At 40.9% G+C, this 72,089-nt stretch overlaps 2 protein-coding genes across 2 annotated transcripts; one reads left to right on the top strand and one right to left on the bottom strand.

Annotated features, from left to right (window-relative positions):
- Nucleotides 1-1,800: 1,800 nt before the first annotated feature.
- On the bottom strand, nucleotides 1,801-2,049 carry LOC147418150 (uncharacterized). The gene has a single exon (XM_086506757.1). The coding sequence runs from the start codon at nucleotides 2,047-2,049 to the stop codon at nucleotides 1,801-1,803; it is 249 nt and encodes an 82-aa protein (XP_086362883.1).
- Nucleotides 2,050-47,708: 45,659 nt separating this feature from the next.
- LOC147418149 (spermidine hydroxycinnamoyl transferase-like) lies at nucleotides 47,709-49,734 on the top strand. The gene is made up of 2 exons (XM_086507443.1): nucleotides 47,709-48,313; nucleotides 48,829-49,734. The coding sequence occupies exons 1-2, from the start codon at nucleotides 47,861-47,863 to the stop codon at nucleotides 49,717-49,719; spliced, it is 1,344 nt and encodes a 447-aa protein (XP_086363569.1). The 5' UTR covers nucleotides 47,709-47,860; the 3' UTR covers nucleotides 49,720-49,734.
- Nucleotides 49,735-72,089: the final 22,355 nt, after the last annotated feature.

The following is a 72,089-nucleotide window of genomic DNA, read 5'->3' as shown; positions in this document are numbered from 1 at the left end:
ATTGAAAAATGACTGGCGAGAAATCTGAAGATGAATAAAATTGATTCCATACGCCCCCATGAGCAATATTGACGCGAACAGAGAGCTGTCCCAGTACGACTACACGTAGAGAAGGCTAGTCGGGGCAAAAAAACTGCATCCAAGAGCACCAAGGAGACAGAACGAGATAAAACCTGCAAATTTCTGATGTTTTGATGAAATTTTTTTAGTTTGTACATGAGTTTAAGTGATATACAAGGCTCACTTCAAAAAACTCACTCACGGGCACTTACAGTGGCCCGACAGCTCTCACTAGACTAGCGACTTGCAGTGCATGTACATGTGCTTGCTTTACAACTGTCACTAGACTAGCGACTTGCAATGCATGTACATGTGCTTGCTAAAGCAAGCTAAAAAACCCACAAAAAGAAATCCCACACGCCCTTTTGACATCGGGCGTCATGTCCATATGTACAAATTTACAAAAAATGGGGTGTCAGAAATGCGCCCAACAGAGTTATGTGGTGTATTCCACAATCCCCATGAATAGCATGGCTAAACTAGTTCAACAATTATCCTACCCAATGAATCCTAAATATGCAAAGATCGTTCAAGAAGAGATTGAAAAGCTAGTGAAATGCCAGGATTCATGTACCCTATTGAGCACTCCAAATGGGTGTCTCCAATAGTGATTGTACCGAAAAAGAAATGGGAAACTTAGATTGTGCGTGGATCTCAAGAAGGTCAATGCCGCCACTAGGACCCGGGAGATACACTCTATATACAAAATGGGATGCCACCTGCGAGCGAACAACTTTGATAAAACCCCTATATACGACTCATATTAGGGAATATAACCCCCCTTTCTATGCTTATATGTCAATCAATGCAAAAAACTACCATACCCTTGTCTTACATATAAATTTTAGGTCTCGCGTGATCTAACTGAGTAAAACTAGCCAAAGAGCGTGTAGCATAGTGACTGGCAATATACTAAGGAACCGCTTTTGTTGATAACTAGATGTACCCTCAATGTGTCTTAGTTTCACGATCAAACTATGTGCCCATTCAAACTTCACTCTAGTTACTCATCCAATTATGACCTATCTAAATTACTCAAAAGACATGGTTATAAAGTTATGTTAGGTTCTCCATGTAAATTTGCATCTATACAAACTCTTTATAGATTTCATCCCTCAACAAATGAACTATAATCACAATACAAGAAATTGATACAAAGCAGTGTTAGTTCTTGCATGTATTTTTGTAGCTATTGACTCACAAGTTCGAGGGAAGACTCTTTTGGGAAGCCATGATTTTGAAACACAAAAACTTCCTCTCCTTTTTCCCTTTTATTACCCCCCCCCCCCCCCCCCCCTGTTGTGGTTCATCAACACAGAAAAATGCTAGTTCATCACAATTCTCTCAGCATCTCATAACTCAGAAATAATACACAGAGATACTAACATCATACTGAAGATAAGAGATAGAAGGAATTGATAACTCAGAATTAAGAAACAAGAGTACTTCATTGATCAAGAAGAGCTACAACATCTTTGAATACAACTGCGCCATCACAACTCACAGAACCGACTTATAACCACCATACAAACATATTGGTAATAACAACCTCAGTCTTGATATATCATAACTGTTAAATATCCGATTAAGCAACATCCGACTAACTATGATCCGACTAACTACATCCGATGAAGCACTTCCGACTAACTACTAAATTGACACTCTGATATGCCTGTCAACACATGGCACAACCCGGTCCCTTGATCAACAAGAGATAGAAAAAAATGAGTCCTGACCACCCTAAACTTCAAACATATCTTTGAGAACTGTTTCAGCATCAGCTTCTTGGATTGTAGTCACCACAATCTCCTCATTCTTTGCTGCATTCAGTTCTGGAACTTCAACATTTGCAATATCTATAATCTCCTTCTGATTTTCAACCTCCATTGGCAAAGCTTCTCCACTTGACTTCTGAATTTCCTCAGCAGCTTGTAGTGTTTGAACAGAAACATGCACTAGTTTTTTAAGTGCAGAACCACCTTGTATCATGAATTCTTCATCCACCTGCAACTATTTATCCTTGAACTCTTGGAGCTGCTCCTGATAAACATCTTTTTCCTTCTTCAGAGATTCCACTGTCTCTAATAAAGCAGCTTCATGAGAACTGATGAAGCATGATCTCACAGCCTCATAGGGATACTTGATAATAACTAATGTCAGCCTTTCTCTCATTGCTTTCCAAACATCCTGCATCCCCTCAACCAGCTGTTGCCTTACCAGATTGAGATTCCCTTCATCCATGAGCACTCTAGAAACATTGATATCTTCTTGGGCTAATACTTGTTTTTCCAGAGCTTCCAAAGGTTTCAACCTTTGTTGTAACATTTCATTCTCCACGTGCAACTCTGTATTTCTGCAAGACATCTGATCCAGCTCAGAATTGACTCTGCCTTCCAAGTCCTTAGTCCATTCTTGAAACATTCCCAAGGAGAGCTTAACCTTTGCTACTTCTTGTTGATGTAGTTGCAGCTGAACCTACATCTCTTGTTGATGCTTCTCCTTCAGCTCTACCGATTCCTACTTCAAAGATTCCACCAACTCCGACTGTTGGTGCAGCATTACTTTAGATAGACTAGATTCAGCTATATTTTGTAACTGTTCCTCCATATTGTGCTGCTGATACCTTACAAATCCCTGTAATTCCTGCAACATCTTCAGAGCTATTGGTACATCAGTAATAAGCAAATCAGATTTAGCAGAAGTGCTAGGACCAGCTAGAGAGAAATCTAATGATTTGGCCACCTCATGCAAAGCACTATCTAGCTTCCTCTTTTTGGGCATGTTAAAAGTTTTGCCTATAACGCTACTAGGAGTTTGTGCCTCAACATCCAAACTCTTGAGCAAATTCCCCATTAGCAGTTTATGCTCATGACTAGCCAACCCCATCTTGGCCTCATCCTCAGTGTATCCTGCTTCAATAAAATCCTGTATGGTCCTCAGCTTTTCATCCATGCTTTTACTAATCTCTGCTTTGTCATATATTCTCCCCTGTTCCGGCACAGGACTAACGTGTTTGATAGGAGTAATGATAGAAACTGTGACCTCCCCTATATCAACTTTTTGGGCAAAAGCAAACAAAGCAGACAGAAATGCTGCTAACCTGCTACTCAACTGGGTCTTTCTTTTATCCGAGGTAAAGATTTCTGCATGAATCCTATCATACACCCAATGTGCCCAACTGACCTTCCCCCCATTTTCAGCAAAATACAGTGGTGCTCAGTTTTCCTTAGACATGTAGTCATATTTAGCTAGAAAACAAACTCTTTCCAAAAACCATTTTAGTTGTTCTCTCCTCCAATACTCAACATTCTTCAACATAAAGTACTGCCTACCTCCTTCTCTTGGTCCAAATTCCTTTTTCAGATCTTCATCTGAACATTTTGGTATTGCAGTAACAGAGGTAAAGGGAAGCTGAAATACCTGAGCTACCACACCAGGACTAAGATGTACCTTCTCAGAAATGGTACCTTTGGATTTTCGTAACAGCTCCATTTGAGTTTTTGCATAAATGTTCCCTTTCCACTGGCCCCAGGGTAGAGTAGCAAATCATATAAACGTGTTTCCTTCAACCACTTCTCATTTTGTTCTGCCTGACAGTCAATTTCCACCTTGAAATCTGTGAAAGGCTCCATTAAACTTTGTAGCATCTTGCTTGATGACATTGGTGCTGATTCTTCCTCAGGAAGCACTTCGACCTCGTCTTTTGGGTCAGATACATTAACTCTGAGCACTACTCCTTTTCTGCGAGAGCGCAGCTTACCAACCTCCCCTTGCTCATCTTCTGGCGATGGTCTCATGACAGAAACAGGTTTAGTCTTAGGCATAGCGGAAGCAGAAGGAGTAGAAGGCTTAGCAAGTTGTGGAGGATGCATGCGCGCGCTATTTACGTGAACCGCACAAGCGCGAAGGTCTCTAAAAGTGTGTAAGGTAATGATGTCGTCCCTAATTCTTATGATGGAGTTAAGTGGAAGGGACTTTGCACCCTTTTCGACGCAAGTTTTGAAATTTAAACATTGTTTAAGTAATCGGATCAGGTGAACTCCGACCCAGTAGACTCCGAGTCAACAAAGTCCGATGTAGTACAATCCGATCCCTGACCTGAATGCAAAGCCTATGCACTCTGATGATAGATCATCAGTGAACTGGGCCATAGTACCTGAAGAGAACTCCACCATTTCACAAAATGCAACCTATGGTATAGCAGGTTTGAGCCAATCCAAATGGGGTGGCTTGCCCTGAAATTTTTTTAACGTGAATCCATTAACAGGTTTCTCTACCCTTGTGCCAAAAACATCTGCTACAATAAAAGTTCCTTGACCTAGGTCTGTCATAATTTGATATAACCCCTTGTCCTTCTTCTCTGAATGACTTCTGTTATATAGGAGCTGATCAACCTGTCTTCTTCTAGCTGCATTAAATACTTGCTTCTATGCTGAACTGACAGCTTTGGAGTCATCTTCTCAGCAGTATTCCTCAGACTAGGTACCACAAACTCCATTGGTACTACAGCTTCCAAGCCATACACCAATCGGAATGGGGTCATACCTGTTGTCACCTTGAAAGCTGTTCTGAATGACCACAGAGAAGAATCCAGCTTTGCATCCCAATCTCTCTTATTCTTCTGTACAATCTTTTTCATTAGTACTCTCAGCCTGTCCATTAGCTTGGGGATGGTAAGTGGTGTGGGTTTTTGTTAACTTAGAAATCACTTCATTCAAAAAATGTGTACCTCTATCACTGACCAAATCTACTGGACATCCAAACCTGGTCATCATGTTGTGATACAAGAACTTTGCCACACTCTGAGCTTTGTTATCTTTCAATGCCACAGCTTCCACCCACTTGGTACAGTAGTCAGTAGCTACTAGAATGTACTTGCATCCCTTGTTGTAGGCTTGACTGGTCCTACAAAATCCATACCCCATTTTTGAAATGGCTCTAATGGCAGTATAGGATGATCTGTCATTCTATCTCTAGAATCAGGTTGACCAAACTGTTGACACACCACACAGCTTTTTGCATAGGAATGAGCATCCTTCAACACAGTTGGCCACCACAAACCAGCTTGGAGTATCTTCTTTCCTGTAATGTCCCCTGAGAAATGTCCTCCTGCTTCTCCATAATGGGCTTCTTGCAACACAGCTGATTGTTCAAAACCTGGTACACACCTTCTCATGACCCGGTCAATCCCTTTTCTGTATAATGCTCCAGCAATCACTAAAAAGGGTCTGCTTGTTAGGGCAAATTTCCTCCTTTGGTTTGTTGTAAACCTTGTTGGCATAACACCATCAGTCAGGAACACCAGAATTTGGTCATACCATGAATTAGAAATGGAACTCTGAACTTCAAATAAATCTGCATTTGGCAGAATCCCTGTCGGTTGTTCCCCTGTCTCAATCCGACTTAGGTAATCAGCTATTGCATGTTCCTTGCCAGGTGTATGAATAATAAGGAAATCAAACTCCTGCAACAATAGCATCCACCTTGCCAATCTACCTGTAAGTAAAGGCTTTTTAATAAGATAAAGCAATGCTTGATGATCCACATGGAATATGACCCTAGTGAACAAGAGGTAATGTCTGAATTTGTTTAAAGCATAAACCATCCCTAATGCCTCCCTCTCAGTCACTGCATAGTTCTTCTCAGCAGATGTAAGCACCCTACTAGCATAGTACACAGGTCTAAACCACCCTTGGGTCTTCTTCTGCATTAAAACAGCTCCAATGGCTATATCCGAGGCACCAATAAACACATGAAATGGAAATACCCAATCTGGAGGTTGTAATATGGGAGCAACTGAGAGCATTTTCTTGAGAATCTGAAATGCTTTTTCCTATGGTTCAGCCCAAACAAACTCTACATGCTTCTTGGTTAAATGGGTAAGAGGCATAGATACATTAGCCAGATATCTGATGTACCTACTGTGCCACTTAACTTGTCCCACAGACCTGCTAAATTCCTTGATATTGCTAGGTGCTTGTGCTGATTGTATTACCTCAATCTTCTTCACATCTATTGACATCCCTTCCTGAGAGACCACATGACCCAATAGCACACCACTCCTGACAACCATCACACTTTTGTAGGGATTAAGGGACAATCTGAACATCCTACACCTTTCAAAACATAATTTCAGATGCTCAAGGTGTAAATCCCTTTTACCAAAAACTGAAAAATCATCTACAAACACTCTCATGAAATCCTGCAAATAAGGTTCAAATGTCTTATAAGCTGTAAAATTAAAGGACGGTGGTCCATTCTTAAGGCCAAAGTTCATGACAGTAGATGCAAAGGCTCCCCAATCTGTAATAAAGGTTGTTTTATGTTGGTCCTCGTCTGCAACCGTAATCTGATTATACCTTGAGAAACCATCAAGGAAACTATACATCTCTTTCCCTGCTACTGCATCTAAGATAGCATCACAAAAGGGCATTGGGAAAGGATCTGTAATAGTTGCAACATTTAACTTCCTATAATCCACACAAACCCTAATCTTCCCATTCTTCTTTGGTACCACAATGATTGGAGATAACCAAGTAACTTCATGAATAGGCTTGATGAACCCAACTGCCAGTAATTTATCAATTTCCAGCTTAACCTGCTGTGCAAAGTTGGGATTCATCCTATATCTCTGCTGGACAATCAGAATGGCATCTTCTCTCAGATTAATGTGATGCTGATGCAGTAATGGATCAATACCTTTTACATCTGCATAATCCCATGCAAAAACATCTTTATATTCCAACAATAACTACCATAACTCTTGTAGGAATTCCCCATCCACATAAATGCTAACCTTGACCATCCTTGGTTCTTCCTCAGTCCCTAAATTCAATTCTTTCAGTTCATCCTGCTGAACCCGTTTAGATCCTCCAAACCTTTTTTTGTAAATCTTTTCCACCATATCTCTGGCATCCCTCTCCTCCTGCTGAACTTCCTCTTTGACACTAGTTGATACACTTTGATCCATCAGCTTTAGTATGTCAGAACCCTGAATTTGCTGTCCCATGACAGGTTCACCAAAAAGCTCCTCTATTTCGTGATCTTTCTGCAAAATTCCCTCAATATCAACTTCAAAAACGGGTATGACAGTCAGATTAGCTTGCAAAAAGGCTTCCTCCTCATCATCCTCTACTTCCTCAGCAAGACTGATTGATTTAGCAAACAAGGGTCTTTCTTTTCCAGGAATGTGCTTTCTTCCCAACATAGGTATGCTGATTATTTGTTTCCCTTCGGTAAGCACCACCTGATTCTCACCCCAATCCTATTTCACCTTGGCTAACCTAAACCAAGGTCTTCCCAACAACATCTCATAGGAAGCATCACCTTCCTTCATTATGAGAACAACAAAATTAACTTGAAATTGCATCCCTGCAATCTAAATAGAAGAGTTCCTTAAAATGCCTATTGGCTTAACCCTCCTTTGATCAGCCATTTTAACTTGGAAAGGTGCTGGTTCCAATCTCCCTAAGCCCATTGTGAGATAAACTGACTCAGGTAAGATATTGACACCAGATCCTCCATCCAGCAATACCTCCTCAAATATCCTGTCCTGTAAAGTCACCTTGATAACTGGAACCATGAAATCCACATTAGAAGGATGAATGCTATTCACCCCAGGCTCCTCTTTCTGCTGCATCAAACTTTCATAGTGCTTTCCCAGTAACTTATGTAGCAATCTCTCTTTAAATGCTGGTACTATAGAAAGCATTTGGTCTAAAGACAAGTGTAAAGGAGAGTTAATTAGTACCTCAAACCAATCTGGTTCAGGTACTTCAACCTGCTTTTTCTGTTGTACTGGTGCATCAGAAGATTCTGCATGATCCTCCAAGTGTTGACCTTGCTGCTCCTTCTGAACCTGCTTCTGCACCTGATCTCTAACCCCTTTTTGCTGTTCCCAATCAATAGGACCTTTAGCCTTGGATCTTGTCACAACCAGCACATCAATTTCATCTTCCATATTATCTAGATATTGACAATCATTTTCCACATTGTCATACTCTTCAGTCGGAAGTATTGTTGTTGTTTCATTAGGGGTACCCTGATAAATCAGAATGTCGATAATGATCACATTTGCTTGTGCATGTGGTTGATTTTGAGGTGGTTGTGGAGGACCTACTTGCTGGTTCTCCTAATTGAATGGAACAATAGGAACACCTCTCTCCTCACGATGTTTTACCCATAAGGCACAACGAAGGCCAACCCAATGTGTAGGGTCACCACAGTATACACAAGGCATAACTCCTTGGGGCCTTCTTTGGTTATTATCCTTGTTTCTTCCAAGTCTCCTCTGAAATCCCTGTCCAGGAGGTCTTCCTCTGAATGGAGCCACCTGATTGGCCTCTGCTAAAGCAATACCCCACCCAGCACCTGTACCTGTTTTACCCCTTTGCTTAGGGTTGTACCAGCATTGAGCAGTGGTGTGTCCATCTCTTTCACAAATCTCACAGTACCTTTTTTCTTTAGGTGCTATGACTGAATAGCCAATATTCTTTAATTGCTGAACTAAATCAACTTCACCCCCTGTTTTGTCCTTCTTCTTCTTCTTAGGACTCTTCTTTTTCTTCGTTTCCTCCTCATCAGATGAACTGCCAGTATTCGATTCTTCAGAAGAAGATGTCTCTGACTGTGAACCTGTTTTAGATTCCTTGTCTCCTCTCTTACTAGACTTTGTCATTCCAAGCCTCTTCTCAACTCTAGAAGCAGCCTATACCAATTATCAAAACCTCCTCCAATGTCAATGCTGGCCACTGCATTTTTAATACCACTCCTCAATCCTTTGAGAAAGTAGCCACCCAACATTTCATTAGTTGGCCTTTCATTTCCTTGCAATCTCTCAACAAATATTCTAAATCTCTGAGCAAAATCTTCTACCAACATTGTGCCCTGTTTGATGCGTCGTAACTTTCGTAAAATATCTGTAGGAGTTTTCTCCTTCCGGAATCTTTGTAGAAAAGCCAAACTAAGTGTAGCATAAGTAGGAAAGTGAGCCATACCATATTGGCTGAACCAGCTCATGGCCTTGCCTTCCAAGGTAGCTGCAAATTTCTGTAATTTTATAAGATCTGGAAACATCACCTGGTATCCACTTGCTTGCCACCGGGTTTCAAATTGTGCTACATGACAATCTGCATCCTCTTTGGGCTTCCCTCTGAACTTGGCTGATTTGATCTGCGGGTTAGGAGGTGGTTGAGCCATGGGGATGGGATTTGGGAGTCTTACAGGTCTTTGCCTGCTAGAACCTCTCAATGGGTCAAATTAGATTCGCCTTCTACTTCGTGCAGGTCCTCCTGTCAAGAGTAGTGCCCCCACAAGTTGCCTCACTGCCCTGTCCTCTGCTGCTCCATAACCCTCCTCACCAGAATTTACCAGCCGTTCTTGAGGTTGTGGATCAGTTTCTTGATCTACAGTCACATCCTCATAATGGAATGGATCTATATTGCCTGCTCTGACTTGAGCCCGTGTGTAATATATTCGAGAGTGTCTTCTACCTCGCTCGGACATGCATTATCACCAGAATGAGATTCATGAACCGCAGAATAATACCTGATAACTGCATACGTCCTCAGCCATGAGAACTGAACCAGCAGGATCGCCAAATGTGTTGTGGTTCATCAACACAGAAAAATGCTAGTTCATCACAATTCTCTCAGCATGTCATAACTCAAAAATAATACATAGAGATACTAACATCATACTGAAGATAAGAGAAAGAAGGAATTGATAACTCAGAATTAAGAAACAAGAGTACTTCATTGATCAAGAAGAGCTACAACATCTCTGAATACAACTACGCCATCACAACTCATAGAACCGACTTATAACCACCATACAAACAGACTGGTAATAACAACCTCAGTCTTGATATATCATAACTGTTAAATCCGATTAAGCAACATCCGACTAACTATGATCCGACTAACTACATCCGATGAAGCACTTCCGACTAACTACTAAATTGACACTCTCATATGCCTGTCAACACCCCCCCCCAAAAAAAAATGATACCCCCTCCCTTATTTTTAAGCTTGGGACATAAATTATTGGGGGCCTACCCCTAACTTATACGCTTATGTAACTTGTAAAAAATACCCCCTGCCCTGCACTTATGTGGTGCGATAAGTTTTCCATGGTGAATCCCCCGGGCACTAGGAGGGACCATTACCCCTTGCCATATTCACAACATGTGCTTGAAAGCGTTGCAGAAAAGGAAGCTTATAGCTTTTTAGATGGGGTACTTTGGATACAATCAAATCACAATTGCGCTAGAAGACCAAGCTAAAACAACATTTATAACCAAATTTGGAGTGTTCGCATTTCGTGTTATGGCTTTTGGCTTAACCAATGTCCCTGCTACCTTTCAAAGATTGATAAACAAACACTGCTTTTAGAGAATATTTGAGGAAGTTTTGTGAAGCTTTCTTAGATGACCTTTGTGTTTATTCCTCTTGGAAAGAACATCTATCATGCTTACAAAAAGTGTTTGAGAAGTATAGATTGTATCGCATCTCCTTAAACCCTTTCAAATGCCAATTTTGGGTTAAACATGGAGTCATTTTAGGGAATATAGTGTCCAAAAATGGGATTTCCACAGATGACAGCAAAATTAAAGCCATTGCTGAATTGCCACCACCTACAAGCTATAAAGGAGTTCAAAGGTTCATGGGCCAGTTGGTTATTACCGATGGTTTATTTTAAACTTTGCTGATATAGCTCGTCCTTTGTACAAGCTTCTTATTGAGTTCCACTTGACCACGGAGTGTGACCATGCTTATGAGTCATTGAAAAAGACCTTGACAAGTGCTCCCATTTTACGAGTTCCCGATTGGAATATAAGTTTCCATGTGCATATTGATGCATCATTCTTTGCTATTGGGTGTGTTCTAGCTCAACTAGGAGAACATAAATTGGACTACCCCATTACCTTTGCAAGTCGTCAATTGAATGATGCCAAGAGAAACTACACCACTATGGAGTGAGAAGGTTTAGCTATGATTTACGCAATGAAGAAATTTCGCTACTACCTTCTTGCCAACAAGTTTGTTTTCTATGTGGATCATCAAGCCTTGTTGTATCTAGTAAATAAACCTTGTTCCACGGGAAGAATTACACGATGGTTGTTAATTCTCCTTGAGTTTGATTTTATCGTTGTGGTGAGACCTGGTAAAAGACATGTCATGGCGGATCATTTGTCTCACATATCCGATGCTGAAGCCCCTACTAGAGTCGATGATGAATTGCCAGATACTTCTCTATTCCTAGTCGCGAAACCATACCTGAATGGAGTGAGAAGATTGTGAACTTTTTAGTTAATGGTTTTCCACCCAAACAGCTTTGTAAGGACATAGCTCAAAATCTATTAAAAGAATGTGAACCTTATTATCTCATTGCAGGAACTCTTTACAAGCTAGGGAAGGATGATATTCTTAGACGTTGTGCCCGTGAGGATGAGTATTTATACATACTGCAAGAAGCCCACATGGGTATAGCCAGAGTACTTTTCCCAAGGGAACTAACAGCTAGAAAGGTGTTGCAATCAGGCTATTGGTGTCCTATCTTCTTCAAAGATGCATCACTTTGCAAAAGGATGTGATGAATGCCAATGTTACAAGATCACACAATGAAAGGATAAGATGCCCTTACATCCTGTTCAAGTGACTCAACCATTTGAAAAATGGGGGTTGAACTTTGTAGGCCGAATTAGTCCGGCAGCTCGTAGCACTCAATCTCAGTTTATTATCGTTGGCACTAACGATGTCACAAAGTGGGTGGAAGCGAGGGCGACATGTAAGGCTGATGAAAGGTCAACTGCCAAGTTTCTCTTTGAGAACATTATTACAAGATTTGGTTGTCCCTTTGAGATTGTGAGTGACAATGGCACTCATTTTATAAATGGAGTGATAAAAGAACTCACTACCAACTTCATGATAGCTTACCATAAGTCCACACCTTATTATCGACAAGCAAATGGACAAGCTGAGAGCACCAACAAGACCTTAATCTCTATCTTGACCAAAACGGTGGAAGCTCATCACACAGATTGGGATTTGAAGCTGACTTCAACCCTATGGGCTTACCGTACTTCTTACAAAGTGGCTATTAATTGTACACCATTCAAAATGGTATATGGCCAAGAAGCAGTTATGCCATGGGAGTTTGTAATTCCTAGTCTGCGTATACCTTCACAAGAAGGTTGGGATGGTAACCCTTTAGTTGAGCGCTTATATATCCTTGAAAGGTTAGATGAAGAAAGGCAATTGGCTGTGCAAAATGCACTTGTGGAGAAAGATAGGAGGAAGAAATGGTTTGACCGTCATCTAAAGAACAAGAATATCAATGTTGGTGATAAAGTCCTTATGTATGGAGTGCATAACAAAAAGAAAAAAATATGCGGGAAAAGGACCATATAGAGTATGTGAAATCACCCCACAAGGGACAATTCATGTGGAGACTCTTGATGGAGTTGAAACCATTGGATTTCTCAATGGGAGAAAATTAAAAAGATACTATGATCCTTTAAGCCAAGAGGAACTACGTGTCATCCATAAAAAAAAGGCAGCCAAGGCACAAACAGAATAAAAAAAGATACAAGCTCAAGCTGAGGCTAAGGAGCGACAACAACGCATAAGACACCAACAAGAGGCTAACCTTGGAGTTACACATGCATTCCATGTTGAAACCGACGAGGATTGGTTGGACTCTAACACACCTCTATGATACCCTATTGAGCTAAACATCACTATGGAAAAGTATGATACAACACCTTATTGGACATGGGATGTGGTGTCAGTTAGGAAAGCCATTTCTATCTGAGAGTATTATCCAAGTCAAAGGTGTCAACAAGAAAAAAACCACAATTTTTGGTATCTGGCACACTTTTGTCAGCTATGACAAGGGGGTTGTAGCTCAAGACTTTTTGGTCATGCTTGCTGGAACTATGGAGGGCAACATAAACCTTGGATGCACGTGGATGTTGGCAACCAAATGCACTATTGATTGGGGTACTGGTAGTGTCACAACACGATATGAAAGGAGCCACCAAGTTGCAGGTGAGGACCCCGAAAGATGGAGTTCAAGAGATATAAAGGGACCAAGAACCAAGAACCTTGCAAGGAAAGGACCAAAGAATCCCAAAAATTTCCTTGCGCGGATGTATGCGGAAGCGGAAGCTTTAAAGCTGAAGGAAGCTCAAGAAGCTCAAAGAAAAGCAACGGATGAAGAGGCTGAGCAACAACGACAAGCAGAAGCTTCTAAACAAAGTGAGTCACCTCATGACCACAAGGAGATGTCTCCATGGCCCTCTTCACCAACTACGGAATAGGAAGACCAGCCCATGCAAAGTCCCAGGTCTTCACCAACAGATACAATCCAATGAAGACGACGAAGCAAAAGACAAAGAGCCTGAACAACAAGTAGAAGCAATTTTTGAACAGCCAAAGGGAACAAAAGAGACTGAAGTTGTACCTTCTACAACAACACAAGCAGAAGCAGCCGCGGCATGCGCAAAGCCTCAAGGAGGATAAGTAGAACAACCTCCATGGCCACAAGCAGAAGCTACAACACCAACAAAAGAGCCACAAACTGTAATGGCCCAAACCTCTAAACAACCCCAGGTTGAGCCTGAAGATTGGGAATAAAATGATGAAGTTATCATGCAAGTGAATGAATATGCCAAGCAAATACAGCTGATGACAAATAAGATGCAAACAGCAGCACTTAGCCGCCGTGCTAAGGCTAAAGAGCTAGAACTAGTCATTGATGCTCTACAAGGAGAGCTAGATGACAGAATGAACATCACTGTAGATCTTCAATGGAAAATTACAGAGCTAGAAATGAAGCAACCGTACACTAGATTGCAAAGGAGAAGCAACAAAAAGAGATGGAAAAGCTAGGAGAGCTCCTGACAAAGATATCAGATGCATGCAAAAGAAAAGATCAACAACTGATAGAAGTAACCAACAAACTTTTAACCACTACTCTGTCAGTACAAAAGATCCAAGTGCAGCTCGATGTAGATAATGCCTCTTTGTAGTATTCCAAGCAGCGGATCAATGATCAAGTAGCATTTCTAAGACAGATAAGAGAAAACCCACCTGTAGCCTCAATCAAGGGAACAGATGAAGTCTACAAGACAAAAGAGGAACAAGGACCTTGAGCTTGAGCTAAAGCTAGAACAAACGCAAAGACGAGACCTTGCATTGATGCGGGTCCAAAGAGAAGAGCAATTTCTCAAAGAATAGAAGAATTGAAGAGAGTCAATCAATTACTAAGAGAGGGACAAACAGAAACTCCGGATGAAGCAGGAACCTTTGAACAACCAACCATCAAAATACCCTCAGTCTCTTTTGCTGATATGGAAACACAGCCATCAGAAGGGCTTGCAAAAGAGAATTGGATTTTCAAGTACCAATCACGAAAGTTGAGAAAGTGCCAATGGTCCAGCTTTCTAAAGCTGAGGAAGATGCACTAAAAGAGCAGATTGTCACAGAAGCCGATGCTGAATGGAAAGCAGCAATGGATTGGGAGTTGAAAGTTCTCCACTCAGTAAATGTAACTCAGCTCACTCCCAACCAAATCAATGCTCAATGGCATCAACAATCACTGCCCTACCCATTGATAAAGGTGAGGCTACTGTAGGTTAAGAAAAGACTGTACAAGGATATGCAGGAAGAAGGCTCAGATGATATCCACCCAAAATGGAGAAAAAACTGGTTGAACAAGAACTCCAGATACCTCATTCTGTTCACAAGAGCACCTGTAGCCCTACAAAAGGACCCTACATTCTGTCCAATACCAAGGGTAAGGACATGGCAGGCACACAATGCAATGAAGAAGAAGAGGCCAACATGGCTGAATTACCCACGACTACCAACTCCAGAGCAGGGACCAACAACGGAAGAATACATGGTGAAAACCCTAACGGGCACCATTACCTTCTTCAAGAGCCTCCCTGACCTCTCACGTGCAATGCTTTGTAAGATTTGCAGAATGCTGCTCACTTGCATTCAAACTTTTCACGAGCCTGAGCAAGCAAGAGCACCATGGATGTCCTTCCTCGAAGGCAACAAAGGTCTATGTTATGATTTAAGTGGACAACCTTCAGAAGAAGTCCTCTACGGCTTCTACACCAGATGCATGTTTTGGCCATCTAGCAATATGTTGGCATTTGAAGAGGCATTCTATACAGGTTTCTTCATATGGTGAACGAAGATATTTGGGCCAGAGCAACCTTACATCAAGGTTTGTTGGCTATTCAGTCTCATTGAACTTAAAAATAGAGTCACCATGCAATTTTTGCAAGTCCTAGATAAAGAAAGAAGAATCAAATATGAAAAATCCCTACATGCGCTTAAAGATTGCCTCACCAGCCGCCGTCAACCCAAAGACTACTTTAGTCCATGACGCTGTGTTAAGGGATGACATAATCGAGGAGGGGGGGGGATGTTAGCAACAAGCTAACTCGGATAACATTTTTGGAGCTTTTATTGTAGAAATGCTTATTATTTTGATAAATCAAGAATGTTGTAACTCCTACTTTCCAGATAAATAGTGTAATTGATGAGCCGGGGCTACAAGCTTCCAGATTCTATCAACCTATCTTTACTTAGAGCTCCCAGATTATTAGTTTGACCACAGAAACCTTGGCTAAGGTATAAAAGCCAATTTTTGTAAGTATTTTGCAAGATTTTGGATAATGAAACACAACATGAGCTAACGGCGCTCACTTCTCTCCTTCTTGTGCTTCCTACTCCCTTCCTGGTTGTCACATTGCAGTGTTGTCTGTTGCGTTGCAACTGCAAGTAAGAGCTCTACGCATTGACGTAAACATTTCATGGTAATCCGTAGATTTTGGCGTTGCGGACCTGCGGCTTAATTTCATCATAACTAGGAATTTAAGCTTAAAAATCATAAAACAAGTATAGGTGGGGTATTGGGGCATCATTTCTAAGCATTTAGATGCATTCTGGGTCCAAAATGACTAGGTCAAAAACTCACTGCTATTAATAATTGTGATTTTTGCACTTGACCTAAAGTGAGATTTGAGACCATAAGCATGTGTGCTTAGGTCTTATAAACATGTCCTAGAAGTTTCGTAATGTTTCAATGTCATTTGATGATGTAACGGCTATGATTTGTTTGTCGATTAGCGACTAGCTTTTGATGTCATTTGAGTGTAGCTTGAGTTAGAAGCGAGTTGTCTATTGTTTTCCAAGAGATTGACAACCTCTTGTAGCCTCTATGCACTAGTCAATTCAGCTTCATCCCATGGATTGACAACTATATTCGTGGTTCTCGCTATGTCTGCAATAAGATAGGAGTGAGGTTAGACACTCGTCCCACAGGGATGATAGGCCAAATAGAAGTTTAGCCTTGTACCTAAATTCTCAAAGAGACCCTTCCAAAAATTACTGGTCATTCTAGGATCTCTATCCAACACTATGGACATTGGCAAGCTGTGGTACTTGAAGATTTGTGATATAAAGAGGGTTAACCTATTTGATGGGCCTTGATAGTCTTTTTGACAGGTATGAAATGTGCTTGTTTTCTCTACCTGTCTACTATCATCCATATTCCTGTATTCCCATGGATAGACTTGGGCAATCCAAAGATAAAATCCATGGATATGCTCTCCCACGATGAATTAGGGATTGGCAAAGGTTGAAGCAATCAAGGTTGCTTTGAATCTTTAACAAAAATCATGTACACCTGAATAGAGATGTTTATTGACTTATTGAAAGCTTGGTTATGTACAATGGGTATGGTACTAGCCAACTCCTTAGCATCTATGTACATATCTTTTTCTCTAAACCTAAAGTAGATTTGTCTTTCAGGGAATTTAATATTGGCATCCATTCGATCAAACTATGGTGCCCCTAGGATTGCATCCGTGTGCTTGAGGGGAGAGATGAAGAAATCGTGCTTGTCCAATAGCTTTGGACATGGAGCCTCAATTTTCCAATTAAGGGAGTGACTGAGGCTTCTTGACCCTTGAAAGCCCCATCGATAGGTAGGACATCTCCCATCTCATAGGCTTGGATGCCTAGCTTGGTGGCCAACTCTGTGGATATGAAATTGTGACTAGAACTGGGGTCAAAGAGAATGAAAGCATCATATTCTTTTACCTTTCCCCAAGCATGACATAGAGGAGATCCTTTGTGATGAGCATCCTCGTCTTGAATTTTGACCAAGGTAGCTCTAGGAGGCTCATTATGTGTATTCTTGTGGGGGCAAGCATGATAGGCATGCCCTTGCTATCCGCACTTGAAACAACTGTTATCTTTTTGATAACGCCCTAGCTCTTCAGGAGAGAGTTTATTTTTTCCTTTATAAACTCCCTTCTCCTTAGCTTTGTTGTTGTAGGCGTTGCCTTTGGGCTTAAGATTTCTCTTAGCCCCTTGTTGTAAGTTGATTCTTGAATCCACCATGGTATGGTGTATGATCATAGATATGGTGCGTGGCCTTTGGGAGTTAACATACTCCGCCATATCCTCAGTTAAATCCACACAAAATTGTTTTTTTTCTCTCCAAAATCCATCTTTTTGAAGATAGTGGCTTTGCCATGTAAATTGTGTCTACATATTTATGAATAGATTCGTAGGGAGAGAGCTTCAAGCTTCGCCATTCGGTGAGTACTTTGTCTTTGGCATCGATAGCCAAAAACTGCTTCATAATGGAAGCTGACTTTTGAAAATGCATAGCTACACAATGTAGCTTAGAGGACTCCATGAAGCCCTCATCTCCAAACGCCGCATCAAATTGTTGGACAAAGGCCAAGACTTTGTTTGTAGCACCAAAGGTGCCATCATAGGTAAGGAAAGAGATGTTCTTTCCTCCCTCTTTGAACTTTTTGAGATTGGACAACCTTTTCTAGGTGGCATAGGATTTCCTATGGCCTCTTCTTTTGGGTGGTTCGAGAGCTGCGCCATCACTTTCTTCATGTTAGGAAGAGTATGAGGAGGATGGAGAAGAGGGTGACCTCTTTCTTGCCCTTTTCTTCCTTGTCTGCACCATCACTTTCTTCAGAAGAGGAAGAGGATGAAGAAGATGGAGAAGAGAGTGACCTCTTTCTTGCCATTTTCTTCTCTTGTTTTCTCTCTTCCCTCTTTGAATTATGGTGTAGAGAAGTATGCGATGGTCTTCTCCATTTAGGGGGTGTTGGAGAGCGTTTTTCCCGCCGTCTTCATGGAGCCATCTTCGCCAAGGCGTGGCATGAGAATCACTTCTTTCTTGATCTTTTGGTGGGGGCTCTACCGTTGAAACTTGGGTTCTCCTTTGGGAGGACGATTCCTCTTCAAGTAGTAAGTTTTGAGCCCTTCGTACGGATGCTCCTGTTCTTCCCTTATCAGTGGAGAGAGTCCTCTTTTGGAAGTCTCACCAAGAGCTTTCCTAGGTACTCTCTCTTCTTGGTGGGGAGTTTGGAGAATACCATGGGTGCACAATTGTTGTATCACTTCACCTTGGAGGGATGTAATAAACGAATCTGAATTTAGATTACCGTAGCCACAGTAGCGAAGATTACAAGTTGGACCAAGAAGAAGTTCTCAAACGTACGCTGTCTTCTCAATTTGTGATGAAAGAAGATTGTGTTCCAACTTACAAAATTGACCTTTATAGTTTAGGTCTTTACAAATGGCTTGTCTGGCCAAAAGCTCCTAAACTTATAACTGGCTCTCTAATATACAATTGCTCCTAGAAAAATAATCATAAATTCTTTTACAATTTCTCAGCTTAGAGATGCTCTCTTACAAAAGAATTTTTCAAGGGTTTCCCACAAAAATGTAACTCCTTCTCTGGAAACCGCTGCTTCCTCCGCCACACTCCCCCCTTCCTTATCCTTGCACATCCTCGTGCATGTTCAGAGCTTTGGTCATTGATGGGGCTGCAAGGAGGCAAGAGTTGCTGAAAAGCTCCACGTGCGGAGTACCGCCTCCAGGGCTTCTTGATGCTTTCTGAAAGGGTTTTCACTCAGTGTGTGCTGGTATGCTACGTACCATGCCTTGAGGTCCTTCGCCATAGGATGAAAGATCCTTGAGTCGATTTCGAAGAAACCTGTGACGAAGGCCTCTTCAAACGTCTGCAAGTAATGTGAAGGCAGGCACATGATTCTGGAGTACATTGCCATTAGGATATGTCGTGGGGGCGAATCTTGCAGATTCCAACAAATTCCTCGATGCCCTTATAAGAACAGATTCCACGGATGATCGTCGTCTTCAGTGTCTTTCAAAACCTGGATGCAGGTGACGATCATCCGGGCTATCTTTACCAGCATCTGACAGGCCACAGCGGGGACATCCCGCAGCAAGGTGATTGTCGAATTCAGAGTGTTGACTACATAAGCTACTGTAGGAGGATTTTGCGATGTCAAGACTGGGTAGTTCAACTTTTGCTTCCTTAAGTCTTTCCATGTGGCAAACTCCTTCCATGTGCGTCTTCTAGGGACTGGGCAGAAAGTGGGATCTATTTGAATGTGGTGAGGAGCGTTGTGTTAGTTGGTTAGATCCTGTGGCCTCTTGTCCAGCCACTTCTGCCTCCATTTAGGGTGATCTTCGATGAGAGCCTGAGCTTCTTCAGCTGTCAGTGCTACATCTTCGTAATCTCCGTCTTTGTTTCATGGCAGGGTCGGCCATATCTTCTCCTTCCAGAGGATTGCTTCATGGCATATCAAGGGAAAAGGTAGGTACTCATGGCCAAACCCCTCCACCTGCTCTTCTGGCTGTAAGAACGCCAGGTCCGTTGACTCCATTAATTTCTTTTTGTATATCATGTGATCTTTTGCTGGTCCCTCTGGCATGTCCTTGATGGTCCGAGTTAGATCATCTCTTATGTCCAAATTTGCCTGCTGATCCTTGCTCTTGTTCTCCTTGATGTGATGTTTCAAGCAAATCAGGCATTTCTTGTCCTGGCAGCAGTTGCGGTTGCACTTGGGCTTCCTCTATTCTGATTTGCTGTTGAGAAATCAGGTCTTATTTTTCTTTCAGCAGTGTCTCGCTGATCTGCTTCTGAGTCTCTAACTTGGCCCTTGCTTGTGTGAGTTGCTGCTCTAGCTCTTTCACTTTTTGCTCGTTTGTCGCCGTCTGGGCCATCATTCCTGATAAGAGCAGTTGTCTTTGAAGTTTTTCTTGCACTAGCTCCCCTTTCAACGCCGCTAGGGTGTTCACTACTGCAACATTGTCTGATGTGGAGACCAATGCCCCAGCAGGTTCTTGGTTTGCCATCAAGGTTGTTAAAGTGCTTTTGACAGTGAGGTATGAGCTGTTAACCCTCTGGAACCTTGCGTTTTCGTAATCGAGCTGTTCCGTCGCTTTCTTTATCCTTACTGTCAAAGCTTGGCATTTCGTTTCCTTGGCTGTCAACTCCGTCCTGACATCCACCAGGTCTCTGATCAGAGACTGAGCCTGCTATCACTTAGTGTCTCTTTCCTACGTTGTGAGCCCCAGTTGTGCCCGCAGGCTCTCTAAATCCTCTTGCCCAGATTTTTGCATGTTTTGAGCCCCTGTACCTAGCTTTCTTTTTCTCTCAGCACCACGTGCTGGCATTGGAATTGTTTTTCCAGATCTTGCAAGGTTTTTCTGTAGTCAAATTCAGCCATAACCTGACAGGCTTCTTGGTACCCTATTGCTTCAGGAGGGGGACATAGACTCTTTGTGTGAGGATGAAGGAGGAGGAGGTGGTGGTTTCTTGGTTGATGGAGAAGGAGGAGGAGGAGGAGATTTCGGTGAGGGAGGAGGTGGTGATTTAGGCGAGGGAGGAGGTGGCGATTTAGGCGAGGGAGGAGGTGGTGATTTCTCCACTTCTTGGACATGCCTCTTTTTTGTTGCATCTTCCCTTGGCTGTGAAGCAGACACGTCCGCTTTTCTTTTCTTTAAAATCTTTATTATTATTTGGCGAGTCAAATCCGCCGCCCGTTGTGCTTCCACATTCCTCTCTCTTTGAGTTTTCTTTAATTGCTCTGCTTGGTTCATATCTTTAGCCGCTTCTTTCTCCGTTGTTCCTTCAGTGGACTGAGAAGAAATATCCACTTCTGCAGCCTTTTGTTCCGCTTCTAACCTTTGTTTTTCAGCCCGTATGCGAGCTGCATTTTCTATTCTTGCTTGTCTTTCCTTCTCAAACCTTCGTTTTTCTATTTGTTGTGTTGCAACAGCTCTTGCCTGTTTGTCAGCCCGCAACTTGGTCCTTATTTCCTCAATTCTTTGTTGGGCCTCTGCATATGCTTGTTGAAGGTCAGATTGAGCCACTGTACTTCTTTCCCTCTTTCTTCTCTCAAGCGGTGTGGTGGAGTCTTCCTCCTCACTTTCTTTAAATTCCGACGGTCCTTTGTCATTCCTGCACTCATGTAGCTTTTGTTCTTTGCCGAGCTTTTCAAATTTGCTTCGATCAAGTTCTCCAAGATGTAAGAACCATAATCGCATCGGATGGTTTTGTTTTCAGCTGTTGCTAGAGCCATGACCACTGCAATGTGCAAGATCGGCTCGGTGTAGCAAGGAGGCTTTTGTACCCTGAAATGCTAAGAGATCAGTCTCATTGGCAACTCCAGCTCACCGTATATCATGTCACTGTACTTGTACTTGTTTCCTTTTGCTTTGATAAATGCCTTCTCGTTATCCAATGACTTTGTCTTTGCCAGCAAGTCGTGTTGCCCTGGAAGGAAGTGCAAAGCTTCGTTGATGATTTCTTTGGTGATCTTTACTTTTACCTTTGAACCATCCTTGTCGGTGAGCATGGCTTGCCCATCATACTATGTCGAGCTCATGAGCTCGTGGGCCCTCATGAAGTCTGTTCCCCATGGCTGCAATCTGAAAAACTGCTCCAAATGCACAGCCCGCACGGCTTTTGTGACCTCCGGCCTTCGGTGGAGATTCCATATTTCCCTTGGCATGATAGTCGTCTTTACCATGTCACCATCAGCATCCCTAAACTTCGCGATGAAAATGTGAGCAGGGATCTGAGCTAGTGTTTCATCCGAGATGTGAGCTTTTTCGTTTGTAGAGAGCTGATCCACTACATATGGTGCTGCTGTCCACTGCCTTGCTTGCTTTTGGTGAGGCATTCTGTGTCATTAGAATCACAAGCTGTCAGGATTTTCTTTTCGCAACCAGTAGCATTTAGACTTTTAGTAAAAAGCAGTTCAAAAGTTAAAACTGATCATAACTTGAACAAATCTCATCAATTCTTGTCCATATTTCACCAGTGGGACTAGGAAGACTAGAGCTATGACTGATTGAAATCTGAGCCAAATCTGGGCCTGAGGTACACCGATCGCGATCGTAGTACAGAGGCCAAAATGAGATTTGATCACATGAGTGGTTTGCTGATGGCTAGAGGGTCATTTTGGTCCACTCTGTCTTTTATTTGAACCACTTTTGAGTTTATAAGTCCCAATTTTTGTAAGGTTTCCAATTTTTGAAACCTTAAAGGTTGTATAAAGCTTAATCAAAATAATATGATTATTGAAAAAGCAATGTAGAATTGTCTGACCATGGAAAATATTGGTATTTTTGGAATCTTAAGCACAACAAATCCCGGGCTAGAAATTTTCAGATTTAAATTCGGACAACTAATGACCCTGCTAGTCCTCCCGGAAGATTCAATGTAAAATAAATTATTAAGAAAAATTGAAGGATTACAGTAATCATTTAAGCATAGACTTTATTAAAGGTCTCCCAGATATTTACAAGATATTTACCAATTAAGAAAAAATAGGTCAAATTATAGAAAAATTGACATTTTAAAAGCTGGCAGGTAATGGGAGGGTCATCACTGACCTGCTAGGGACTCATTTAGCAACAGGGGGCATTTTTTGACTTGTTGGGGACTGCTTGAACTGCAGGCAACTGCCTTTTACAGCCTGTGAGAGCTTGTGAGTGCCAGAAAACTATAAATAGGACCCCTTGCTTCATAATTTGACAGACTCGGAGCCTTGATACTCTCTCTCTCATCTAGAGAAAACACTATGCAGAAATCATTAGAGATTAATCTCTAATTGATTAACCTAAACGGTAATTAGCCTAATCCTTCTTAATTAGCAAGGTTAGATTACAATAGGTTGGTAACCTAACAGGACATAAAAGTGTCCTTTTAGGGTTTTGAAAAAAACCTCCAAAACCATAGTAGATCCACTCATTTTGTAAAATCCTTTCATGAGGTTATAGTTCAAGGCCTACTACACATGGAAAAAATAAGAAACTTGTAAAATTTCTCATCTTTTTGTCACACCAAGCCTCCAAAGTTGATGGACCAGTACATTTTCATCAAAACAGTCATTTCTTACGTTTTGTTGCATAAAAATAAGATTAGGGTTTTTTGTAGGACTTGAGATAAATTCCCTAGTTAACTTCAATGGGTTGGTGATCAGAACATATGATTGCTTCTCACTCACTATTTTTTGTTTTGCCAAAAGAAATAGGTACAAAAAAGTTGAATTTTTACCATTCTGCAAACCTATCATCAAAGTTTCTATAGCCACGCTCAATACAAATAATGTATGCATGTTTTATTAGTTCCGTATTGTCCTTTAGGTTCATAAGGAGCTATGGAGCATGTCAAAAGAATAATACATCTCTTACCAAGGGGAATCTTGGGGACAAAGATGAAGTGCTAAATACAATAAACATGAAAGAATCCCATAGAAACTATTCAATATCTAGCCAAATTTGATCGTTATGACTAGATATGGTTACTACCTACAAAATGCATGTAGTTGTCACAAGAAACTAATAATATTGAAAAAGCTATACTTGATATACTAGAATGTTTCGTTTTCTTCTATAATTGAAAAAATCAACCATCGATGTCTACTATGCAAAATAGGGTATTAGGTGCCCCAAAACTCAAGGAATATTAGCTTTATGTTACAATATGAGACATAGAAAATCAAAACTGCATTTGGATATCATGAAAGCCACCAAAAAAATCATAGAAGAGCTAAAATTGGCTAAAAAATAGGATTTGACAATTTTTGTAATTTGGTCATAACTTACAACTTTAACATTTATTTCTCCCTAGAAGCATCAGGACATGTTGAGGACTACTAAAGATAGTTCTCTAGCATTATAGACCTCACAAACATGAATTCTAGAGTGGTATAGTTGCAAAAAGTTGAAAAAAGCCAAAAACAGGACCCGTTTTTTTCACACAGTTTAGGTTGTGAAATGTTGTGCAAGGACAAGGTTAAAGATGGAATTGATATTCCAAAAAAATGTCGAGTTTTTTTCAACTCATGAGACAACTTTTGAGACAGATAGCACCTCAAAATCCATTTTGAAACTCTTGAAATAATTCAAGGAAAATGGTCACTTAACAGGACATAAAAGTGTCCCATTACCAACCTAGTGTTAAGATATTTTGTTATAAATCAAAGATTAGGTCTATGTATACTCATAAAACCTCTCTTAATTAATTAATCTCTGCTGATTATTGTCATTAAGCTTAGTAATATTAAGCTAATTAATTATCCTATCATATTAGGGCTGAAATTAGCCAAATTAACCATGAATTAATGGCTAATATATTAATTGAGCTTAGATTAAGTTGAGGTAATTATCAGAGTTGCATTAAACAGTCATTAAGCTAGAAAAATAATTTTTTGAGTAATTTTCCTAATTAATTAGGAAAAATTACTCTGTTTTTTTTAACAAATTAAATACAAAAAATTAGTAAATTGATTTCAAATGCTATGATATATTTATCACTGGTTAATTAGATGTTAGGAAACCCATGATAATTAGGAGAAGCTTAGATAATTAACCTAGATAATTACTTTAGCAGAAATACTCTGTTTTTTTAGCAATTTAAATAAGGGAAATTAGTAAATTGATTTCAAATGCTGTGATATAATTATCAGTGGCTAATTAAGTGTTAAAGAACCTATGATAATTATGAGAAGCTCAGATAATTAATCTAGCTAATTACTTTAGTAGAAATACTCGATTTTTGAGAAAACTAGTAAACTGATTTCAAATGCTATAAGATATTTATCAGTGGTTAATTAGGTATTAAGAAACTCGTGATAATTAGGAGAAGCTCAGATATTTAATCTAGCTAATTACTTTAGAAGAAATACTATGTTTTTGGAGATAATTAAATAGGGGAAATTAGTGAAATGATTTTAAATGCTGTGAGATATTTATGAATGGTTAATGAGGTGTTAGAAAACTCGTGATAATTAGGATAATCTCAGATAATTTGTTTAACTAATTATCTTAGTAGAATTACGCTGTTTTTAGGGGTAAATTAAAGGGGGAAATTAGTAACTCATGTGCTATAATTACATGCTATTTATTAGAGCTATATTATAAGGTAAAGAGGCGGTGATAATTATGCTAAGGTTAGAAAAGTAGTATAGATATTTATCTAAGTCAAATTATACTATTTCTAGCTAAAAACTAAAGAGGGAATTTAGTAAATCATTCTATATGATTACATGCTATTTATCAGAGTTAGATTACATAATGAAAAGGCCGTGATAATTATATCAAAGTTAGAAACTTAGTATAGATATTTATCTAAGTCAAAATATACTAATTTTGGTTGAAATATACTATGATTACATTCTATTTATCACAGTTAGCTTACATAATAAAGAGGCCGTGATAAATATTTCAAGGTTAGAAAAGTAGTATAAATATTTATTTAAGTCAAGTTATCCTAATTTTAGCTGAAAATTGAAGATGGAAATTATATAATTAAGTTGAAAAATAATAAGATAATTACCAGAGGTCAAAAATATTCTTATCTACTTGTGGTAATTATACCATAGTTAATTAGTGAGGTTAGGAAATTATAATTGACCAAAAGTCCTATTTTTAGCAAATGATTAATTAAAATAAATAGACTTTGTGGTTAAAAGTTTTTAGGAAAATTATAGTAAGTGTAAACCTATGATATCAAGTTAAGGAAATGAAAGCTTTAAGAGAAATTAAATACAATAAATATTAAGCCCAAAATAAGTAGATTATTAGCTTAAAAGTTGATGGAAAATTTAGGAAAAAGATATAGAAAATTATAAGAAATTTAGGAGAGCTTAGAAAACCCTTAGGGAAGCGGTGGAAAAAGTTATCATGCCTATATAGACAAGTAAGAAATTACAAGGTCAACAATTTATCAATTAAAACTATAAATTTAACCTTGGATGGGTTACGGTTGAATACAAAGATTAAGTTTAGATTTTGAATTATTTACCTAATGATTAGACATCCTTTTTATAAGGATAAGAAGTTATGGCACCAAAAAGGACCCGAGAAAATCCTACATCTGATGATGAGGACGTAGCTCCAAAACGAACTAGAGCGTCGCACGACGACGAAGCCGGGCCTAGTAGTAGGCCTACGGAGGGGAGTCTTCAGGTGCCAGCGCAGCAGCAGATGGCCAATCAATCCCAAGGGGGTGTCTTATTATTTAATTAATTCTTTAATTAGTTTAAGTTCTTTTATAAGTTAGCATTGCATACATAAGAAGGATAAACTGGCTGAAAACGGAAAGTAACTTCCAATGTGCATTTGTTTATAATGTAGGAAAGAATTATTTGAATTAAAACTGGTTGAAATAGGAAAGATATGATTGATCATCCTTAAGATAGCTTGTCTCAAGACACCTCTGACTCCTTAGTATAAATTGATGATAATGATTGGCTTTCTAGCCACAAATAAGTCGGTTACCCCCATGAACGATGAGTTTCATGTCTTGATGTTTCTACATAAGTTAGGATACCGTTTTTTTATCCTAGGGGATCCGTTCAGTTGTATGGGCAACTGGTTTGGTGTATGGGCACCCGGAACATTGGGTGGGGGTTTATCCACTCCAGATTTGAATAAGGAATGGGTGCCGTTTTTCACCCTTAGGTGGTCTTGAGACAAGAAGAGTACTAATCATGGTTATTATGGACAATGTTTTGATTGACAGTACCCTGTCTTAAGTTTAAAGATGTCTGTTCTCTAAAAGAATTATTTCAATGTTGTCTTCAATAATTGATTGAAGGAATTACTGTGACGGAACGTAAAAGAAACCATTATTTTAAATGTTGAAACAACGTGATAGTAATTAGAAATTAAATGAATCATGTGTGAGTGCGGGGTGGTAAGTGGGGATTGAGTGAGGTTGTCAATCAAGGAAGGGTGGACCTGATTAGTCAGGTAACTATCCATCCCTGCACACTAAAACGTTTAGAAAACTTCTTCATTTGGAAGAGGAGTCCACCACCAGCTATGCCCTCACATCTGTTAGGGGGGAAAAAGCGTTGGTTGAGGATATCTTAGCCCAATTGTGGCAGTTATAGGGCCGAAATAGTTTTTCGGACTTTTAAGACGTTATCCCGTTTCCGCTGCGAGACAGGACTAGGTCTTCTTCTAAGGCTATAGACCCAAGCCATTGTCAATGGTAAAGGTTTATTCCTTGGATTTTTCTTGTTTAGAGACTCTGATTTTTATCAGACCTAGAGACCTGTCAAGGATCCCATCCCGATCTCGGTATAGGCGGGTTGGGGACCTTACAATTTTGGGTTACAAGGGAGTTTTGGACTAGACTTTGATTTTTCATGGGTTTTTGATGTCCAATTGGCTTGAAACTTGATGGGTGGCTTGAACAAGATGTGTACAAGAGATCTGTTAGGTTTTGGTCAAATTCTGATGCTGAGGTACACCGATCGCGATCGTAGTACCTGGGCTTTTTTGGGTGAAAGCTGGATGGCTTTGGTCCCCTATGCCTGCCTAGCCCACTGATGATTTATGTTCAAGTTTGGACTTAAAATGAACAAATTAGAGCAATTTTCACTGTTTGACCTTATTTTACTAAGTGTAACCATATTTGGTTTTCCTGATGAATTCTAGTTGGAGCCTGGAGTTAGTTGATGTTAGTTTTTGAGCTCTTACCGCCTCCATGATGTGTTGCTATCATTAGCCTACTCCCCTGTCTGATTCTGACTTGATCAGGCACTTTTTACCTCGTCTTTGGAGATTTTCCAGACTTCTGCATTTTTCAGGCATTCTTTGGATACCAATGGGGTAATTGGGCATCTCTAAGTAGCCTTTTAGTCTTTGACATTAGTTCGGCCAAATTCTTCCCTTGTGTGATCACTTGAGACTGAAATGGTCATCTCCGTCCTTGTGGAAGATTCTGAGCCCCATTCAGGGTTTTCTACTACTGTGCTGACTCCTAGTCGGACAGGTATGCCTTTCAAACCACCCGTCATAATTTTCAATCAAATTTTGGTATTTGTAGGTCAAATTTCCCGATTCGGGTGTGTTTGAAAAATTTGGCCCATTCTATGAGCAAAATTTGTGCATTTTTCATGAAAATTCAAGAGAGTGTATCCCTCACTGAGTTCTAAGCCAGGGTCAAAAGCCCAGGGCAAGCCAAAATTTCTAAAACCTGCATCTGGGGCACCGATCGCGATCGTACTATGGACCCCAATTTGATTTTTGATACCTGCAATTTGTTGGCGAAGTTGAGGGGAGGCTTTTTGCAATTTATGTGCCAAGTTTGGTTAGTGGGGTACACCGATCGCGATTGTTGTACCACCACCAAAATGATATCTGACCACATGGCCTGGTTCCTGACATTGTGGGGAACACATTGATGTGTTCTGTCCCTGAAAAAGTTTTGTCATGATGCCTCTAAGGGCCCTTGACCTATTTGACTCAATCCGACTTTGATTTGATCCATTCACCCGTTTGTGCAATGATTTGCGCTTGCATGCGTAATAGACTTGATCTTTACTTGATAAGGAACATACCTGTGAAATCTGGTATGAAATTCTGGCTCCGAACGTCCGTATGGGGTAGAAATGTGGCTACTCACTCTAGGCCAAGAAGCTCTCTTCTTCTCTCTCAAAATGTGAAAATGAACAATGAACTAGAATTTGGCCTACCTGACCCATATCTTCCCGAGATTTTCGTGACATAGGTATTATTTTCACTACCTTTGATCCCGATATAATCTGCATACCATCTATGGGTCGAACCATTCGTAATTCTGGCGTTGTATGACCATTTGATGTGATTCTGGCGAAATGTGGTCATGATCATTAAGGCTGAAATTCGACATCTTCAGATTAGCTTCATATCTTCCATGCTTGATAACCATATCATGATACTTCGGCGTTTGCTTCCAAAACTTGATTCCGACACTGTGGGCGATATTGTTAAAATTTTGGAAGATTATTAACGAAAATCAAACAAAATAAATTGAAAATACTTATTAACTGGTAAAAATTAGCCAAAAATTATTATACTCACCCCTAAGTATATATTTCACTAGAAGCATCCCAATGCTCCAGATTTTGTCATTACAGCTCATTATTATGCTGGTTGGATGATAAAAACGCTAAAAATGCCAGATTTTGATCAAATTTCTTCGAAATTGAACTCTAAAAAATGATTAAAAAACAACAAAAACACACACATTATGTACATATATACACGTTGAACCCCTCAATGGTCCTGACTGCTGCTAGATTCAGCAGTTACTCCCCCCTTCCTAAACTGAGTCATCCCGGACGAAGGTTGTGTGCATGTGCATGGGTTTTGAAATCTGTGTCTATGCACGGCCGTGTAATGTGGCCCTATCCTCATGTTTGAGCAAATGCATTGGGTAACAAAGTGCTGTGCAAGATGCGGGGACTGAATGTAATATTCAGTGGCTTTGGATGGCGAGGCTAGCTGTTTGTGGAACAGAAGAGCTTGCAGTTTGATTGCTCTCTCCTTGATTGTTGGTTTTCTGATGGAAACTATTTTTGGAACCCATTTATATTTAGTTTTTTTCATATTTGGTGATTTTAATGTAGGTTCCTGAATTTTCTTAGGTTTCCATTGCCATTTTGTTGATTCAAGCTTCCTGTGTTGACTTTTTGGTCTCCGTTCGATCTTTGTCGCTGAATTTTTGGTTGTCTCCAGCTTTGGTTGCCATTTCCACTCTGGATTAGCTCCTAAAGGTCTTTGATATGGTTTTGCTTTTGTCGGGAGTTATGACTTAGGTAGCCATATCTGTCTCTCTTTGTTCTGCATGACGGTTTTCTTTATCCATACTTTCCGAACAACCGTTTTCGGTGTTTTTGGCTGATGAGCTGATTGCTTTTTGTCGATGGGGATAATCGGCAATGAGTGATCTGTTTTGGCGAATGGAGTCATGTACGTGTTAGAGTTGTGTGTGTACATCAGCGCATGTTTTGACCATTCGGTAACTGCATTGTACGTTCTTATCCATGGAACTCCCAAACATAGTGATTCTTTGATTCCTCGGTCTTTCATTACGAAAAATTGATGAGAACAACTATTTCCATCAATATTGATTGGTAAGTTTACTATCCCCAATGTTGGCATTGTTGCCCCATTTGCAGCTTATAAATCTCATGTGGATTGCACTAGGGGTTCATCGGTAAGCATCTTGTAAGTGGAGAAGTTGATCACATTGACTCTTGCCCCTGTGTCGATCAATGCTTGTTGATATCTGCCACTCGGAAGTATGACATTGATGCGAACATCGATTCCTATTTCCCATTGCTCGTCAGTGTGAATTATAGAAAGAGGAATTGGAGCCGTATCTGCTGGTTGAGGAAGTCTTTGATGTTGTAATTTTTGTTTCCGCTTTAAAATCCTGATTCTGGCCTCCTCCTGTGCTTGAGCTTTTGTCTCATTTGCTTTGTTCTTGCGCTCCTTTGCAACGTGGATTTTGGCGAGTATCTCTGAGGTTAGTGGTAGGTTGTACTTCTTTAATCTGCAACCACTAATCCAATTAGGCATCTCCTCTCCCTCTAATGTTGCAAGCTTAATGCACCGCTAGATGATATGTCATGAATCACATAGGGTCCATTGCCTCGCTTTTTGAGTTTTCGGGAATGTTGTTTCAGAGTATACATTAAGACGTAATCCCCCGTAGCAAATTCCTTGCTGATAACATGTTGGTCAAAGAATGATTTCATATTTTGTTCTTGCCCGTAGATTGATGCAACTGCTCTCAATCTAGTTTCATCCACTTTTTCCAGGATATCTATTTGATTGGATAATTCATGGCCCGTCCATTCTAATTCTTTAGGTACCCAAAGTGTGGGGATAAGAAATTCAAGTGGCAAAATCCCTTGAATTCCATAAACCATGTTAAACGGAGTCGTTCCGATTGAGGTTTTGTAAGCTACTCTATATGCCCATAAAGCTGAATGCAGCTCTGATCCTAGTCGGCTCTCGATTCACTAACAATTTTTGTGAGAATTGTCATCAAAATCTTGTTTGTACTTTCTGCGTGGCCGTTAGCTTGTGGATGATAGGGAGCTGACTTCTTGTGAATTACCATCAATTCATCCAATAGGAATTCGATCACTTCATTGACAAAATGAGTCCCTCTATCGCTCACTATCTCTATTGGTAAGCCATATCTGGTGAAAATGTACTCATACAAAAATTGTGTTGTCATTTTTGCATCATTTTTGGTTGTTGCTTTGGCTTCAAACCACTTTGTTAGATAATATGTTGCCACAATAATGTATTGAGCATGTGTTTTATATCCAAGAGATGCAATTGGTCCTACAAAATCTATTCCCATTTTTGCAAACGCTCTTTCCCCCATCATCGGTCTCAAAGGCATGTCATATGGGGCTCTAGGAATCTTTGTCCTTTGGCAATCATCACATTGTTTCACAAACTCTTCATCGTCCATGAACAGTGTAGGCCACCATATGCCAGCAATAAGAATTGCTTTGGCCATTTTGTCAGCTGAGAAATGTCCTCCAGCTTGGCCGCCATGTGCTTGCTCTAAGATAGGAACGTATTCCTCTTCCATTGCACACATTCTCAATTGATTGTCCTTTCCTCTCTTGTAAAGATTGTCCTCAATCAATACATAGTTTTCTGCCTCTTTCGTGATCGTTTTGATACGTGATCTACTCATCCCTTCATGCAGTATTCCGGTGGTGAGGTATTCTACAATGTAGTTACTCCATCTGGGTGCTATAGCTAATTTGAATAGAGTTGCGTGTTCTATCGGCTTTTGAAAAGTGAAGAAACACATGATTTGATATGCATATGAACACTTTGTTGCATTTTCGGCCAATATACACCTATTCTCATCAATCTTTGATACGTCTGTGCATGCCCATTGTGAATCCCCGTTGTTTGCATGTGAGCCTAGTTTAGATACAAGTCCTGTTCACTTGGTTAAACACAAAGCCTAAGGATTTGATCCGATCCCTGTTTGTATAGCCTCCTAGCCAGCATTACCAGTGATCTAGATGCTGCAATGGTAGATGGTTGTCTTGTCAAATTCAATGACCCAATAGTCAACAAAGGAATTACATCCTCGCTCCATCTTGGAACCATTTCTATGTTAAAGAGATATGCATTTGGAAAATCATCATCAACTCCTACAGGGTTTTCTCCATGCACCATTCTAGATAAATGATCCGCTCTTTGGTGTGTAGTTCCTTTTTTGACTACAACCATGAAGTCAAACTCAAGCAGTATGATGAACCATTGTACAATCCGCCCCGTACTGCAAGGTTTGTTTACCAAGTACAGCAGTGCTTGGTGATCAACGAAGAATACAAATTTGTTGGAAAGTAGGTAATGTCTAAACTTTTTCACAGCATAGATCATACCCAAACCCTCCCTTTCAGTTGTTGTGTAATTCCTCTCTACACTGTTTAGTTGTCTTCTTCTGGAGTAACTGATTGGAAAATCCATGTTGTTTTCTCCAGGTTGTGCAAGTATGCATCCTATAGCATATGCTGATGCATCTACGTGGATGTGAAATATCTTTTCCCAATCCGGAGCCTTCAAAATTGGAGCAGATATCAATCTTTGCTTCAAAGTTTGAAAAGCTTTCTCGCACTCATCTATCCACTCAAATTCAGTTATCAATGCGTAAAGTGGTTTTGCAATTATAGCGTATGAGTAGATAAATCTGCGATAATATCCACAATGGCCCATAAATGCCTATACCTCTTTTACCTTTATTGGTCGTGGTAGATCAACAATTACGCTGATCTTCTCCATGTCTGTCGAAATACCATTTTTGGACACTATATGTCCCAATATTTTTCCTTGTCTTACCATGAGGACACATTTCTCCGGATTCAGGAAAATCCGATACAGTCTGCATTTTTTGAACACTTTGGTCAAGTGCTCTATGTGCTCCAATCTTACGAGAGAGTGAATGCACAAGTCATCCATGTAAACTTCTAAGAACTGTCTTAGATATTCTTTAAAAGCATGACCCATCAGCCTCTGAAATGTGGCTGGTGCATTTGTTAAGCCAAAAGCCATTACCCTGAATGCAAAAATGCCCCATTCAGTTGCAAAAGCCGTCTTGTGTTGATCCTCTGGCTTTATTGCGAGTTGGTTGTAGCATGAAAAGCCATCTAAGAAACTGTAAGCTTCTTTTCCTGCCACTCTTTCTATTACATGATCAGTAATGGGTAGGGGATAGTTGTCCCGAATTGTAGCAGCGTTTACTTTCTTGAGATTGACGCACACTCTCAACTTTCCATTTTTCTTCGGGACCACCACAATCGGTGAAACCCAGTCAGTGTGCTCAATTTCGTAAATAAACTCTGCCTCTCTCAGCTTATCTATCTCCTCCTTGATCTTCCTTACAAAAGTCTCATTGTAAGTATAAGGACATTGTCTGCTTGGTTTAGCGTCATTCTTAAGGGGTATTGTGTGTTGACAGATACTTGGATCCACCCCCTTAAGATCTTTGTATGACCATGCAAGCACATATCTATACTGTTTTAGAGTAGCTATCAAAAGCTTTTCCTCTTCTTCAATAAGATCCGTGGCAATATATGCGGGTTTTGGATCTTCTCCTGGCTCTGTTAGATCTTCTCCTGGCTCCGCTAGATCTATTGGTTTGGCTTTTTTAGGACCGTCGTATGATGTACCAGCTTCCTTCAATTCTCTCATCGGTTGTTGCAATATGATTTTTCTATCTTGTATGGTATACTTCTTATAATGGGATGGCACATCCATCTTCTCAGAATTCGTGTCCTCATCTGTTTCCATTTCAGTTGTCCATATGTCTTTGAGGGTCTGTTTGAGCTTATTGTACTCTGTTTTCCTCTTTGTTTTGGTCATTCTAGACCCTGTTTCCCCCTCCTTATGTGTCCCAATCGTTTGATTTTCGCGCTTGTTCTTCTTGTTGTTTTTCCATTGTTTAGTTTTGATAAACCGGCCAGTGACCTTGTCTTTGACACAATCGTTAGCTTTTACAAGCCTTAGATATCCCGTTTTGTCATTGACAAGAGGCATGGGTTTATGATTATTCGCTCTTGATTTCCTTGTTCTCTTTGATCTATACCGCTCTTGTCGACTAGGTTTTTGGTTAGGAAACTCGTAAAACCTGTCCGGTCTCAATATATACTTCCTATTCGTCTTTGATCCACTTGATCTTTCGTCATCAACATCTATCATTTGGATTTCATCACCCAGTGATGGAAGGTCACCGCTTAGTGAATCTGTGAATTCCTCCTCCGTTCGATTCCTATCGTCCACTACAGATATCTCATCAACTATTCTTTTACACTCAGTCTCACGTAGTGGTTCTTCTTGTTCCTCGCTCTCTGATCTTGACTCACGGATGACGCTAGCCATTTGCAACGTTACTAGGTCGTATCTCTCATCGTCACAAAATTTTGTAGGCATGCATTCGTTAACACATACATCCAAGGTCGACAATATTTGAGTCCACCCAAATGGCTCAAATAATATTCAGGGAAAGGTTCTCGGAGATAAAACTCGTCTTCTATGGACCTTTTCAACACACATTCCTCTTTGATTAAGTCTCCACAATCAAATGCTCCACATATCCAGACATGTGCTTTCGTTTGTAACCACAGAGGTATTTCTTTTCCAATCACTGTGGTTGAATCAAATTCTTGCACTGGTGTTTTTGCAACGTCTCTGTAGCTGTGATCCTTCATGTTGATTTTCGTTATTAGCTCCTCATGCCTTAGGTAAATTTGGTCGTACCCCCAATCTTGTATCATTTTGAGTTGACGCATAAAAGGTCGCCCCAAAATAATATCAAAGTTGTTTGTTTTTCCGAAATCTACCACGGCAAAGGTGTGCTTATAGTTAATTCCACACGAAGTTACAACTATTTGGTCCAGGATTCCCAATGGTCTCTCTATATACCCATCTACGAGTTGCAGTTTCATTCTCGTCTTTGTGAGAGCTGGACGGCCCCATTTCTCCTAGATTTGCTTTGTAGCAATCGCAACTCCCGCTCCACTGTCTAGGATAGCTATCGTCTTTATATCCTGATATTCGACAGGTAAGGTTGTATTACCTTTCTCACCTTCACAGTAATCTTTGACCTTGTTTATGGGCACAGGTTGGGCTTTGGGTTGACCTTCCCGTTTGTTTTCTTCTACCGTAGGGTTTGTCTGAAGAGGAATCTTTATTCCTTTGTTCTCCAAATGTTTTCCCATGTCTTCCCATAAGTGTGGTCTGACTCTCAAGTGTTCTGACAGTGTGATTGTGCATGTTACAGGTGTCCACAACATCTCTTGAAGACTTTTTGAGTCAATCATTTGTGGAACAGCTCTCATCTTGGATGTAACTAATCTTATCTCCGATTGTGCCTCGTGTTCACCTATAAATGAAGGCAGGGTTTTCAGGGATTGAGCTTTTCTTTCCATCGAAACCTCCATTCCTGCATCTCCATACAGCGATTGTATATCTCCTGGATAAAATTTGTTGTCCATGTTAACCTCAGGAAATGGTGCAGACTGTAACGTCGCGCTTTCGTTCTTTCTATTTCTAATGGTTTTCCATAAGTGTTGTGGCCATGGTTTTTCCACTTCTGGAATTGGCATTATAGTCGTTCACTTAGCATCATCAATGGTGTTCGGCACCACTCGGTGATCCAATGACAATAGAGTTTCAGGCCTGGGTCCGTTTACTTGTTTTGATTCATCGATCTTCAGTTTTTCTCGCTCTTTGTGAATCAACACTTCTTGTTCTGGGGTTCTAATCGCATTAGGTTCCATCAATGCCTGGGCTGTTTCAATGAGGTTTTCACACATTTTCAAACGCTTCGTTTCCACTTCTGGTTGAGGATAAGTCAACCATCTCTGCTCTAAGGTTTGGTTTGTTTTTAGCGTTGCTTCATACGCTTGTAATAGAGCATCTAAAGGTTCTAACACTTTCTCAACCAAGACTGATCCCCATGCTTTCCTCGGCTTGTTGTTGTCCTCAACAGTTTTACTATCTCTCTCTTGTTTCAGTTGCTCTTTCGTTTCATGTAACTCATTTTGCATAGCAATTTGGGTTTTAATCCTTCTTGCTTTCATTTTGTCTCGTTTTGCCTTCCAGGATTTCCGCTGTGTTCTCACAGATAAACTCTCGTTTTCTGTGGGTATTGGCAACTCGACCTTTTCTTCCAATGGTTTGTTTTTCTCTAAGTCCTTGGCTTGGGCTTTGGTTACCGCATTGATCTGGATCATGGGTTCGGTTTCTGATCCACTGCTTGCACTTGGCAACACCCAAACAATATTCATAGTTGCTTTTCCCTTGTTGTCCGGATTCCTTGGGCAATCTGGCAATATGTGATTCACACCACACCCGTCACAAAACCCAAAAAATTTCACTCTTTCGCCTTTGAAATGACAACTACGCTCCCAATGATCTGAACTTCCACAGTTATAGCACGGTCCAATTGGTGGTTGATTTTGAGGAGGTGGTCCCATAGGTTGTCCCGCCCTATTAGGATATCCTCTTGGTTTGTAGTTCTGGTTTACAATGAACATTAGTGTTCGTTCGTCCACCAAATATTGATCCCTCGAAGGTTGTGCTACATACGTTAGTGGTGCCATACCCTCGTTATTTCCCAACGGTTGATAGGCTTCGTCTACGTACATCTGTGGTTCAGGTTCAGTTACGTAAGGCTCATTCGGTTTCTCGTAATACGCACCATTTCAGTACTCGTCCATTCGCAACTGATACTTTCGATTGTTGTGTGCATCATGGCGTCGGGTGATCCCCCCCACATATGTCACATTTCCTCATCTGAGGCTGTCTCATCCCCGGATTTGATCTCATATGGTGCTGCATTCTCTTCGTTACTTCCTCTATCATTTGGTCAGCTGTCGGCATCAAAGAAGCCTGAGCATCTTTCTTGGTAGAGGGTTCACTCTGAGTAGATGAAGAGCCACTGGTTACTGAATCAGTATCCTCTGACACTTCCCCATATGCTTTGCAGTTATCAACAAGATATAATGCTTCCCTTGTAACGTGTTCAAATGTGCTACAGGCTTTCAAGTGAAGGTCCGTTTTCAAGGTTTTGTTTCTAAGTCCTTCAATGAAGAGCACATACAATCTCTCGTCCTGCGGTAATTCTCTCCCTGGGCACCTCTCAATGTATTTCTTGAATCTCAAGGATGCTTCCTTCACTTTTTCGTTCTCCTTTTGTTTAAAAGCATAAATCTGTGATACAGTATTATGCTTTATACCCCGTTTTAAGAATTCTTCTGCGAATTCCCGCAATACAGGCTCAATATTCGGACAAGTTACAGGGTTCAAAGGTTGAAACCATGTTAAAGCCGCCCCTTCCAAGGTCAGCCCGAATCCCTCATATTGAGTATGGAAATCAGTGATCTGCTTTGCTCTTAAGACTTCCTTGAAGAGCGACACATGGGCATATAGATCCCCTGATCCGCTATACTTCTTTGGCATGCACTTCGCTACCTGGGATGGCCTCATCCGTCTATGGTCTACGACCAATCTCCATGCTCCCGTGTCTTGACTTATCGTTCTCGTACATCATGGATGTCGTGGGTTGCTCTCGGTGGCTCCCCTGCCACGAATCTACTATTAGGAGGCAAATGTGATGGTGTGGCTGCAAATGTCGGACCTACTGTGGTATGTGTAGAGATAGGAACCGCACTACCCCAATTTGTAGCCATTGATTCTCTGGAATGTAATGTTCCCATGGGGCTTGGCATAGAATACTGAGGTCGACTGAAAGAATCAGGTACATGAGTCCTCTCTCCACCTGTTGCCATCGGGTCTAGCATGACAATTGTAGGTGCTGGTCTCAGTGGGCTTGGAGTGACATAATAATGTTGGAGTGGTCCCCCAAAGTACGTATATCCTTCCAACTCCTTTTTATCGATTGCTGCGTATCGTCTTCCATATTTGTTGTATGTCAATTTGGGTTTTGACAACTCCTGATATCTTAAATAGTCTAGGTCTATGAACAGGTCAAAAATGAGTCAAATCTGGCACAGAGGTACACCGATCGCGATCGTAGTTCTGAGTCCAAATTTGATGAAAATTCACCAACTTGTTCACTAGGCTATTTTAAAGCTACCCACCAGTTCTTGGTTGGATGTGTCTGTTTTCCTGAATCTGTCAGCTTGACTTGATTTTGGTGTTTGTTTTGGGATTTGAGAGATACCTAGGCTTGTCCTATGCACAGGCTATCCCTCTGCATGGTTTCTTCCCAGTTTTGATGTGTTTTGGTCTACTAAAAGTCAATTTCTATGCCAGTTTAGCAGTTTTTGACTTGGATCTGTATTGAGATGATTTGATAGGTATTTTGAGGTTTCTGGCTCTTAGTCCTATATACTTTTGTGTTCATATACACCTGAGGATCTTACAGATGAAATTTGGTCAAAACCTGGCACTTAGGTACACCGATCGTGATCGTAGTTCTGAGCCCAAATTCAACCAAATTTGGTATGCTTGTAGACACTGATGTTTTAAGGCTATCCCCCAAGTCTTTTTGAATTTGGATCACCAAAAGTCAAGATTTTATAGTTTCTGGGTTTGTCAGGCTATTTCTACCCAAGTGGCTTGATTTCCTTGATTTTTGATGTTTTTGGGTGTGGTTGCTTTAGACAAACTTGTTTAGAATCTTATCAGGAAGGCACATGTCAAATCTTGTACAATTCTGACACAGAGGTACACCGATCGCGATCGTAGTACTTGGGCCAAATCTGATGAAATTTAGTCTGCTCCCTTTGTCAAGTGTTTTATAGTGTTTTGTGCTACCACTTGGTGATTTGAATCAATATCAACCCTGTTTGGTTAGATTTTCTAAGTTTCAGAGTCTTATGGCCTTTTTGCCCAAGTTATGGTTTCCTGGTTTCTCGACTCTAACTTTTGCCCCAAATCTGACTGGAATGTGAATTACTTACCCTACTCCTAAGTACAGAAATGAAAGAACATAAAGAAATGAATCAAACAAAACAAACAAGATGGATTTCGGGTGAGATTTCAGTACTCAATCGAATTAGAGAAATTGAAGAGCAAAAATGCTTTGAACACTCTCACACACAGCTCCCTAAATCTCCTAAGAGAGGATCTAGCTGGTCCACTAACTCTAGACTCCACTAAGCTCTAAACCCCTGTCTAGCAGCCTAATTGAGGTGTAAAATGGATTTATGGATTAATCTTATTTTAAGGAAGCTAACTGCGCACTCGATCACTCATCACCTAAGGTGCATTCCCCGGCAGTGGCGCCAACGTTTGCGGGTCACCCCGACGGACGTCCATAGCATAGCTCTCACACATCAACATAAAATATCAATACAAGGGAAGCGACGAGGATGAGGCATGGAAACTCACTAGGGTGTCATTCCTAATGAAGTGAAATCGATGAGATGCAACTACTAACTCTACAAGAAAATCATACGCACTAAAGCCAAGTAATCTGCCTATGTCCTTCTACACAGCTCTACAGTCATCACGCCTGTTTACCATGCAAATCATATCGGATTCGCACGAAACTTGAAGGGAAGCTACAAGGGACTATCAAGAGCATATCCTATCACTGTCACAGCATTCTGGAGAGGTACAAAGATCACGATGGTTCATCTCAAAGTCAGTAAAACCAGCGAGCGAACAGGTGATCCTAAAGGGTCGTTTAAGGGTCCCTAAAGCCTCTCCTAGGGTCAAAACAACATAAAATACGCGTTTAAACACTCAAAACAACGATATAAGGTCTCAAACTCGTAGTTAAAAACCTACACCGAATCTTGAATGATTACACTTGAATAGAAGAGCAAAGTAAGAGGAACACAATGCAATAAACGAATATGAATTTGGATTATCGTAGCCACAGTAGACAAGATTACAAGTTGGAGCAAGAAGAAGTTCTCAAACGTACGCTGTCTTCTCAGTTTGTGATGAAAGAAGATTGTGTTCCAACTTACAAAATTGACCTTTATAGTTTAGGTCTTTACAAATGGCTTGTCCGGCCAAAATCTCCTAAACTTCTAACTGGCTCTCTAATATACAATTGCTCCCAGAAAAATAATCATAAATTCTTTAACAAGTTCTCGACTTAGAGATACTCTCTTACAAAAGAATTTTACAAGGGTTTCCCACAAAAATGTGACTCCTTCTCTGGAAACCGCTGCTTCGTTCGCCAAACAGTAGGAGATTGGATGACCAAGAAAAGAATCTAGGCATATATGAAAAAGAGCTTTTAGCTATCTTACATGCCCTAGATTGTTGGAAGCATTATCTCCTAGGCACTCCATTTGTTTTGCGCATGGACCATAAAAGGCTTAAATGCTTTTTGACTCAAAATAAATTGAGTGACAAGCAAATGAGGTGGACAAATATTCTCTCAGAGTTTAATTTTTGTATTTTCTCACGTAGCTGGTTTGCACAACCAAGTATCTAATGCATGTTCACGAAGGTTGAGGGTAAATACTGTATGAATAGCTACTCCTAAGTACGCTACAAATCTAGACTTCAAAGATGTAATGTCAGCGATTGCACTACGGAAGAAAGAGAAACCATAAAATGTGCAAGATGGTTATCTTCTCTATGTAAATAGACCATGCATTAATTGGTAACTCACGCACATCTATGTACAATGATAAGAGAAGGTGAATTTTCCAAACCTATGCCTTGGGTAAACCATTTTGTTTCTTTGCAAAGATAGCCTACCTCAAGAGCATATGTTTTATTGCAAGGATAAAGGGCAGTAGCTTGTTGTTCCAAAATTAGAAAACCAAAAAACGGCTATCATTTAACGCTTCCCAAAGATGATGGTACATTCATGTACCATCAAAAAGCATCTTTTCCAATGAGAGAGGTTCTGAGTTCTTTGTGATATTTGGTATCTTGATAAGATTTTCATTGTGTGGCTCTGACATTTTGACTCGAGTCACATACATGCATCATGCTGCAAAACTTACATGAGATCGCTACTCTTTGGTAGAAGGCAACTCAAATAGGATTTTAGTCGATACCCATTTACCTTCTTGGAGTGCTCTTTATCATTCAAGTCCATGAGCTGGTAGTAACTTGAATTGAAAGCCTTCTTGACTATTATATATGGTTCCTACCATCTAGTTTTGAAATTGGCATCAAAACAATTATCAAGTTGATTGTCATACCTTAGCACAAGATCTTCTTCCTTGATCCCTTTATCCTTTTTTTTCTTGTCGAGCTTCTCTTCTACCTGTGTAGCTCTCCTCTTGTAGCACTTGTAAGCCGCTTCTCTCTTCCACTCAAGCTCCACTAATGTAGGAAGACGATCTACCCATGCATCTTGATCTCCCCCTATCCCTTTGTCATGTAGCCGCTTTGTTGGGATGTTGAACTTGATAGGTTACAAAGCCTCTTGACCATCTTGGGGGGTTCACTGTGTAAAAAACCATATTATGTGCGTTCAAGACAGGTTTGTAGAACCTATTATCTGTGAATTTTTTAAAGAATTCAATGTACATTTTCCTTTTAAAATCTGTAAGTTTTTTTAAAATTAAATTTAAAAAGATAATATCCTTTTGTATTTTTAAAAAAAAGTTTCAATAAATTTAAATACCCTTCTGTTGAGCCCACATGATAGGTTACATTTTTCTTAGGTGACCTCTCCGAGTTGACCATAGACCAAGTGAAATGGAGTGAACTCTGTGGTCTCCCTGTATGTGGGTTGATATGGCCACAATGATCCATCCAAGAATTCATCCCACAACTTTGTCTTGTTTTTCACCATCTTTTTGATGATGCATGTTCACTGTCTGTTAACCACTTACAGGACACCCTATCACCTTTGACGGACGCCTTATCACTTTATCTGAGTCATGGACCGGGATTGTTGGTCCTATAGGTGTGTAGGTGATCGACAATGAGAGGCGCACCACTTATCTCATTTTTACATTATTTTTGCTATGATCAGCCACTGTGGGCATCCATGTGTGAACGGGTCAGATTCATATAAAAGGTCCATTTTGACCTAAAATCCTCATTCTTGAGGTGCATGCTAAAGAAGTGCTCTTGCTCTACCTCTACCTTCTTCTCCATCATGTGCTCACGAGTGTGTGTGTATGCTTGAGAGCTTGTGTGTGTGTGTGTGTGTGTGTGAGAGAGAGAGAGAGAGAGAGAGAGAGAGAGAGAGAGAGAGAGCATTGCAGCGACATCAATGGTGGCGGCTCCCTCTTCTTCATGGAATAGAATCTTTCACGACGGCAAAGCATTTAGCAGTGAGTGACACACCATTGCCCCTTTGAGCTTACTAGGATAGTTTAGTTGTGTGCTTGCAATCATTCGTGGCTCGCACACAGTGTTCGGCAAGTTTCCAGTCTCCGACACGTGTGGTAGAGGCACACATTTTTGGCACCACCGTTGTCGGGGACTGCCTTGCACTAAGCTTGAGGAGCACTCTGTGCTTCCTCTTGAAGTCATTCTTTTCATATGGTTTTGATCTTTTTTGAGTTTGGACTAGATCTATTAGTGGCTGCAATTGTACAGGTTTTGATAGGTTTTATTTGATCTGTCAAGCTCTATAATGTGCAGGTTTTTGCAAGTTTTGTTAGATATATTAGTGGATGGAATGTGCAGGTTTTAGCATATTTGTTAGTGTTAAGCTCTCTGTTGTTCAGGTTTTTGAAGTGGACATTCAGCAGGTGGTTAGTGCTGCCAGTGTGCAGGGTGTTGTAGCTGCAAGGTGCAGCTACACGCGTTAGGCAGGCTCTGTGCATGTGAGCTTAATGTCCACGTAACACAATATTATCCAAAAAAAGTTTTAAAAAAAAAAAAAAAAAGTAGAAACATTTAAAAAAACTTGGAAAATTTGAAACCAAAAAGAAAATTCAAAAACAAAAGGGAAAAGAAAAAATCTTATATTAAAAGGAAGGGACCGGGATCATTCCCCAAGCCCAGGCCCATGCCGAGGCTAGGCTCAGGCCTCAGTCCTCGGTCTTATGATATAGTGTAGACACTACTATATATATAAAGACTACCCCCTCAAGGTGAAGGGAAGGCATGTGGCACAAGTCCTTCAAGTCCTCCATCCTTCTCTTCACACTTACACCCTTGAACTTACTAATTTTAGCCTTCTTCTCAATTAGAAAAATACTTTTTTTAAGGATTTTGAGGGATTTAAGTAACGGAATTGGGGGTTGTAAATCACATTATGTCCTTCTAACCAAGACGCTCGTTTTGAGCTATCACACGCCATATTTCATACCTTGGTTAGAAAAAGGACAAAAAAACAAAAAAAATTGGGAGTAAATTTGGATTGAAAACACCCAAAAAACTAGGTGAACGGCCTTTACGGGCACTCACCAACACTTCTAGGGTGTTGAGGTCACATGTACCTATGCTTTGGTCCCGTGCTAGAGTACGATCATGAGATTCTTGGACACAAGGAAGGCTAAGCAACCGACTTTATCACAAATGGAGACTCCCTCATTAAGCCCGATGAATCCTCCATATGTTGTTTTGCCTAGGGTCTCAGTACAATCTGAGTCCGCAAGCGATAGCTTTACCTTTCCATGTTTAGCTCATCTTTCTCTTGATGACACCATGGCTACAAAAAGCACGCCATGGAACTCATTTATTAGTAAAGCACCGCTAAATGGTGGCCCAATGCCTACAACAGTACCTACAAGTGTGTATCAATCATATGCAGCTATGGACCCTCGTGATCACGTAGCTCCTACCCCTCCCATTGTTTCAATAACTTATGCTCCATGACCACAACGTCCAAGCCCTTATCTCAACGAGACTATACCAACTAGCATGAACATGTCACATCCCACGTCTTCTATGCCCAGGGCCACGCATATGAACTTTGGGCCACCACATGGCACATGGCACATGGCACAACATCGTACCTAGCTTGGGACCCAAGGATCACCCGTGTGCCTAATCTGATGCCAACTTCCATTTCACATGCAGGTCCCGAGAACACCTGTCCCCACTATACCTGCTCACTTGGGTGACTTGAAAACATGTGCTCAAGCTATTGGTCTATCTATTGCCGAAAATATGTGAAACACGCCTAATAGAGAGCCTAAAAGTAAGGTAGTACAAATAGCAAAGCTCACACAAAAAATTTAGTGGAGACGGGGATGTGAGAAAGCATATCAAAGCTATTGGTCTATCTATTGCCAAAAATATGTGAAACACGCCTAATAGAGAGCCTAAAAGGAAGGTAGTACAAATAGCCAAGCTCAAACAAAAATTTAGTGGAGACGGGGATGTGAGAAAGCATATCAAAGTATTTGAACAAATATGCGATTCCCTAGGAGAACACAATGACCTGCATAAGAGTAATGCTTTAAGCTTGACCTTGAGTGGGAAGGCTTGGGATTGGTATAGGACCCTAGGGTGAAAGAGAAAACAATTTACCCTACTCTTAGGAGACTGTTCTTGGAAGAGTACATACGAGAGGGAGTGCTTTGGGGTGTAGCATCTTAGCTCCAGAAAGCCCAATGAGAGGAAGGGGAGTCCGTGAGAGACTTTATTAGTCGCTTGAAGCATTTGAATTCTCATTGTAATCCAAATGAGCACTTTAATAATAAACAATTGCTCGATAGATTTATTAAGGGACTACGACATGAGGATATCTACAATGGCCTAGTCATTAGAGGTATCACCACTTGGGAAGCAGTCACCACCAATGCGATCCAATTGGATGGCAATTTAATGATTCAAGGAGAAAGATTCTCTGTTGAGCCTACATCTACTAGCTCGCAAGCATTGGGGCATGAGTCAATGACCATAAAGCCTATTGCTAAAGAGCCAAAGAAATCTGAGATGAATTTAGCAAATCTCACCAAGGCCATTCAAGAAAGTCTTAGAGACAATCATGCTCCACAAAACAATCATATGTATCCAAGAAGGGAGCAACAATGGTGCTTAGTTTTCTTTGGTCCACATAGTACTAGTGAATGCCCTACGTTTAAATTAAAATTTATTGGGAATTGCAATGCATGTGGGAGGTGGGGCGGGGGGGGGGGGGGGGGGGGGGGGGACAAACTTGCCATGATTAGGAGGAGTAGTTGGAGCTTGGCATGACCAACTAGAAGGAGATTTATCCTTGGTCAATCCACAAGAACGCGGAGGGTAACAACACTTCATTTCTCTCTCTTTAGAGGGCCACTACCACTCACCAAGGTCCCATATCAATTGTGTGTCTCTAGCCTAATCGCAAATTCTTTGCCTCCTTAGAGAGAAACATAGGATGTTAAGATAAGACATTATGAAAAGGGAGCCCATTACTTAACTCATTCCCAAGGGACCTCAAATTGACCTGATAATTCTTGACTCAAAACACACACACACACACACACACACACACACACACACACACACACACACACACACACACACATGGATAGAGAGAAGGGGGGGTAGGGACAAACTTGTCATGATTAGGAGGAGTATGTTGGAGCTTGGCATGGCCAACTAGAAGGAGATTTGTCTTTGGTCAATCCACAAGAATGTGGAGAGTAACTACACTTTATTAGTTGTTCGATCTTACACTCGAAAAGGTACACTCGAAAAGGTAGACATAGTGTTGATCCAAAAGATAGATTTGTGCTTGGTTGATGTGAATGTGTAGGGCGCACTTAGACCTTGTGTGTTGTCATACATTGTCATCTAGAAAGTAGTTATAGTGGTGGTTGATGCACAAGTGTATTAAAGAGCTATAAAAGCTCACATGAGAATCATAGGCATTTGCCCACATTTGCCCTCCCTATGAAGGGAAGGAGAACAATGGTTGCTTCAGCTGACACACATGTAGCCGTGGCAACGCGCGGGTCACATACTAGTAGTTGTCTTATCTTAATGGGCAATGCCTTTGGTTTTTGGCAGAACTCACAAATAGTGAGTGTATGATACGTTACAGTTTACAGGTCATAGTCACTTTACAAGGTACCCCCACTGGTTTTAATATACTGTTGCTCCAAACTTCAATCACTCACAATTGTGAGTTTTGTAAAAAATAAAATAAAATGTGGCAAAATGATGCGCGCACGGCTAGAAAAATACATTTTTCCTAACGAAAGAAAATAAGGGCAAACTTGAAATTCTCCCGGTCTTTTGGTTAAAATTTAAAGCTTTTGCCGATAATTACACTAAAATTTGTGAAAACTTCCCGGTTTTCTTCAAGACAAGCTCAAAATCTAACCGGGATTTTAGGATTTCAACCGGTTAAAATACATTGGACCCCGGTTTTTCCCTAACACTGGATGCGCGTGGTCTCTCTCCAACAAAGAAAGGGTGTATCGTGGACTAGCTCCTCGTCATTGTATTGGCTTCCCATTACGGTAGGTGCCCTTCGTTTGCACCTTAACATTGTAGTTCCCAACCTTTGAGGCTTGCCATGTTTTTTTGGCCTCCAGAAGGTCATGGTGAGGTGGGTGGAGAAATGGTACAAATTTTGGACTGTCGATGCACATTGAATCGATGTTGGACACGTGTCCTTTTTTTTTCTTTCCGTTCAATTCTCTTCAATAAAAAAAAAACCCTTGCCTTGTACTTTTGAATGGAATATTCTCTTCCAATGAGTCTCTAGACTCCCACACATACTATCTCTTAGTGTTTGCACAAAACCTGCCTTTAGTGTATTTTTCAACAGGCTAAAATTGCAAAATCTAGGCCAGGGTTTGAGCTTGCCTTGAAGAAAACTAATAAAATTTTACAAGTTTAAGTGTAAAAACCGGCAAATCCTTTAAATTCTAACCTAAAAACCGGAAGAGTTATAAGTGTGCCCTTTTTCTATCTAGGTGGAAAAAAACTTTGGTGAGCCTTGAGCTCTCTCTCTCTCTCTCTCTCTCTCTCTCTCTCTTTCTCTTCACACATAAAATTGAGGTATTTACCTTCGCACTAACTAGCACGGCCACGTTCAAATGGGATCGATGGGGGTCATTTGGACCGTCGGACTTTGGATTGTCAAGCAAATTTGGGGTGCAAAAGTAAATTCCGGCCAGTCAAGGTTATATCGTACCTTGCACGTCGAGCCCACAACTTGCCCCATGCAATGCACATGTTCTAACCACCACGCCCACATACATTCACTGTATTTCAATGCACTACATTGTAAGTACGGATCACACGGTCTACAATCCATGCACGTCACGATTTTTCACCTCCATCCTTGATCCCATTTGAACATGCCGGTGCCATATATTGCTGAGGGGGGTATTTGGAAACTTGTGACGGTCATTGCCAAATTATGACAATGACAATGGCAATTGTTGGCCCCTTGGTGTCCTTTCAGAGTACGCTAGGTGTCCTCGCCTAACTGATGCTTTTTGGTGAGCACTGCCCCAGCTACGAGGGACATTTTAATAAATATACGACGAGCATTAGCCCTTTATCGGGCCTTTACCCTGTCAACGTTGTGAGGATGCTGGAAGTGGGACCGGATAGTCTGGGGCACGAGAGTATATAGTAATGGCAGACGTAACAAGCATGTTGAGAGAGAGAGATGGTTACCGAGGGGACTCAGGGGAGCAAGTAGTCACAGAGAGAGAGAGAGAGAGAGAGAGAGAGAGAGAGAGAGATCTCAGAGTACTGCAAAAGTGGCTACGGAGGCACATGTAGGCGCAGAGAGAGAGAGAGAGAGAATGGAGATGCAGGAAATGTCCAGTTGCGCTGAGTTGGTAGAGGAGGAGGTGAGCTTTGTAAAGCCTGCTGCAGGCGCCGCTGGACGCCGCCATGGCTATCTCTATCTCTCAAGCCTAGACTTGTATTGGAGAGGGACGCCCTACAGCAGAAGACTGCTCTTCTATGACAATGTGGACGACCAGGACGCCATGGTTGCAAAGCTCAAGAGCAGCTTAGCGCAGGTGCTGCTGCCATTCTACCCTGCCGCCGGCCGTCTCGTGTCCGCCCGCCCACCTGCAGCCTATCCCGCCCGTCCATCCATCCTCTGCGACGGCCAAGGCGTCGAGTTTATCGTCGCCCACGTGGACGCCCCCCTCTCTCTGCGCCACTGGGCCCTCTTCCCCTCGCTTGCCCGCGCCTATCCTCCCCTCCACGACGTGGATCCACACGTCCTCCCCTTGCTGTCCATCCAGGTAAGCGCCCTTTCCCACGTCTTCATCCAACTTGCCTAAACACTTGGGTTAAATACTAAAGCACTATCTATTATAGGATGGTTATGAATGTTATGAATCCTTTGAATTCTACCAGCATAAGCAACATCCATGACTTAAAAAGAGCTAAACCTTCCTATGGACATTGTTCCCATAGTTTTGCAAATGCAGGTCGTGCAACTTGTTCTCGCTCATGTGATCTACCGAAGAGTGTTATCAAGGCATGTGGCATTGTAAATCTTTATCATGTGTGTTATTGTTGTTATGGTGTTTGTCCCATGTGCCTAAAGAGAGCATGATTTGATAAACTTTAGCTTGTGTTTATCCAATCTTCCTCTATCTATTGCATAAACTATCCATAAGTTGAGGATATAATCCCTCAAAGTGTAGTTCAAGTATAAACCATGAGTTTTTTTTTGGAGTGATGAGTTGTGTTGGGTATCCATTTGCAAGGAAGACAATAACATTGCCTTTTCGATTGATCCTGTAAATTACAGGTTACGAAGTTTCTATGCGGTGGATTAGCAATAGGCATTGCTTATAGCAATGTCCTCGCGGATGGACATTCTTTTTGGCATCTAATGAACTCATGGGCAGAATGTGCTAGAGATGAGGCCATTTCAATACAACCCTTTCACAATAGAGAAGTTTTTAAGGTTGAGAATCCATCAAGGGAGGGTGCATCTCAATTATTTCCACCCACTTGCAACATTTCAATCCATGAGAATATTTCACCCATTACAAGAATGCCCAAGGTCTTCCATTTTTCTCCTCTTATGATCAACAAGATCAAAAGCCAAGCTTATGAAGGGCATGGTGCACCAAATGAAGCATCTTTTTCTGATTATGATGTCTTGTGTGCATTTGTCTGGAAGAGTGCTATTTCATCTCAAACTCCATCAAAGCTTGATCACTCATCGACAAACATTTGCGTCTTAGGTGACATGAGGTTTCGGATGAAACCTCAATTACCAAGAGGCTACTTTGGAAATAGCACAATCTTTGCATATGCAAGCTCCTCTATACAAGACATGAAGGAAGGCTCCTTTGGCTTCATTTCCCAACAAATACATGAAGCTTGCAAAGCATGTAATGAGTCGAGGCTTTGGGAGATAGTGAGTTGGCTTGAACTCCATGATAACTTTTTTGATGCCAAGAAGTTTCCTTGGATGGTGGCTGATATGAATGTGGTGAGCTCCCCAAAGTTCAAAGTTTACAACGTCGATTTTGGTTGGGGCAAGCCTATTGCTATGCGTCCACCGCAAATCTCAAATACTCGTGACATGTTTCTACTCCCTGGTCGCCATGGTGGCATTGATGTTTGTATATTATGGCCTACACCTCTAGTGAATCAATTACTACATAATTTCAATGAGCTAATGTTATAAATTGATTTTCCTACTTATGTTCTTTTTCTGATTTGTGGTATATTTGCATACTAGACACCTTCAATCATTTTTTCTAATGTGAATCTCACAATATGAGGTTATATCAATAAGAAAAAACCATTACATCAGCACCATGCTCAAATTGAGCCATGACCACAAAATTCCAAAGTAGACCGATGACTAGGCTTTTCACAAGGAGCCCCAACCTCGCATATACTATATCATCAAAGTAATGCGGCGAGAAAAAAAAAAACTTTCAATCATATATGGTGTTTGCTTTTTTCTACCTCTCTCCGTACAAGAATCAAGTCTCTTAGTAGTGACTTTTTCTTCCAAATTTTTTTCTTGAAATTCACATATAATCATTACATGTGGATGTATGTCCTACTTAAGTCGATGAAAAGGAAAATTATTGCATTTTATCATTGGTCGGTTGAATAAACGAATTTGGACTCGAGGGTAAAATTAATTGGTCGTATAGGTGTAGACTTATTTCTCTAGGTAGTGTTAATAACAATGGGGATGCTATTCACGAGATGGATAATAATTTCTTGGAGGTTGAGGTGGCCTCGAAATTCTCAACCCTGTTGTTCATGTTGAGGCCGTGTGTGCCAAGTTTGTGTTCTCAATTGCAAAACAAGACCAGTCTTGGGCTATCATGGTTCGGGATATGATTAACAAGAAGGCAAAAGTTTTCTCTAAAGGTGGGCAGTGGAAAGAGATCAAGGTGCACAACAAACTATTTGTCCCGAAGTGGTCTAGCTTGAGACTGGGTGGCATCACGGGTGAGCTAGTGTGAAAGTGTAATAGGGCAAGAATGGTTTTGGAATGGGGTGAATTGACCAAATACTTTCAGAACTCTATCTCACACCGGTCTCATTGGCTGTCTAAAGTGACTGGTGTAATTCTGAACCCTTATTCGAGAGAAATTGCGAGAAGGTTGAACAATGAAAGAATGCAGCGGTTGATTCACTTCTGGGATAAAAACAACAAGTGCTGTAAAATGTTTGACAAGTTGGCTGCCCAATTTCAACTCAATGGCAGGGAGAAGCTGCTTGTGAACAAATTGATAGAAATCCTGGACAACATTCTAATGCCGATTTGAGAATCTATTTTTGAATAAAGCTTGAAAATGGCCCTTGGGTGGCCATTTCTTTAAATCTCATACCAAGGGCATCTACCAAGCGTTAATGCACAAAGCTGTTTGGTTCCTTTGAACAAATAGTGGAAGAAACAATGGCCAGAATCTCAATGGGATGAAGTCACGAAGAACATTTGGTATCCACGATGGCCGTATTTTATGAAGGTATTTCTGTGGAAGGTGTTAGGGGGGGCTTTGCCGACGATAGGCGTTAAGATTCAGGCATGTGGTATCGGATCCGATAGATGTTCAGGGAGAAAATCGCCTAGCGAAGACCTCACCCACCTTTTCATGGAATGCCCGACAATTAGAGGCATGTTAGGGAAGATGTGCAAATGGGTACAAAGAGATAGGGTTTTTCAAGAAGGATTTGTGTTTTGGTGGAAAATAGCTTTGAAGCCCTGCACTTATAATATACATGCAAATTGTCGGATATTATTTCTTCGGGAATATCTGGAAGGCCAGGGATTGACGTATAGTGTCCTCTTTGTGGCTAGCTTCTCAAAGATAGTACAAGAAAGCAAGGAGTTCATATTTGTGTCAGAAAAAAGAAAAAGCTCGGATGATTTGCCTAGGGCGACCCTCGCCATCCGCTCAAACCTTGCGGTATGAAGGATTGGGCTTCTGGTAATAGTATGCTAGTTGATACTTCTATGATGTAACCATCTAGCCCTCAAGGCTTGGCATGAACTTGAGACTCATTTGTAATTTTTGGTTGGCTTTCTAATACAATCACTCACAATTGTGAGTTTTGAGAAAAAAAAAAGGCTTCAAATAAACTGTGAAATTAATTTATGTACTCATGGGAGATACATATATGTCCTATTGAAGCATATACGAGTGTACCGATGTAGGTGTATATGTAGTTGTACTTCGAGAGGTCCACCTCAAAATATGTAAGTGTACCACGTGAGTTCACCCAAAGGGGTTTTATATATTCACCAAATTACAAAATTACATGTACAAGGAAGATTAAGAAAGTGCAAAAACAATGTATGTTTATGAAAAAAAAAGTTTCTTATATTCATGGTGAAGTGTGTGTGAAAAGTGGTTTTCGAAATACCTTTTGAGCGTAGCTGCCATAGGTACTTTTAAAAGGTGGATCCGTTGAGAGTTGTAGCTATGTAGACTAATGTTCATTGCATGGGCTACTATTCACATGTGGGCAATCTATTGCTTGAAGGTTGGACCTTTTGAAGAAACATTGGAATCATATGCTATACTCATGTGAGGTGTGTGTGTGTATATATATATATATATATATATATATATATATATATATATATATATATATATGTGTGTGTGTGTGTGTATATATATATATATATACACTACCCAAGAAGGACTTACCAATGTAGACTTGTTCAAAACAAAAAGTGATTACATAAGGAGTCCTTAGTGAAGGGTGGATTTTTGGATGCAAATCTGGACCATTAAAAAAAACTTGTCGATTAATGTCACAAAACAAGTTAATGATAATAATAATAAAAAAAAGACCCTTGTGAGAGGGTGTTGACATTTGTGTACTTTTATCTTTAAAGAAGGACATTGAGTTTTGTGTCAAACATTATTTTTTATGTTTTTAAAATATGTTGTAATATAAATAATTTATTATTATATATTTTTTCAAAAAAATATAATATTGTTATTGTGACACTACATGTTTTAAAATAATAGAGTCACTTTCTATTTTTCTCAAAGAAGCTTTTTATTAGGAAATTCTTGTCAATAGCTGTATGTAGGCCATAGTGAATTTTCATCTTGTTGAATAAAGCGCTAAATGACAACCACCTTGTCTCCCTCTCTTGCACACCACATAACGGAACACGTTACACACCCACTGTTTTGGTTTGCTGAAAAGGACAAAGGTCCTTTTTGCAAAGGTCATTTGATCTTTTTGATAATATTTTTGGTGCATGATCTTTCTTCTGTTTGGCTTTTACACACAACTTATTATTTATTCATTGTAATATATGGATTATACTACGGATGGGTTGTCCACTTGGTAGGGATTTTTGAACATTGCAGGTCCTTTATTTATTTATTTTGCTATACTCACAATTGTGAGTGGAGAACTTATATTAACTCAGCAAAAGAATGTCTAATATTTAATCTTTTGTTTGCTCTTAATAAAACAAGGTAGAAATCACGATGGCCTTCAAAAGGTAACGTTGGAAAATGAGAGAGAGAGAGAGAGAGAGAGAGAGAGAGAGATTGATTAAAGGGAAAATTACCAAAAAACCCCTCTAATTTGAGGAAATTTCCAATATACCCTTCAAATTTCAAAAATTCCCAAAATACCCCTGTATCTATTTTCGTTGGATCTTCAAGATTTTCTAATCTTTATTCTTGTTTGACAATTGAGATCAGTTTTTAAGTACTTAGCATGTAATGTTTTGCAAATTACCTCCCAAAAAAAGCAATTATGTCTAAAAATAATGAAAGAATTCATCTCCAAAGCCTACATAACCAACTCAAATTTTAGTTTAGCATCCTGTATGGTAGACAATCACTCTTCTTATGAAAAGCTACAATCTTTTTGTTTTTGGAGAATTTTACTCTCACAAGCAGGGGTATTTTGGGAATTTTGAAAAATTTGAAAGGCATTTTGGAAATTTATAACAAATTATGGGGGTACTTTGGGAATTTTTGAAATTTGAGGGGTATTTTGAGAATTTCCACAAATTAGAGGAGTATTTTGATAATTTTTCTTTGATTAAAATTGAAATCGGAATGTTTGCAAAAGGTCAAATCCTTAGATCAAAACATAACATTATCATATGTGTAAAAAAAAACATCTATCCATATTCCATACTCCTTGATAGGGTGCGCACATGTTGAAGAAAACTAGCCGCTGCGGCAATTTCTGCTGATGTGGCTTGAAGATTCGTCCGCAGCGTTTAAATCCTTGAAAGTAGGATCTCGCATGTAGTTGACCGTAGCGGCATCTAATTTTGGAGTTGAAGGTTAAATCACCATAGCAAAACTCTCTCACATGTGCGGGAAAAACATCTATCCATATTCCATACTCCTTGATAGGGTGCACACATGCTGAAGAAAACTAGCCGCTGTGGCAATTTCTGCTGATGTGGCTTGAAGATTCGTCCGCAACATTTAAATCCTTGAAAGTAGGATCTCGCATGTAGTTGACCGTAGCGGCATCTAATTTTGGAGTTGAAGGTTAAATCACCATAGCAAAACTCTCTCACATGTGCGGGAAGAGCTCCCTGCGGCTTCCACCTTGCTTTTCGGCTGCAGGGGCTGCAGGGAAATGCCCTTTGCATGTGCGCACCCTTTGATGTAAATAGGAGACTTTGAAGAAGGATCCCGCATGGAACCTAAGATGCCGCACAGGAGACGTTTGCAAGGCTGGGCCTAGTTTGCTCGCGACCTGTACATTCAGTAGGTTTGGGTTTGTAGGAGAGTCGCCTTGTGCTGTCGGCTTGTTGCTACTCTGCTCTGCCTAAGTGGATTTCTCCGCCCTTAATGCGATGGACAACTCATTCTGCTTTGCATGCATAGTTTCAACCTAGGGGGTGCTGCCTACTGCCGCTCGATTGGTTGCGGCCGCTCGACAAGCTCTCACTCGGCTACTAAGCCTGCCAGTAATGCTCGCCTCTCGACCAGTTGCTTTTTGTGCGCTTATTATACTTGTAATAGGTGTAATTCGGGTTTGGACTAACCTATCCTAAGTGCAAGTTTCCTTCCCTTCTCTGTTTAGGGCACCTACTATCCAAACCTTAACCACTCCCTTTTGTTTAAAGCTGTACCAACCAAGGCCCGACTCTTTTGTGCCTTCACTTACATCCTCATAAGGCTTCGCTCCGTCGTAGTGCTAACAATGGAGGTGGATACTCTTCCCATGGAGGAGGATATTGTCAAGTTTTCGCAAGTGATCACAACTAAGAAATAGATGCTGAACGAAGAAGTCATCCCGATGGACGAAGGCGACGGGTCAACAACACGACCATCGAATGACGCCTTGAGGGCGAGGGATGCTTCAACAGGGGGTCCGACATAAGGGGTTAATAAAGCATGGTCGACTAGTGAGAGCCTCTCTATTGAAGAAAAAGGAAGAATGATCGACCAAAATATTAAAGGGGGTAACTTAGAGGTGAAAACCCTCAAGTCAGGTAAGCCTTACAGCACGATCTATACGGATGGAGACAAGGTGGCAACTGCTTCTGCAACTCTCAGGCTAGGAATATTTGAGTCGCAAGTATCTTGAAAGGTCCTGACTCTAAGGATTGCACTAAGGTCACAACTGCAGAGATGTCAAGCAATGTAGACCATGAAAATATGATGATTGTCAAGACTCGGCTTGAGCAAGAACTAATGGAAATGAACAATGTAGTTAGTTATCGACTATAATGGTAACAAAAGAACTTGCTCACAAGCAGAAGGCGGTGGGTTAGTCAAAGATGAGGTGGCATATCGAGCCTTTAGTGGTCTAAAGAAGTCCCTACCACAGCAAGTGGTGGTTGCGAAGGCTATTACTGTTGCGATTCCGCCATCTCTTATCAAAAAACAACTAGCCATGCATGCTAAGTTGATGCTTGTGTTTGGCTTCAGTGGGAGAATCCCCAATAGATATGAATTGATACAATGGATTCAGGAGCCGCAAATCCTTGGGCATGGGAGAGCAATTGAAAGTACTACTGACCTAGCCATGGGGTTCTGCTTAGTTAGATTCAACGAGACATCCGATGTTTCAAAGATTCTAGATAAAAGTCCCCTTATATTTAACAGGACTATTGTCTGTGTAGTACCATGGGAGCCAGTGTTCAACTCAACGGAGTCACTCCAAGGGATATATCCTATCTGGGTTGAGTTTGCGGGCCTGCCTAGTTGGCTATGGGATACTATCATGATGCTTGCTAGCCAATTGGGCACCCCCTTGTTTGTTCCTAATAAGAGGGGTCTAGGCAGGTCCTCTAACTGGGTTTGTATAGGTGGAATGCGTTAAAGAAACCACCAAAAAGCATGGTGATCAATGTTGGATCTGGACTTGTAACTATTCTGCTTAATTTTGGGAATTACTTTGGGGCGTGCTTTGAGTGCAACAAATTTGGGCAATTCGCCAAGGATTACCCCACGAGGACTAAAGTGAACCTGGAGCCTACACCCCAGGCCGCCAGGCTAGGGGAAGTCAATGATGTCCTTGCCAAGGAAATAGTAGCAGAAGAGGGTGAGAAAGAGGTGAAGAGCTATGAAGGGACAAGGATAGGGGAGGTCACCAAATTGACAAGGATAGGGGAGATCTATGACAATGAAGTCACCAAATTGCAAGAGAAGACGATAGAGGTGCAGAGCTTCACAACACAAATCCCAAATTCCCACTCAAAGAAAATTTGTTTGTTTTCCCTACGCCTATACCTAAGCTTATGACGGTAACAACTATGTTGGCTGTGAAAGTTCCAAGACTAACGAGGGCCAGAAGGGTCAAGGTTGTGGCAAGATAATCCATATCAGTAGAGGCTAATGGAGCCTTGAAAGGAATAGGCTCCTCTGCACCCCCCACCCAACCGAAAAGTGTGTTTTCTATCATCCCTCTTCAGAATCCCTTTGAAGTGTTGCAAGGAAAGAAATCTGCTAACTCTGAAGAACCTTCGGATTCTCGAGGGGCCAAGGATGTAGAGACTTGACAGGGATGAGATGAGAGTAACTTGTCCCTCTCTCTCAACGATGGAACCGTTAAAGGATTGAAGACCCGGAAGAAGCACTCCCTCTTCTGGGAGGAAGTCAGAAAGGATAAGAAAGTCAATTGCACGGCCATCCAAGAACATCATCTAGATGCTCGTAGCAAAAGAAAATAGGCACTGGGGAGGAAGTTGATGTTCTATGGAGAAGGAGTGGATGGGTTCAATAGCGTCTTCTCTATTGTAGGACCTGGAGCCCAAAGTGGTCCTGAATCACCCCTCTGGGAGAGTCCTAGGAGTAAGAGTTACTTGGGCGAATCAACATATCACCATTGTGAACGTATATTGCCCTTGCAATGCCAAGGATAGAGGCAAATTTGGATGCACTTTAGGGATTCCCCTATTGAAGGGGAGTGACTACTGATGATAGGTGAATTTAACATTGTGGAGAAGAGCAAGGATAGGATAGGCTCAGCGAGTCTGCTGGCAGGTTCTGAAAAAACTAAATGGCTGGGTCTCTATGAGAAATGGGCTATGGTGGACTTGTGGGAAATGGGTCCCTGGAATAGCATCCCGAGCTTCACATACACAATCCTACAGTATGTCTACATGATTTCTTGGTTGGACAGGTGCTACTGCTCTCACCAAGCTGACTAGATCATGTCACTTATTGAGATGAAGGTGTCGAAAACGAAGAGCCTATTAGATCATCTACCATTACACATGAAACTCTGAAAAGCCAAAGGGGATGGGTAGGCCTAGAGAGGGTGTAAGAAGTTGCTTCTTATTGAGGTTCACCTATTCAAAGACCCTACGTTTAGGAGGCTTATCGAGAAAGCTTTGAGAAAACTCGAAAAAAGAGATGTATCTAGAAAAACCCAAATATTGGTACCTCTTTGCTCAGCTTCTACGACAACAGCAGCAGCAGGAACAACCGCTACGGATCAATATAATCAAAGTGACAGAGTTTGAAGAGGGGCATACGATAGATCCAATAATCAAATTCAATCTTGGAGGTAATCAAGTGGAGGCAAGTGCAATCCTAGATTTAGGATCTCAAGGAAATATCATTTCCTACAACTTATACAAGCAGCTTGCACCTGCAAAACAGCTCCAGTCCACACAACACGACATTCAAAGCTATTCGAAGCATTCAATCAAGGCAATGGGATGGACAATAATAATGGTGTATATTAATCAATATGTCTATCCGTATAAGTTTTATGTGGTAGAAGATAAGCCAACACAACATCCATTACTGCTCGACCAACCATGACAGAGATAGTACAATGTAAAAATTGATTGGAGCTCTGATACAGTAAACATTCAGCATGCTAAAACCAATCAAGAAGTTCCATTTGCTGCAAATGAAAAAAGAGGACAAACCATCAGACTCAAAAGCTAAGGGAAAACAACCATTCGTTATGGCAATTCAACAATGGATTCCAAAGAGAAAATAAAAGGAGATTACTACTGCGGAGCCATGCAAAGAGACACCGCCAAGGGCTATGCCAGGAAAACCCACCAAGCAATAGCCACCAGGGTGACTCCACAACACCTAATCAAGTCTGGGTCAAGAAGGCAGAGGTTGTATAATGTCAGCACACCAAGATTAAAGCTACCTCAACAAAAAAATGGTAAACCCCGAGAACAAACCACACGGTATGTTACAATGGCATGGGTGCCAAAGAAATTGCTTGTTGCTCAAGGTCATCATGAACAAATCCGGATTCCAAAGCAACACAAGAGGGAACTCCCTTCAGTACAAACTTCTCAAATCAAACCCCAACCACCGCCATATCAACCACAACACAATGTTAAGGGGATTTGGGTGCCCAAGATTATGGAAAACTCCAAGAACTCCAACCCAAATTTGGGCACTTAAATAAAGGCCAACACAAATGGCATATGCGGCTCCTCAAGTCAAACAAGTGTGCCACCACCAGTTGCAAAATGGGCCAACAGTATAACGACATCCATTGTTCATCAAACAACGAGCGGCACAATTAGATTGATTATTATTTCATCGTGTAATATCGATAATTCCATAATAGGAAACCTCAACATTGACTGCCAATAAGCATCTTGCTTATACTCTCTTCTCGCACAACGTTGATCTTTTCCATGCATTGACCGAGTATACACATAGTCCTACATTACATGGCTTGCATTAGTACAATGTCGATACCCATGCACAACACATACCCTAGGGTGATACACCGTCATCCGGGAGGACACAAACAAGGACGGGGGGAGGCATTCTCAATGCGAACCTGACAGAGTCAAAAAGTACTAAAAGGACACTATTTTTATGTTTGTGAGTCTTGTTGCGTTTGATTATGGAAATTTTTAGTAAACCCAAGTGTATATGCCCTTATCTAGCGTGGTTCTACAGAGATATGAGGATAAACGACAAAGATGAGCCTCTAGGTGTGTGTGTGTGTGTGTGTGTGTAAAATAGCAGTTTTTATGAAAAACAATGAGAAAATCAGAGTAATCCAACCAAAAATATTACAAAATGAGTGTACATAGTGGCTTACTGTGTTACTTTTTTATTTATTTTGATTTATTGGTATTTTTAAGGATAATTTATTTATTTTTCTTTTATTTTTGTTAATTTTCTAGAGAAAAACAAAGAAAAATAGAAAAAGCAATTGATATGGAGACATAATGAAAAAATAAAAATACAAGAGTGATTAGCAAGTCAAGGGCAACATATGGTGAAGTCGAGGTGCAACTATAAAAATGTTACGGAAAGCCCGATGTCGTGCAGCTCCGCTCCCATGCTAAGAAATATGCCAAGAAGATGCAGATCAAGCTTATTGAAAGCCTACTTGATTAATGGTCAATGATGAGGGCTTGTTAACAGGCCAAGCTTAATGATTAATGTATGCCAGATGCGTCTTAAAAGGGCCAACAGATGCCTCAATGATGCCAAAAATGAGTACGCTTGCCGTGACCATAGATGAGAGATTATGATCTAGAACTGAAGTGCTTGAAGTGATCTACCGGCCTGTCTTTACGGCTCGTCGATAGGAGCTACGGTGAAGAAGTTATGGCAGTTTAAAGTTCAAGTCGATTGTAGATCCGTACCGGATTGGGCAACTGCAACTGACGTGACAGAAATGAAATGAATGCACAGGCGTGAAGTGCTCACTTTGTGGAGCGCGTCAATATTTTTAGATTAGCGACGATTTGAGTCTCGGTTGCCAATATATTAGCCGTTAAAGATTCACCGGGGGCCGGCTCCGTACCAGGTTTGGTCCGCTCGGTCGGAGTACCATCTGGGAATTTTATAGCCTTGGCAGGGCTCGGGGATAGTGCTCAAGGAGAATCTTGTCTGGAATGTCATCACTTGTAGTGCATTGAAAGAGGGGTATGCTGATGGATCCATGCTCGGCACTATCGGGGTCGAGATGTATACATTTGATAATGCTTTGATTGAACGAATATACGAAATAATGGATATTGGAGAAATATATTGTGCCGAGAAACTCACTTGCGTGTTTCTTTTGTGAGCTCACTTAAAGACTTTGCTAAGAACAAATGGGTTACTTGAAAATGACACATATTCAGTCAATGCTTGACTCAGTATGTATGCCCAAATGTGGTGCCCTTACGAGGGAAGCGCGGCCACTAAAGGGCCACCCAGCTTAACCAAGTGGCAAGGCTGCCCGGAAGCCAAGGGGGTTATCGCTGCCCGATGCAGAAGCTTGGCAAGCTTTGGGCGATGAGTATGCCTAATATGGCTTACAAATCCATAAGGCCGCCCATATAATAAGCTAAGGCCGCCCAATTAAAGGGCATGGCCAATGGCCGCCCAAAAGGAGAATTAAAGTGTGGGAAGGCAAAAGAAAAAAAATGGGAAAAAGCATGGAGTGAGTAGGGACAGCGCAGTGCAGGGAGGAAGAGGAGGTTCGTAGAGCCGTGGCAGGCCACTGATGACGGTGTGCAAGGGATGAAGGGTAGAGCAGGCCCTCGCGCTCTATTGGATGCTACTCCAGGAGAAGTCTGTGCAACTCATCTGCCTTGCCTTGCCACGTCATCACCCCATTTCCCATGCCTAGCAACGACGGCGCCGTCGTTGCTTAGAAGGGGAAGGGGGCTTTATATATAAAAAAGAAGGGGCTTAAACAAGCAAGGAAAAATAAGGGTTTCTAGGGTAACAAGCGAAGAAGGCAGAGAAGTTGGAAGGGAGAAGAAGAAGGGGGAACAGCTCATGCATAAGCAAAGGGAGTTCTCTCTCTCTCTCTCTCTCTCTCTCTCTCTCTCTCTCTCTCTCTCTCTCTCTCTCTCTCTCTCTCTCGCGTCCTCGAGGCAAGCAAGCAGTGCTCCCTCTCTCTTGCTCCCATGCTCGGCAAGATATACAAAGCAAAGCTCTTTCTCTCTCCCTCTCGAGCTTGACCAAGAAGCAAGCAAGGCAAGGAGCTTGAAGGAGAGGCGTGAAGGGAGGAGCGGTCAAACTCTCTTCCTCTCGCTCTTGTTTTCGACAAGCAAAGGAGTAAGGCAAGGCAAGAAAGACAGATGGAGGTCGAGGCTTGGGCAAGACAAGGCGAGAGGGAGATTTACAAGAAAACGAAAATCTTGAAGTAAGCAGGAGCAAGCTTTGGCAAAGGGGACGAAGGAGATTCATAGAAGGAGCTCGATCGAAGCAGAAGAAGCACTCTTGACCTTGAACCAAAGCAAGAGAAGAAAGCAGGAGGAAGTTACAACTAGAGAATGGCAATTCAGCCGGTCCAAAGCATTGATGATCGAGGCAGTGAACTGAATTGAAGACTGCAGAATCCACAGGGCAATCGAAGCAAATGAAGCGACATGAGGGAGTTTCCATCACCGTCATCAGCTAATCTGTGATTAATCATTATGTTAAGCCCGATGTCGTTAACGACCCGATTAATCCTGTAAATGGGAGCTTAAACTCCTAGTTCGCAGATAATTCAAGTGACGGCGCGGTTAACAGCCCGCCTTGGCTAAGGACTAAATTATACTCAAAGTAATATTCAATTAATTGATGATTGCGGTGGTTGCGAGAGTTATCAATTGTTCTTGTTCTCTCTCTTTCACACCTCCCACAACCAGAGGCCCGGAGCCCCCGTCTCACGTAGCGAACACATATAACCCGACATCTTTGGTGAACCCGACGCAAAACGAGCCGGGGTGGGAGGTAAAGATGGAGATGCCAGAACAGTTAAATCAGTTTATTGAAGATTTCAGTGCCAATGGATTTGATACAAATCTAGCAGTTGCAGATTTGCCAAAAATGATGGAATTGGTTCAGGGGTATCTACAGGAAGCAAAAGTCATGCAGATAAAAAAGCAAATTGATGATGCTGTAGAGCTAGCACTTGATGTTGTTTGGGAGCAGTATTATAATTTTCAAGGATATGATCTTGAAGGTTTTATTGCATGTTACGAAGCTGAGATGAAGAACCGAAATGTTCCAGAAGATCGGATGATTGCAGCTTTTGAGGAGGTTGTAAACTCGGATTTTAAAAAGCAGGTTCAAGAACTGGCAGAAGAATATCCCACACGGTGGGAGTATTTTGCAGAGGAATTTATTTACAAAATCTCAAGGATTCTAGATCGGGAAATAAAGGAGATTACTGAACGAAATAAGGTTGTCTTTAATAAAAGTGAAGGGGATCAGATGAAAATCCTAAACTATGATGAATTGTGGGAGCATATTTCCGCAAGAAGTAAAGCCAAAGAAAATGCTAAGCTAGAAGTAGCGGATTCAGTTTCAGAGGAGCTTAATTTGAGCAATGAAGAAAAGGTAAACAATGAATTTAATGCTGGAACAGATTTATATGATTTTTTTTCAAAGATTGCTCGCATGGACGCTACCTCTAATAATGGTTCCAGTGAAGACATAGACTATGCAGCAAGCGGTTCGAAAGCTGTTGACCTTGACATGGGTTATTCTGAAGGAGTTCATCAAGAAGATGAGCCTCTACAGGATATTACTGAAACTATCAGCACTACAGGCGAGCAGGGTAACATGTTTGTTTCAGATGATTGCATAAACAAAGCTATTATATACACAGTAGCTGATGAAGTAACTAAAATTGTGGACCCAGCATAGGATGAGCCTAAGGATGTCAACGAACCTATGATTGCTACTAACAATATGCTTGCAGATGATGCTATCACAGAAGAGGATGCTATAATCGATGAATTTTTGTCTAGATCTGAAGGAGATGTTTATGGCAGTATAGAAAAGATTTCTGATGCGTATACCTCTTCAGAGGGGGTGCCAGATGAGCCTTTACAGTTCTATAATGTATTGCTAAGTGCAGATGAGGAAGCAGAGGATGATATGGATGAGTATGAAGATTGCTCAGAACAAGCTGATTGTGAACAGATTATAGACAGGGATTTTTCATCTATGCTTGTACATGGGCTACATGAGGAGGTAACTCCTACACTTTTGATTAATGTTGAGACTTCCAAGGGTGATTTTCCCGAGGATGTTATGAATGAAGATCTACATAATAAAGCTGTTTTTCACGATCAAGATGAGAAGCCAACAGGTAAAGATTCCTCTAATGATACAGGTCAAGAGACTCCCAAGGTTTTTCGTGATGGCTATGAAGCTAGAGGAGATGATAATGCTAAATCATCCTTGATACTGCATAAAGTCACATGGTTTTTCATTTCCTTGGGCAATGTGCCAAATGTAGCTAGATTTGGATGCTATTCCTATTGATGCTTATGTCAGTGATGTCTTGACTGCCAGTAAAAGGGAGCCAGATTTCTTTAATGCTTTCTGGTAACGAGCTTAAGTTGCCAACAGTTTACGGGATGTGGGTGCTGCACTATGCTTCAGGTGAAGCTCTAGTATACTGCGGAGTAATCCAACAAAAAATATTACAAAATGAGTGTACATAGTGGCTTACTGTGTTACTTTTTTATTTATTTTGATTTATTGGTATTTTTAAGGATAATTTATTTATTTTTCTTTTATTTTTGTTAATTTTCTAGAGAAAAACAAAGAAAAATAGAAAAAGCAATTGATATGGAGACGTAATGAAAAAATAAAAATACAAGAGTGATTAGCAAGTCAAGGGCAACATATGGTGAAATCGAGGTGCAATTATAAAAATGTTACGGAAAGCCCGATGTCGTGCAGCTCCGCTCCTATGCTAAGAAATATGCCAAGAAGATGCAGATCAAGCTTATTGAAAGCCTACTTGATTAATGGTCAATGATGAGGGCTTGTTAACAGGCCAAGCTTAATGATTAATGTATGCCAGATGCGTCTTAAAAGGGCCAACAGATGCCTCAATGATGCCAAAAATGAGTACGCTTTCCATGACCATAGATGAGAGATTATGATCTAGAACTGAAGTGCTTGAAGTGATCTACCGGCCTGTCTTTACGGCTCGTCGATAGGAGCTACGGTGAAGAAGTTATGGTAGTTTAAAGTTCAAGTCGATTGCAGATCCGTACCGGATTGGGCAACTGCAACTGACGTGACAGAAATGAAATGAATGCATAGGCGTGAAGTGCTCACTTTGTGGAGCGCGTCAGTATTTTTAGATTAGCGACGATCTGAGTCTCGGTTGCCAATATATTAGCCGTTATAGATTCACCGGGGGCCGGCTCCGTACCAGTTTGGTCCGCTCGGTCGGAGTACCATCTGGGAATTTTATAGCCTTGGCAGGGTTCGGGGATAGTGCTCGAGGAGAATCTTGTCTGGAATGTCATCACTTGTAGTGCATTGAAAGAGGGGTATGCTGATGGGTCCATGCTCGGCACTATCGGGGTCGAGATGTATACATTTGATAATGCTTTGATTGAATGAATATACGAAATAATGTTCTCTCTCTCTCTCTCTCTCTCTCTCTCTCTCTCTCTCTCTCGCTTCCTCGAGGCAAGCAAGCAATGCTCCCTCTCTCTCGCTCCCATGCTCGGCTAGATATACAAAGCAAAGCTCTTTCTCTCTCCCTCTCGAGCTTGACCAAGAAGCAAGCAAGGCAAGGAGCTTGAAGGAGAGGCATGAAGGGAGGAGCAGTCAAACTCTCTTTCTCTTGATCTTGTTTTCGACAAGCAAAGGAGTAAGGCAAGGCAAGAAAGACAGATGGAGGTCGAGGCTTGGGCAAGACAAGGCGAGAGGGAGATTTACAAGAAAACGAAAAGATTGAAGTAAGTAGGAGCAAGCTTGGCAAAGGGTACGAAGGAGATTCATAGAAGGAGCTCAATCAAAGCAGAAGAAGCACTCTTGACCTTGAACCAAAGCAAGAGAAGAAAGAAGGAGGAAGTTACAACTAGAGAATGGCAATTCAGCCGGTCCAAAGCATTGATGATCGAGGCAGTGAACTGAATTGAAGACTGCAGAATCCACAGGGCAATTGAAGCAAATGAAGCGACATGAGGGAGTTTCTATCACCGTCATCATCTAATCTGTGATTAATCATTCTGTTAAGCCCGATGTCATTAACGACCCGGTTAATCCTGTAAACGGGAGCTTAAACTCCTAGTTAGCAGATGATCCAAGTGACGACACTGTTAACAGCCCACCTTGGCTAAGGACTAAATTATACTCAAAGTAATATTCAATTAATTGATGATTGCGGTGGTTGTGAGAGTTATCAATTGTTCTTGTTCTCTCTCTTTCACACCTCCCACAACCAGAGGCCTGGTGCCTGCCCGGCTCACGTAGTGAACACGTATAACCCGACATCGATCCGACCAGCTTTTGGACGAAATGACAAATTCTTGAAAATTGGGCAAATGGAGTCCAAATGGAGAAATTTTTGAGCCTAAGGTGCATTTTGCGATGAGATAGGAGCACATGTCAAATTTTGTGGCAAGTGGCTCAAAGACCCTCAATATAAGATATTTTGGGCCCACTTATTATCTCGTAGACTCATTACCATGTGCTCTTTTTGTTCTATGCTAACTTCAACGCGAAAAACTCACGAAAGCGGCAATGCGGCATCACCGAGAAGAGACCAAAACGGGATCGTAACTCAACAACCACTAACTCGATAGCTACAAGACTTGATAGGGGGTTAACCCTAGGCTAGATGAGCATGCCTATGCTGGTTTAGGTCAGCAAGAAAAACCATAACGTCTCATGCCCTGCAAGAAGCCAGTCGGGGACAAGTCGACAAAATGGCACGAAACGTAACGGAGAGATGCTTCTCAAGAATTTCAATAAGCTCGTGTAACTTCCTCCCTGATCAATCATCAAAAATTTTGCCAACACATTGAGCTAGGCTTTGAACACGCAAAGCGTAATTTGGCTCTCATGATGAAACGGTACGTCCTTTTGCCACCAAACTTCATGAGCATCATTGACATACCATCGACAACCAAAAAATATGGTCAAGCATCAAGAAAAATTGTTTCAAACCATATTCTGACAAAAAGAGGTATTTTGAGCGACAAATCGCCAAAAATGGTATCCATAAGGCCCCTTTCGGTATTTCTTTTTGTATTAATATTGAGCAAGTACACGTGCCCTGGCTCTCCTCTACTCACCGGCTCTGAAATACCAAGCAGAGAGTTCTCAAGCTAATCTAGTGCATTTTAAAGTTGAACAAGAGCTACAAGGGCTACATGCAATAGCACAAACCTTCCAAGTGCATCAAACCAAAATTTTGCATCCCAAACATTATACGTGTATGATGTTTGGCTGTCAGTTTTACACATGTAAATGATCACTTTTCCACACTAGCCCTTTCATTATGCTTAGTACAACTCACATACAAAGTCTCCTGCAATTTGGACCATTTGAAGCCATCATTTAGCCAAAAACCACACAGATAGAGTCCCCGGGAAAAATAAGTCTTATCCATAGAAAGGATCTCTAAACTCAGAGAATTTTTGACACAAGGCATGCACCTAGCATATAGATCATAACCCAATGCTCAAATATCCATTTTACAAGATTAGACATCATACGCGCATAATGTCTAGACATGTCATAGAGAGGTTCTGTCAATATTTTGGGTATCTAGATTTCAATATCATGGCATATATAGCCTCTACAAAGTTTTGGGCACAATTGGGCATGTTTTGATCAATATCCACCTCATTTTGCAAATCAAAGAGTAAAAAACACCTTCTATGATCTTGGGCACTTTAATCCTTATCCAAATTCATTCGTGAACACATCAAAGCCATGCACACATCATGAGAAAGTTGCACACCAAGTTTAAGCAAGAAAAGCCAATATAGACATCATACATGTATGATGTCTAGACCCTTCAACTTGACATGCTACAGTATTTTTTAAGTCACCAGCACTTTTATCACATCCTTATGTGCTTTCCAACCAATACTCATCATGTTTGGACATCATTTCACCTAATTATACCCATGTGATGGAAATTTAGATGCACAAACCTCAATTATGGATTTTGGTATCTAAAAACAATTCCAATTTCAAATTTGAGGCTGTACACTCCATGCTCATGCTATGGACATCCTTCCCTATAAGTTTCAATCTGTTTGCAGACAAAAGACATCATACACGCATGATGTCCCAAGGTGTTAAATTGCCCACTTGAGGAGGTTTTAGCCTACCCTATGTTTTTACCATACGCCCATGAGTCTATCCACCAAGTTTCAAGCAATTTGAACCTCCTATACCCAGATGCACCCAATTTACCATTTTAGAGGTCAGAAAGAGCTTATAAGCCAAATTCTTGCTCATTACTGGTTCAAATCCCATTCCAGGCATATATGTATGGTGTACAAGCTATGAGCTATGCCTCTGTCAAGTTTCACCTCAGTTAGAGCACATAGACATTGTACATGTATGATGTCTCACAGTATAAAATGAGCATACAAATGCATTTTTTTCCATTTGAATGGCAACCTTAGGCCCTGATTAGATTGTGGTTCAACTTTGAAATCATTTGGAAAGCTACAAGCTGATAATTTCTAGATTTTGCAAAAAAGGCGCTAACTTTGGAACTTGGAGTGCACGTAGGATCAATGGAAGCAGGCAAGTCGCCTATAAAGAGGAAAAGGCCTACCTTGAAAAATATCATGGCAGCAGTAGAGAATTTTACCACCCCAAATAAGACACTGAAGCCGACTAAATCATGGATGGAAAAATCCACACTAGAAACAGAAGGCATAAGGCTATATCAAGGAATATTCAAAGATCCATAGGGCAATACAATGGACGTGCCAATGATTCCAAGAGAGCTCAATGAGTATGCCAACAAAAAAGGCATCCTCAACCACCTAGAAATAAGACAATGAAGCTGACTAAAGCATGGATGGACAAATCCACACTAGAAACAGAAGGCATAAGGCTATATCAAGGAATATTCAAAGATCCATAGGGAAATACAATGGACGTGCCAATGATTCCAAGAGAGCTCAATGAGTATGCCAACAAAAAAGGCATCCTCAACCACCTAGAAAGAGTGGACCTACATGGATTTTTGACATCAGTACTAGTTGGTATCGACTTCCAAAGAATATATGAGCTGACAACCACAATCAAGAAAGACGACACGACAATCCTCAACACACTTGAATGGAAAAGCAAAGAAGTTTCCATTACACCACAGATCATTGATGATGCTTTAGGACTCCACAACGATGGCAGATTTTTCCAAGAAAGAAGAGATGAAGTAAAGGTATACTCTCAAAAGAAGACCAACCAAACTTTTAAAGACCTAGTGGACCCAAGAGCAACCAGAATCTGCAATTTGTACAAACAATTTTTCCATGTCTACAACAAGCGACCATAAAAGTACACGACCCCACCACTATGGGGTGAGGATCCGGAGAGTGCAAGATGCAACAGAGGGAAGGAAAAAAGGAGACACATTCTTGGTGGAGCTTATGAGAAGAAGTCCTTATCACTCCTTATAGTTTCATTATAACAAATAATGTTAATTGGTGGGCGCCCCGGCCAAACTGGCGACCGACCACTAGCATGAAACCTAACAATCTCTCACTTGAAGGACTGCAATGTGGCCCAAGTGGCTAAAAAATCTAGGGGCTATTATGTACACTGTAGAAACGTGAAGCATGAACATAGCTTCACCCTACACTCATCATCTCTATGCAATGTGTGAACCTCTCTGAGGCTAAGCTCTTCGTTAGAGCATCCGTTGAGTTTTTATCCATGTGAACTTTGGCTAACTCAATGCATTTTCTAGCCAAAATATCATGTACCACATGATACCTGACCTCTATGTGTTTTGACTTGTAGTGAAACACGGAATTCTTTTCTAACGGAATTGCGCTCTGACTATCACAACGTAGCACTGGATTCTAGTGTATACCAAGGTCTCCCACTAGACCAAGGGGAGGTCACCTAATAAAAATGTAACCTATCATGTGAGTTCAATAGAAGGGTATTTAAAGTTCTTGAAACTTACATAAATATATATACAAAAGGGTATTATTTTTTCAAATTTGAAAAAAACTTACAGATTTTAAAAGAGAAGGGTATATTATATTCCTAACAAGATTCATAGATAAGGGGTTTTACAAACATGTCTTGAACGCACGTGATATGGTAGTTTTACACATAGTGAACCCCCCGAGCACTAGACGAGTTAACCACATAACTTCCTTACTAGAACTAGAAACTGCAACATAATATGCCTCAATGGTGGAAGACAAAGTGAAATTTTGGCAACATGATCTCCAAGAGATTGTCGATTCAACAAACAAGAAAACATAGCCAGATGTGGATTGCGTGTCCACACAACCCGTATAATCCGAGTCAGTGTATCCAACTATGGATGCATCACTCTTCCCAAAGCGTAAGCACTTGTGGCTGAACCCTTTATGTATCTCGAAATGTGCTTCATAATTCTTTCTTCTTGGATTTCCATATATCTTCTGACCAGTCCCACTACATATGCAATGTTTGGCCATGTACTAACTATGGTGAATATGAGTTTTCCAATTGCCAAAGAATATGGCACCTTTACTATCTCTGCTTTTTCAACATCTGATTTGGGACAATCATGCTTGCTAAGTTTCTTGTATGCAGCCATTGGGGTACTCAATGCTTTCCCCCCTTGCATATTAAAACATTGCAAGACCTTGTGAATCTACTCTTCCTGCAAGAGTTCAAGTATACCACGTTTGCGATCTCTCTTGATACACATACCAAAAAAACTGATGTGCTTCGCCCAAATTTTTCATAGAAAACTGCTTGCTTAAGGCATCCTCGAGAAGTGCAATCTCATCTTTTGACTTCCCGTCTATGAGCATACCATCCATGTACAAAATTAGAATGATGAGGGAACGATCATTTATGATCCTTGTGTACAAGCAGTGATCCTCCTGGCTCCGTACATAACCCTAGGACTGAATGTACTTATCGAACTTGATGTACCACTGCTTTGAGCCTTGCTTTAACCCATACAAAGCCTTCTTGAGTCTACACACCAGTTCTGCACGTGTTGGCTTCTAAGTCTTTATTGCAAAACCTTCTGGCTGTTTCATGTAGACATCCTCTTCAAGATCCCCATGAAGAAACATTGCCTTCACATCCTTTTGGACCAATTCCATGTCTTGATGGCTACTAGACCAAGCACAAGATGCACTGTAGTCATCTTGACTATGGGAGAAAAGATTTCATTGAAATCTATGTCTTTTGTTTTCTTGAACCCTTTAGCAACCAATCTAGTCTTATACTTAGGCTCGAGATCATCTGTGGTATACTTATTCGTGTAAACCCATTTTCATGGCAATGCCTATTTACCCTCTGATAACTCTGTCAATTGCCAATTTTCATTCACTTAAATTGAGCATTAGGAAGGTAATGGGTATAAGAGGGCCTCTTTATTTGCCATGGGATTAAAAATGAGATTAAGGAATGAGCAAATGGGGGACTGCCATGTGGACTGAAATGGTGGATGTGGAAAGTTCTAAAAGTGAGTGGTCAAACTTATAAGCCAGAGGTGGAGGGGTCTTTTCTTTACTAATACAATAAGAAAATAAGAAAATTTGAACCTTTTTTTATAAAGCTGGGAAAAACCCACTCTTTATCTCTCTAGAGGCTATTGACTCCCCCACCTTCCTCCCTAAAAGGGGGTCTTTCAAAAAACGTGCTGACATTCTCTCTCTCCTATTTACTCTCTCTAAGGTTGCTACATCTACTCTCTCTTCCCTCTAGCTATGAGACCTGCATTTCCCTCTTCAAGCCCACTTTTCCCTCCAAATACCTTTTGCAGTAGAGGTTTGAAACTTCCCTTCTCCATTGATCACTCATCCTCACCTTCACACCTCTACAGAAAGTTGTGGATCTACAACATTGGATACTTCTATGATATCTTCATCTCCATTGATTACTTAGCCTCACCTTCACACCTCTATGGAAAGCTACAGATCTGCAACACAACTACTTTTGTAGTATCCTCATCAAGACCTTCTTTGATCCTTCTTCCTCATCTAGGTGTGAAGGTGAGGTTAATCACTCAATCTCACCTTCAAACCTTGACATGAAAGTATAGATTTGAAGCAGTAGCTGCTTCTTGAGTATCTTCATCAAACACCTTCCTTGGTCCTTGTTCCTCATGTAGATCCGAAATGATCTCCCCTCACTCATCCACATCTTTTGGAGATTTTTCATAGGAGCAATGTTGAGTAAGATTGTTAGGACTCTTCAGCATATGTGTTGGTAAGAAAAGTGAGCTTCATTCCTATTTTCAATGTTCTTGTATCTTTGCTCACTCACCATACTGGTTTCTATTTCCATCTTTCTTGTAGAGATTTGTGGCAGTGTCATTGTCTGTTTTTGCATATATCTTAGCATTTCTTGTTACCTTGCACTAATAAAAATTGTGTATATAAACTAATCTTCATTTTTGTCACAGCGTGTGTTACATCGATTTCATGGATTCTTTAGGTGCTCATCGATGTGGGAGTTTTATTGACTCAATAAGCGGTAGCAATAAGCAAGACGATAGCGGTTCTTCGCTTGCTATCATGACTACAAATGATTTATGTGGGTGAAAATGTAGCCAAGTTCATGGAGTTTACACAAGGTGTAAAACAATTATATGGCTTCTCAGACACATCATTGGAAGGGGAAGATTGTGGGTTTCAAGCAAACTCAAGATGGCAAGCGTCTACGAAGGTACAACATGTGTATATAGCTTCTTTGTTGGTGCTTGACATGTCTTTGCCTCAACCTAGGCTTCTTGAAAAGTGTACATGTTCTACTTCTATTTAAATGTTTTGGATTGTACCATTTATTCTTTTACCTCTTAGGTTGCTTCAATATATGCATAATTTGGTGTGTTTTTCCTTTATATATTTTCCATCTAACTTTGTAGAGTGGGAGCCAATGGAATCTTTTGCAGGCGGCTTTGAATCTATCCATGCGGGCATTGGCAAGTTTTTATATGTAGTGTGAACATCCAGTGCAAGTCAAGAAAGTGGAAAAAATCCTTCCTACTTTGGAATTGAACTTTTAAAAGAATTCTCAAAGACCTAGGGTAGTAATAGAGTGTATGTGCCAAATTTCAAGTGAATTGAGAAAGTTTTGACTTAGATAGAAACTTGAATTCCATCAAAAGCTGCCCTATAATGAGAAAATAAGCTTACTTATTCAAAAAAATGCAAAAATTGATTCACAGCTTATTGAACACACTCTT

Source organism: Adiantum capillus-veneris, chromosome 30 (assembly GCF_014529385.1).
Source record: "Adiantum capillus-veneris isolate H3 chromosome 30, ASM1452938v2, whole genome shotgun sequence".
NCBI lineage: Eukaryota > Viridiplantae > Streptophyta > Polypodiopsida > Polypodiales > Pteridaceae > Adiantum > Adiantum capillus-veneris.
Note: the sequence above shows the minus strand (reverse complement) of the source record. Positions and strands in the feature narration are given on the sequence as shown.

Bases quoted from the DNA above. Each gene is read 5' to 3' on its own strand.
- LOC147418150 (XM_086506757.1), bottom strand. From the start codon at position 2,049: ATGATACAAGGTGGTTCTGCACTTAAAAAACTAGTGCATGTTTCTGTT.
- LOC147418149 (XM_086507443.1), top strand. From the start codon at position 47,861: ATGGAGATGCAGGAAATGTCCAGTTGCGCTGAGTTGGTAGAGGAGGAG. The intron at 48,314-48,828 runs GTAAGCGCCCTT...TGTAAATTACAG, and splicing joins TCCCCTTGCTGTCCATCCAG to GTTACGAAGTTTCTATGCGG.